Source organism: Chiroxiphia lanceolata, chromosome 1, assembly GCF_009829145.1.
Source record: "Chiroxiphia lanceolata isolate bChiLan1 chromosome 1, bChiLan1.pri, whole genome shotgun sequence".
Taxonomy (NCBI): Eukaryota; Metazoa; Chordata; class Aves; order Passeriformes; family Pipridae; genus Chiroxiphia; species Chiroxiphia lanceolata.
In genome coordinates, this window is record NC_045637.1 from 140310145 (window position 1) to 140374245 (window position 64101).

Sequence of the window (64101 nt, forward strand, 5' to 3'; positions counted from 1 at the left end):
TATCAACTAGTTATAAACTCTGTTTGATTTTCCAGTTCCTTTTCAGTCAAATGTTATTTAATAAGGACTGTAGTGTATGCAGAGCAGAGCAGCCAAAGGGCAGTTTTTAATTTGCAGGCTGAAGAAGGCTGTATTATAGCCAGGCAGGGAGGAACTTCCTGGCCATTTTTTTATAAACTAATAAAGTTTTTTGAGAGAAGGCAGCTAATCTTCTTCTTACTCTATGATTTCTCTTCACTTGGAACAGGAACCCTCTGCCAACAAAAGCAAAGCTGGTTGTAGAAAAAGGCTCTGCTCAGCCTTCGTGACCCTGTCTGCAGATAAAAGGGGGAAATAGCAGGATATGTTGCATATATGTAAGTCCTTGCATCGTTGTCAAGGAAATGCTATGAGCTTCTGGGAAATCCATAGTTCCTCTTTAATATGTCAACAGATTAACAGTGTTGTGCAGACTGTATCTGACTGTGCAAGCAAGATGACGTTCATATGGCTGGATAGTGGTAACAATAACTGGATGGGATAAGTTCTGATTCCTTCAGGAAATATCATCTTTCCATATGAGACGTAAGCACAGGTGTTGACTTAATTTATCCTTACTGGCACACTTTTGTTACACAACACCAATTCATTCAGCAAATTCCACCTAGAAGAGTGGAATGTCTTTGTATTTGCTCAAAACCCACCACACAGTCCTTTTCCTTCATAACACATTTTGAGTTTGAGAACGAGTGCTCTTTTTAAAATCCTCTCCTTACCAAATGCTGGGGAAGTCTTTGAAAACTCGGAAATTCCAAATGATGCAACGTTTTTTCTCTTGTTTTCTGCTTGTGAAGAGCCACTTGGTTGCAGCACAGTATTGGGGGGAGCCTCTAGGAAGAGTTCTTGGGTGCTGCCCACCCTTCCACCACCCACACGTGGAGAGGGTGGTCTGTGCTGCACATCAAGGCCCCACTGCAGGGCAGGTACAGGCTGGGGACTGTATGGGCCACTAGTGAGAGAGGTCAGAATGACTTTCTGTGCTATTTTTTGTCCTTTCCATCCCCTCCTAGGAGGGCATGTGCTCTGAAAAACAGTTACAGCATAGCACAAGAAAGTACTGCCACCCTGTGAGATGCCTGCATAACTCAGGCCTTCTGCAAGCAGAAGGAATAACTTGATTATTTTTCAGTGCTAGGAGAGGAAAAGCCAAGGGCAGCCCACAACAAGAACTGAATCAATACTCAAGAAGGATTCGGAAAATTATTTTTTCTGATCACAAATTTTTCAGAAGCAGCTAATTGATGAGGGATGGGTATTTTCTCATATCTTGAGGTTATTTGCCAAATGCTGAAGGAGGGATTCTGAATAATTTTTGGTCTGTAGGGTTTTTTCCTGTGTCTTTCACAATGAATACACCATGTCTAAGATTTTGATCTCTTTGGGCAAAACAACAACAGTCAACATTTATGTTTTGAGAAATTTCAGAGGTAAATGGGTTGTGGGTTTGGGGGTCACAGCTACCTGCTTATATTCCTTCTGCACTACTGGCTTGGAATGCACTGGAAATCCCCTCCACTTATTGGGTGTTATTTTGCCCATGAACACATTTCCTGAATACTACTTTGAAGTGGTCACACAAACTAAGAACAATCCCAAAGACCTTGTTTTAAAATTCTGACAAGGATTAAAGCATAAATAAATTAAACCAGTTCATAACTGTAAATAAGCTTTTTATTCCATTATCTATTTCTTTGTAGCTCTCCTTGTTTTCAAAGGTTTCTTCTTTCAGTTTATTTCTTTTTATGCCTGCTTTTGTGATTTTGTCCATTGCCTTCCATCATGAGTGACCTCACTAGAAAATCCAAGAAAGTCTCAACATAAAGTTTGTGAGTTCTCCCAAGGCAAGAAACACCCCAACCTCCCACCCCCCCTTATTTTCCATTTGGTTTCATCAGTGTTCTTTCCACTGTTGACCCCAGGCACCAGAAATGTCCTGTGGCCAGTCTGATCTCAGCCTACAAGACTAAATGCCTGTTTCCTCCTGTGCTGTGCAAAGAGGGAACCAACTGGGCCTGAGTCATGCCTGGTGAAACTCTGGGTGGTGTTATTCTAGGATAAAAGTCATTTGGATGAAAGTGAGACCAAGAACCAAGGGGAGAAGTAGAACTGCTGCATATCAGCAGAGGTGCAGAAAGTAGAAAGTGCCAGGATTTGCACAGCAGTGTGGTGAATCAGTGGCATGGATGTGCCCAGCATGCCCAGAAACCTCTCGGTGCCACCCAGCCACCAGCACCAGTGAGTGCCCAGAGCTGCACTTGGGTATCTCATGGGGAAGTAGATGAAGGAAAAAACTGGAACGGAAGAAAAGAGGATTTGAAAGAAAATGGATTTGGGCTCCAAAATAGAATGAAAAGCAAGCCACAATTGTCAGGGTGTCCTTTCACAGCATTCTGAGACTGCAAGATTGGGATCAGAGCAGAAAGCTCTCCAGTTCTCTATCCCTGCCTATTCACTCCCATATTTATTCAATTTTATTGTGACATCATTTTAAAATCAGTCCTAATCCCAGGCAGGAGTGAGAGAGAGACACATTCTGCATGGGAATGGGAACAAATGCCTGGGGCAGGGCCAAGAGATGTGCTCACGTAACTTCACCTGTGTGAACTGCACCAGGTGGTGGCAAGGAAGGACAGAGCAACAAGCTCGTCATACTTTTATTTGACTTTTTTTGTGTATCTATTTTTTTCATCTTGTGAACCTGGATCCTCCTGCTCCTACTGTACAAATATCTTGGGTCATCTCTTAAGAGTTTTCTGTTTAATAAAATTCAACTGTCTTGGATTAAATTTACTTCACTGGTGAATTAACAAGTGCTTGCCATTTTCTAATGAACAGCTTAATGAGTTTATTTTTGCATAGAAGACATTTACGTACTTTGTGGTTCATGTTTCTTCTCTGTGCCACATTAATTCTTGCATCTGAGGTTTGTCCTATATTTTGTAGCAGTAATGCTGGACTGCACATAAAATGCTTGTAACACCAAATTATCAGGATATTTATATTTCTAATCTAACCCGTGAAACACAAGGGAGGTCATGCTGCACTCGAGGATTTAAACTGAGCACTGATCCTATGCTGTCCCTCGGCAGGTGACCGCTGGTTCGTGTTTCCTGGCTGCCACAGCCACGTGTCTGCTGCCAGCAGAGCAGAGGTGACAAGGTGGCAGCCACTGGCAGCACGTAACCCCTGTGCCCTCCCTGCAGGCTCAGCCACAGTTTAGACCCGTAGCATTCCCAGAGGAAAGCAGGGAGCTGGTGCAGTCGCGAGCCAGCCCACCCGTCCCGCGGGGAAGCGGCTGCAGCTGGACTTTCCTCTCTCCCTTGGGAAATCCAGGGCTCCAGGGGACGGGACTCGCTGGTCCCAGCCGTGCAGCTCCCGAACGTGTGATTCTCGCAGGGACATCACTAGATGGCGACAGAAGTTTTCAAACCGAGTCTAGTCTCTCGAGGTTTGCTCAAGACTAAGGGATGAGGTTCAGGCTTTAGCCGACCATTAAGAGCCAGGATCTACAGCTTGGGCTGCTGACAGGCCTCTTTAGCTCCAGCCATCATCCCCTTTCCCTCACAGAGAGACAAATAAGCCACATTATGCTACACTTACCTTTGTTTCAAGGTGAGAATCCAGAATGCTGGGCTGGAGATACAGAGGGGGCTGGAGGGTCTTTTGTCTGGCAGCAAGGCAATGCAAATAATCACCTCAATTTGCACCTGCTGCAGCTCCTGAACGTGGCTGAGTAACCTGAGCTTGGTCAACGGGATGAAATAATAACACTGAGGTGTCCAGAGTGGCATTTGCCACATGATTCAGGAATAAAAGTCTTTGAAAGTCTTTGGGCTCACTCCCAGGCTGCAGCAGCAGTCATCCATCCCTCCAGCCCTGACCTGGCACATCTCCATCCTGTGCCCAAGCTCAGGCTTAATGTAATTCCATGCAAAAAGGGTGAGGGGAAAAAAAAAAGAAGAGAGACCAAGAAAAATTAAATTTAACTGCATATAAAATAAAAGTGTTCTGCGAGGAAGTCACTTGCCATTTTGGGTGTTAAGCTACTCCCTGGGGAAGATGTGGGAGGCATATCTCCTGATTATATGCTGTAAACATGATTAACTTGTTTTTCTGTATAAATGAACCCTGTGATTCATTGCTGTCAGACAACCTACAGGGTTTCAGTTCCAACTGTATTTAAAAACTGGGTTGAGCAAATTGTTGGTGTTTTCTGACCTGTGATGTAAAATTGCAAAGTCACAAAAGGGTTGATTATTGAAACTGCTTTGGAATATTACTGAAGTTATTATATTACTGCTGCTTGCTGTGCTCTGCTAGTGAAGCAGAAGTGGCATCCCAAAGTGATGACAGTTCACTGCCTCACAGCAGGGACAGCAGGACCTGTTGGGGTGCTGAAACTTGCCCACTGCTCTTCCAGTTCCCATCATCTTCAACGTCATATTTGTGGGCTTACAGGGACATACTTTGACAGCTTTACATATGCCCATTCTCCAGATTTCCCCAAGGAAACTCAGAAAACAACGTATCTCTCTATATGCAGGTTGTCTCCTCCCAGTAGTCAAGGTTGAATGTAGGCACAAGCAGAGTCTGGTGGTCTCTTTGGAGCATGAAAATGAGTCCTTTCAGTGCCAGGATGAAACCCAGGACAAAAGCAATTTGCCATGGGCTGGACATTCTCATACCACATTCTAATTGCCAAGTCTATTTTATGTACATTGAAACCCCACATCACACAATGAGGGTCTGGATGAAATTGGATAGAAAACATAGAAAGAAGAGGCCATGGTCTAGATGACAGCCTTTCGGTTTCTAACTGCTAAGTCTCAGCCAGACAGTCCATCTGCATAGACTTCCAAGTTTTTATCTTCTCAATGGCTTTATGAGCAGGAAAGTGCAGATGGACACAGAGGCATTGGGAACAGGAGTGACCCACCAGCATCCTGGGAACCTACTGCAGAGAAGGGAATTGCACCAGCCACTGAATCACCCTTTCAGTCCTGGTTGGGTCACTTTCAGGAAAAAGAGTCTCTTGGTGGTGCTGAGAACAGAGAAGATTCGTGGCCCCAGCAAAAGTGGTTCGGTCGCTGCAAGGTTCAGTAGGCAGGACACTGCCCTGCAGCACCCTGGGGAAATGCACTGGTCAACATCTCTCATGCTGGGGAGAGAACCTGGCATGTGCCATTATTACCAGCTTGGTATCAGTGTGGCTTTGGGTAAGGATGGTGCTCACAGGTGACAGTCCCAATAGTTGCTCTGTTTTTCCCCAAAAGTGGAAACCCAAACCACAAACCCCCCTACCTTCCATCGCTGTTCATAATCCAGGTGTTTCTTAGAAAACATGCTGTTGAACTGTTCAGTAGAATTTTAGGTGGTTTTCTGATACTGTTTCTCATCGTTTGTGGCAATCCAAGTGTGTTAGTACACACCAAGAATCTAACTGTGTTGTGGAAGTGTTGGAAATCCTGGAATATCACAAAAGCCATTTAAACCCATTTCTATGTTTCTAAGGTGATTTATAGAAAGAGGATGAAACTGTGTTGTGTCATTCCTGACACACTGCTTAAACTGGTAAAAGGAGCTGAAAGGCAGGAGCAACATGAGAAGTGGGCAAGAAGAGGCACAGTCCAGTGTTGTGAGGGCTGGGTGCAGGAGAGGAGCCATTGGTGGGGGAGCACTGAGGTGACAGACGGCAAAACCCTTAGGAAACATCTGGTGTGGCTGCAAGAGCAGAAGGTTACCTCACTTCTTAGGAAGAAATTTTTTACAGAGAGGGTAATCTGATATTGGAATGAGCTGCCCAGGGAGGTGGTGGATTTTCTGTCCCTGGAGGTTTATAAGATGAGATTGGATGTGGCACTTAGTGCCATGGTCTGGTGACCACAGGTGTTGCATCAAGGGTTGGAATTGATGATCTTGGAGGTCTTTTCCAACTTGATTGACTCTATGATTCTATAATTCTATGACTCAAAAGGCTGGGGAAAGCTCATCCACTTTCTGGGATGGGTTCCTGCCACAGCCAAGTGTGCTGCTGGGCACTTCCCATGGTTCTAGAGGGTTGTCTAAAGGAAGGTCAGAATTGCACCCCATGCTTTTAATGCAGGTAGAAACTGCTCACAACCCCCTACTGACCCTGACAGGACTCAGGCTGACCTAGCAAGCAGTGTTTGACCAAAACAAGGGGCTTGGGATCAAATGCCCGCTTCTCGGTGCCAAGGCAAGATCTTGGGAATTCCTTCCTGAAGGACATGTGTACCCGGAAAAGGGAAAAGTCCTTCAAGATCCAAAGCTGTGTTTTTGCCACTCACAGTCAGTGTCAGTGATTCAGATTTAATCCCTGCATCTGGGTGGGCAATTGCCAGCCAGGCTGCAGGCAAATAACCTGGCCCTGTACAGTGGCAGAAATAACTGCAGTCGCAACAGCCTCCTCCCTTCAGACTCCACTGAAAGTTCAGACTAATCTGGGAAGTTTTAGCTTTTTAAAAAGTAGTTAAAAGGAGTGAATGTAATTCTCTTCCTCCCATCACTACTGTTTTCGTATGCACTGGAGCTTCTGGTTTCCAGTTACCACCGAAAGCAGAAGTGAAAAGCAGCAAGAAAAGCTGTTCTCAGGGTATTTTAGGTTCACGCAACGTCAGGAGATTTTTGGAAACAAAAAAGGGGCACTATGAGATAATTTGGCTTGTGCTTAGCTAAAGGTAAGTCAAACTTTGACACCTGCCTATGCCTGTGAATCAGTCACATACTTTCTCCTCCCTCTCAAATACCTGTTTGATATCAGCATCCACAGCTCAGTCCCAGTTTTGCCTAGCAGAAAGTGTTTATGAATAATAATGTTTTGCTGTTGAGTCAAAACTCATGTCTGAAAGCTTCAAAATAACTGCAAAACTTAAATTTGCCAAAGTAAGAGCTGAGTAACAACAGATTTTCAGAAAACAAGGCCTTACCCTATTCACCCAAACTTATGCTCCATTCCTGGGATAGAGTCCTACTATCTTATTTCCTTAAGTAGGAAATATTTCTTCACATTTTTCTTCATAGAGTAGACACGTTTTAATACATGTAGTAACTATCTCTTTTTCACAGTTACTCTTTTGTACAGATTTGGTGTTCCCCAGGGAGGCAGTGACAGAGCTGAAAAAAGTATTGGAGGGTCTTAGCCAGGGGCACAGTTGTGCTTCAGCAGTTCACCCAGCTGTCCTCCCAGCTGTCCTCCTACTATGGACCAAGGATGAATGGGGAGGACCAAGTTTTGCTATGGCCACTAATTCCTTCAGTCACTCAGATATCATGAGAAGTGTTGGAATAGATCCAAGAGAAAGGCTCTGATTTTTGTCTTTTGTCTTAATCAGCACCGGGTACAATGCTGCCATGTAGTGAAGATGGCCAGGACCTGGAAACCAAAGATGAATAAAGAGGTCTCAGAAACAAACAAACAAAAAACTGGTCAGGATGGAGACATGAGATTCAGATTCATTTATCTGCCTGTGCACTTCCTATGAGGGAGGCTGAAAAGTTTCTCTGCAGAGCAAACATATTTGCCAAGAGCAATGACAACAAGTGAAGATTTGAAAGTGCAAAGGTCATCTGAGAGCAGTGAAAGCCTGTGGGTTTTCTTTGTTAGACCAAATGACTGTGAGCAATTCATACTGGAGTAAGCAATGGAAGATGCTCTCAGTGAAGAAGTTTAGGTGATGTCCCGTGGACTTTTCTGGCCACAGAAAGGACTGTGAAGCCCTGATTGCAGAGTTGTTTCAAGACTTCGTGCTGTAAGGACACTTTGGGAATGTGAGGACTTAGATGACATTAACAACATGAAATCTATGTAGCTGAAAGACTAGACTTTAGGGGCTGGATCTGACCCAGTGCATCCTAGTTGATACTTCAGGTTTAAAAAAAAAAAGAAAACTTTGAAGCTTAGATCTGGGCAGGGAATTGTTCTTGCAGCCTATGACATATTGTCAAAACACTTCCCATTTAGCTCCAAGTTTCAGCTGTGATAAAGCTTTGTTTGCTGTGCCTACTTCTACTAGACAGGAAAAGAAAAGTAAGAAAGAGTTGGATATACAAGAGGGCAGGGGAGTATGCATCAAGGAGAAAGGAAGTAGTTGTGCTGATAAGGACAGCTATTAAGGAAATGTTACAGTAAAAGAGAGAACTGTGTCTCTTTCCATTAAGAAATATGGAGAGGAAAGAAAGAAGGAAGGGGAGAAAGCAGGAAGGAGAGAAAGAAGGAAGGAAGGAAGGAGAGAAAGAATGAAGAAGAGAAAAAAAAAGAAAGAAGGAAGGAGAGAAAGGAAAAAGAAAAGAAAGGAAAAAGAAAAGAAAGGAAAAAGAAAGGAAAGGAAAAGGAAGGAAAAAGAAAGGAAAAAGAAAGGAAAAAGAAAAGAAAAGAAAGAAAAGAAAAGAAAAGAAAAGAAAAGAAAAGAAAAGAAAAGAAAAGAAAGAAAAGAAAAGAAAAGAAAATAAAAGAAAAGAAAAGAAAGAAAAGAAAGAAAAGAAAAGAAAAGAAAAGAAAATGCAGGCAACCAAGGTAATAAAATAGAAGAGTATCTTGATATTCCAAAAAAAGACATGAAATCAGCTATAACAGTAGCAGGAATCTCACTTAGGGTTGTAGAGTCAATACAGAGCAGGGAAGAGAATAGTACCAGAAGAGGGGATGGAAAGCTTTCCTCACTTTGGGAATGGGAAAGAAAGTAGTTTTGCTGTGGGTAAAAATTTATTTGTTGAACCAGTCATAAAGAAGTTCTAATAGGGTAATGTTAGAAGGTCAAATTTGCATTGTCATCCACTCTCCAGACAGGGGGCAACAGTGACAATTTTGGAGGCCAGCAGTTTTTCTTTCCCTTGTGGACTTCATGTGCCAAGGTGCAGGGCCCATGTGTGACATCCCTCCCTGCTGCAGAATCAGACATGTCCCTGCCACACTTGCCCACATCTTCCAGATGTGTGGATGGGCAGCTGTTGCATGCCCAAGAGGTCTCTGGTTGCATAAAAGATGCTCACAGGTCACGTAGGAGATCAAAACCACAAAGGCCTTGGTAGACAGAGCAGCAGACAATGGGCCGAGGGCTGGCAGGGCAAATCCAGGAGTAAGTGTTGACAACCTTCTGGGCTATATGCTGTTCAAATGTCAACCAAGCAAAAGATGCAGGAGATGTTTGAAGAAACACCTCTTCAGAAAAATAAGAAGGTGTGGAAAGGCTCCAACCCTAATGGAATGAGTCAGTAGTTGAGTGAGGGTTTCAGGTGTAGAGCAGGAGCCTGCAGAGACAAGGAAAAGGCATGGAGCAGACGAGTTCATGCCTTGGGCACCTCAGAGTGCAAGGGGAAAGTAGAGTTGTCATGAGACACATAAAATCAGTCAAAGGACATTAAAACAAACAGCAAAGTATGGGTTAAATTAAGCGGAAAAAGAACTCAACAGCTGGAACTCTTCCTCTTTTATGCAAGGGCTGCTGTATGATGCAGCAGTGCCAGGGGTGTTGCAAAAAACAGCACTGTTGTACAGACATTTTCCCTGACAGTATTTTTACTACATCCTCTTAGTTTTTATGTAGTTCTAGATTTCCTCCATTTTCTAGGGAAGTCTGGGCATAAAGAAAAAATAGGCAGCCTTTAGACAGGATCAAGGGTTGGCATCAGCTGATCAGGTGCTGGACATCATTTCCTATGTCCTTTTTAGGGTCTAGTTCCAGGCACCTTCCTCCTTAAAGCTCTCAGGAAATCCCCAAGCTAGAAGGGCTGAAAATAAAACTAGCCTACATTTACCAGAGTTCAGAAAGGCACCTGAAAATATAGTAGAAAAAGAAGTTTTCTCTGCATTCAGCTAAGTCTGAAAGCGGTTCTTAAAGCAAACTTTCCTCACTGTCAACTCATTTCTGCACTGACCTCATTCATAAGGGAACATCAGTCTGAGACAGACTTTTCCAAGAAAGTGGTCAAGGGGGTGCAAAATGGAAGCAACTCCTTGCTGAGGGGTCACCTCCCTTTCCCCTTTCATGTGGGTTCTCATTGACCAAGAAAGGTCGGTGGTCAGAGAGGATGAGTCACAGGGAAATTGGGCAGGGGAATACCAACATTTTGGTTCCAGTGACTGCTCATGCAGCTGCTGGGAGAGCACCAAAACCACTGTGGCACCAAGCAGCAGCCTGAGAGAGAAGGAGGCGAAGCCTAGGGCTCATCGGTCTGTACAGGAGAAGGATGAGAGCGGAGCAGGCCTGGGATTGCAAAAACGGGAAGACACTGGATGAGACAGTAAGCACAGGCAGGGATGTGACTCCTGGGGTGGCTAGCAGTAAGCTAGGGGCATGGAATGGACTAGAGACAGTAGCCAGTTCCTGTATCCTTCTGACATAACACTTCCACTGCCATCAGCCGAGACAGGAGAGGACCTTCTGTTGCAGGTGCCCCATCCCAAGGATTTTTGCAGTGCCCACACTGCCCAGCCCTGCTCAGACATCCTGCTGCACTCCTCTACTTGCAGCAGAAATGCACACAGCTCGTGCCCATCAGGCCAGTTTTCACAGCTGGTATCCCTCAGCCGTGGCATTTGGGTCTTCTTGTATTTCTTAAGTAGTTCATTCACTGTTCTCCATCCCTCCTGCTCCAGGGGAAGGGCAGAGCAGAGGAGTTTGAGTTTCTGCAACGAGTCTCCTTTAGCTTGTGATATGCAAAAGGCTGGACAAAATGATAATTATCCCTTTCACTTTTTAGGGTTCTGAACCATTTCTTGTCTTTATCTCACACATCTGCTCTGTTCATTTTGCCCCACACTAGAGCTTTCTCCTCTGTCCAAACTGGTTTGCAGCAAAGTCTGATCCCCGAGACATTTCCACCACCTGACAGGGACTCCACAAAACCTCTCTGTGGAAAGCACCTCAAAGGCTGGAGAACCACACCAGAGGGAGGGGAAGACAGGGAACATACCATTGCTGAAATGCCCAGCCCAAACTGGAGGAAGATGCAATCCCTCCCAGGTCCCGAGGGCCACAGCTTTCCTCTCAGGGAGTGAGGCTGCGAGTGCTGCCTTGCTTGGGGCACATGGACACGCTGCTCTACAGACATGAGAGCTGCCTTCCCACACCCTGTGAAAGGTGAGACAGGCCTCAGGCACAAATAAATAAACATTGTACCGTACTTGGCTCTCAGCAGCAAGGAAATAAGATGAGGGCTCCAGTGTACATGGCTGAGAAAATATTTACCATCCAGGACAAATGCAGAAAGGTATCCTGTCCCTGGCAGCGTGCCCGTACAGTCAGCGGCGTGACACGGGGAGTCAGCTGCGCGCCAGGAGTGAGTCCGTGGGAGTTGTGGAAGTTGTGAATAATCCTGCATGCACCACCCTGGGTTGGAAAGCTGTGTGAAGCTCATCACTAGCAGCAATATACCTCCTTAAGTATATATGGCTGCCTGTTGATCCAACAAATGCAAAACAGGTGGGCTCTGTATGGGGTATCTGAGGTGCATGCCCAGGACTGTGCCACTGGCTGCCAGAGAAGAGATATTTGTAAGGATGATGTTGCAAATGAGTGGCTCAGAGCTCAAGAGCCTGAGTGACAGGAGACAGCTCAGCTGCCATGGCTGGGCTGGGGCAGGAGCCAGGCTCACTGAATGCAGGCAGCTTGCCTGTTTTGCTGGCTAGAGAGCTCCATACAGGCTGCTTGGGATGTGGCCAGATGCAAGGCAAGGGGCATGGAAGCATCACCCTAGCAAAGATGTAAATGTCTTACTGTACCTGAGGGCAGGGTGGCACAAACTGCACTGTTACTTTTCTCAGAAGAGGGATTTAAAGTCAGAAACACCAGCCTGCTCAGTGCAATGCAGAAGGAGTGTTGCTAGTGTCCTGCAAAATGTGTGGTGCTAGATAAACACCTGAAAAAGTCTTATTTGAAACAAAAGAGAAACTTATGTGGATGTTATGGGTAAATGCACTAAGCAAATTAACAGTCAGACTATATAACTTGTCTCAGGACAGCTTCTGCATCCCTGTTCCTTTTTGTGTTTGACTCACAAGTTGGTAGTGGAACAGCTTTGGATGTACTGTCTCATGTCCTGAGAGGAGACAAGGTGGAGGCACTGACATTGCTTGGAAAGTGGAAATAATCTTTAATCATTCTGCTCTGTATTACAGCAATATCCTGATGCTCCTGCAGGAGAACCAGCTCCTGCTGGGAACCATACTCAGCATACCAGCTGGTGGGTAGCACAGGACCTGATCCCGCAGCAATTGGCTTCCCAAATTACCTGACATCTGAGCCAACCCAGCACTGACAGCGCACTGGCTTAGGGCAAGCACAGTGTACAGGCCACCTCTTCAGTGTGTTTTGGTGTAAATCCAAATATTGTACCTATACTAAAGGCTTGTGTCCTTCTAGGGAAGCATAACGGGACAAAGCCTCACAGCATGTCAAAAGTTGCCTGGATGGGGTAAACAAATTTCCTTCTGTAGCTTCATCCAGCCACAAGGAATAACCTGGGAGAGCTACAGGGAGAAGGAGTAAAAGACTGTGTCATGAGAAGGTGGAATTTATAAAAGCCATTCCTGAGATCTTGCAAGACTGAGAAGGAAGGTGAGGCAACAAAACACAGGAAGAGGAAGATCCCAGTGCTGTGGGACATCAGATGGAGATGAGATTCCAGGCAGACGCTCAAGGAAAACAAGGTTGGCCTTTCTGTGTCTGTCTTTTTGGCAGACTTCTACTTTGTATCCAAAACATAGATCAGTGTGACTCAGCTTTCTCCTGCTGCCTCTCAACATTGAGCTCCACATGGATCAGGAGGTGTCTCTAGTCCAACTCCACACAGGACAGATTGCAAAGTCACACTCAGTTATTTAGGCTATCCCATTCAAGCTTTGAAAACATATCCCCATGTCTGTAAAAATAACAATTTACAAACTTATATACTGACCTTATAAATTAGACTTTAAATTGTTCATGCAATCTTATATGCACCCAGGTGGTTACGTGTATTTTCAAAACTCTGGTCTGAAACTGTTATGTCACTGTCAGTGCATGACTTCAGCTGAATAGTCCTTCAAGGGACTTGGGAGAGAAGTGCCCAGCCAGCAGTGTTACAGAGACGAGTCATACTCAACAGGCCCATATTTAATAGCTGGACATGTTTCCCTGGTGTCTAACCTCTGCCTCATTTCTTAATCGTTCAGGGCCAGAGGTGATGGTGCCTGGGACTTTTGCAAATACAACACCATCAGTATCATTTCCAAGAAGATGATCTGTCTTGATGGCTTCTGGAACTAATTACTCCTATGAGAATCTTGACTCTGACATGATGTCTTTTCATATAGAAGCACTGTCCAGTTCACTAAAACAACTTCCTAGATATAAATAAGACCTTTTCTGATTAAAAAGGCTCAATGAGTTACTGTAACCACCACTATTGCATAACCTAGAATTGTATCTGCTGAAATATGAAGGCTGAGCATGCAAAACATTTAAGTCTAAGGGAAGGCAAAATTCCAGCATACAGCCGCTAGAGTTAGCTGAGGTTTGCAAGGAGCTGAAGTTTGGAAGGAAAACCATATTTCCTTGAGTAAATCCAGAATTTTCCTCCTTTCCCCAGGCAGCTAAATGATGAGAAGTCTCTGTTGCTGCTCATCTCCAGCATCCTTCTTACCATGCTGGTTTGATTTCCCATGTGTCCTAACAAATGGTCTGGGAGGGAAAAAAAAAACAAACAAAAAAAGTGGCTCTTGCCCAAGACCTGCCTATGGAGGGGTTTGCTGTGTGGTCCCTCTTGTGCTCTGGTGTGGCAGAACACAGCATGTGCAGGGACAGGCACAGACATTAATTCTGGCTTCAGGTGTCTGAATGTGCAACTTTGCTCAAGCAATCACCTGATAAATTAGATCTGGAAGTCATTCCCCCTCCACCATGGAAGAAGGAATGGTTCTGGCTCTGTTTATGAATTTCATGGGGTGCAGGAGGAAATACCACACCTCTCTTTAAGATATGTGTGCTCAGAGACACACCTTGAGGCCTCCTCCTTTCAGGTGATTTCTGACTTCTTATCAAATCTGCACCTGTCCACAAGCACTACAGAGAAGGCCAAGAGAAGATGATGCAGTTAATACTGGAGTCTTGCTGCAAGGCTGGAAAATACAACCTAACTGGAGTACTAGTTGCATAAAACAGTGCGGAAAGGGAGACAGACCTTCCTGAACATTTTTAATATATTTGGGTTATTTCCCTTCCCTGAAATGTTGCTGTTTTGGCAAAATGAGTTGTTGATATGTTGCTGCCAAGGATGCTTTCATATTTCTGACAAAAAGCCAGCTTAACTTCAGAGTGTACTTTTTGCTTAGGATCTTTCAAAGATCCTTTTTTTACACAGAAAACGGTTTTCCCTGAAGACAACCCAGTGCTATGTGGCAATGGTGTCTGGCTAACTCTGCCTAAGGCAGTGAAGCCTGGTCTTCTGTTCTTTCAAAACCACCTACACTCAAACCCACATGGATGCAGTATACGTGTCCCTCCTCAGCGAGTCTGCAGGGTGAGCAGGGAGCCAGTTAGACCAGTCATTTTTATATGGGGTTTTAGACCCTATTTCAAGCGCATCCCTTAGTGGAAGTCTTTGCTGGCTTCCCAGGTCTTACCATCTCTGTATGCCAGAAAGCACAGCCATGGTCCTCACATTGCCCAGCCCAGTAGCTCCCAGTGATCCAGACTGTCCTTGGGCCATCGTCATCTTGGGGATGGGAGCACAGTGCCACTGGGCTGTTGTCATCCCCAGGGCATGGCCATGCTTCTGGCCCTGTTCAGGACAGCAGGTGAAAAACACCCCCTCCAGGCACTGTGACAGGAGCTCAATGGACAAAGGAGCCAGGGTTCCCCAAACACCTCCACCTGTGCCACTACTGACAGAGGACATCCAGGAGGCTGGTGGCCCAGTGCTGGGGCACAGCCATAGTGTCAGCCTCATGTAAAGTCCCCCTGCATCTGTACCAGAGGGCCACCAGGCTGGCTGGTACTATGGGATGTGCTGGGCAGTCAGTGACTCGTGGGGACCAGACAGTGTTGCAGAGTGAGGGCAGATACTGTGAGGTAGGAGGGAAGTTGTTCATGGGAAGCTATATGGGGACACCAGGTTAGGAGGGGATTTTTATACCACAGGTGAATAAAGGCTCCTGAAGGATCATCTACAGTGACACTGTGATACAGGCACAGGCTGTGCTCAGAGTCAGCTCTGCCATGAGCTTACATGTACCCAGATCATACACAGCAGCTCCTGTTCACTTGCAATTTAAAAAGGCAAGAGAAGAGTTGACAAAAGGAAAAGACTAACACTGGAAATTCACACATTAATTTTGCAGATTTCCTCTTTGGGCAAACAGTGTTTTGTTTTTTCAGGGGGAAGGTATCCTGGTTTCAGCTGGGATAGAGATAGTTTTCTTCTTAGTAGCTGGTACAGTGCTGTGTTTTGGATTTAGAATGAGAATGATGTTGATAACACACTGATGTTTTGGTTGTTGCTAAGTAGTGCTTACACTCAGCCAAGGACTTCCCAGTGTCTCATGCTCTGCCAGTGAGGAGGTGCACAAAAAGCTGAGAGGGATCACAGCCAGGAGAGCTCGCTCGAAGTGGGCCAAGGGATGTTCTACACCATAGAAAATCAAGCTTAATATATGAACTGGGGGGTGTTGTTCAGAAGGGGTCAATTGCTTCTTGGTGGTGGGCTGGGCATCAGTCAGGATGTGTGCATCAGACTTACGGGTGAGCGTGAGGCTGCCATTGCACATAGCTTTGATGAGGGTCAGCTACACGCATCCATTTTCTCTGTACACCTCACTCTGGGAGTATCCCTGGCTCTCCTCCCTCTGACAGCTTCTCTCCAGACAAACCCCCCTTCTTCCGAACTGATGCTGCGGCCATTCCTCCCCACTTTTTAGGTGGCACATGCTGCTGCCTCGCCAGGAGGTTGCATAAAACCTGAGTGTAGGTGAGCAAAGGCGCGTGGTTGCCACAGCAGTTCACCTCCTTCCTGGTGAGTCACCGTGTCCCAGTATCTGTCAGCATCTGGTGACCAGCCTGAAGCAGCACGAGTGTGCCCATGGGACTATAATGAGCCACTCCCAAGGTCCAGCTGGAATTTTTTGGGCGTCGCTGAGTTTGGTCAGCACACACTGTTTATAAAGGACTTGTTTTCTCTTTGCCCAAATGATTAGCTATGGATGGTGACAGTTTTAGAAATGGACCTTGCTGGGCCTTTCCTGTAAGGAAAGAAAAGGTTGCTCAGGCTCCAGACAGTGCTTTGGTGCTCCCTTACTGGGAATTTGCAAAGTCCCTGTGTATGGGATGCAAAGCGAAGCATAGGAAGCAAAGTCTTTCTCCATGGTGTCTGAGCCTGCCTTGGAAGCAGCTAGTGTAGCCCTAAGGGAAGCTATTTCCAGCCTTCCCAGTTTTGGCCATACACAGCACCATGCAGCTCCCTACATCCCAGGCCTTCCCAATCAACCAGTTTGGCCTTCCCAGCTGCAGCAGGATCACGTCTCCAGTGACTCTTCCTCAACTGCTTCTTTGCTCCTGCCATTTAGCCAGAAGAGCAACACACTTCCCCAAGGTCCCAACAAAGGGACTAATTCTTGGCCAAGGGCCACACATTTGTATTTTTCTTTGCAGTTAGTGTGACTCTCAGTATTCCTCCAAGAGAAAATGAAACTACACACCAGAAATCAACACAAACAGAGGCAAATCATTTGCAAAATCGAGCTCAGTGCTGACCAGCCGTCCCCCTAGGGCTTATGCCGGCAGGGTTTTCTCACCACCCATTTTCATTCCCTCCTCCTCACCTCCAGACTCCATTGCTCCAAGTACACAGCTGCTCAGGCAATCAGATTAGAGAAATAATCTTTCCCCTCCTAGGATATTTCTAACCCAGTTCATTTCCCTGACCTCATTCCCCAGGTGTTGGCACAAACAAGTGAACCTACACAACAAAGGGATCAACCACTGTGGGATATGCTTGAGGGATGTGATATGCTTGGGATATGATGTACTGCTCCAGAGAGAAATCCCTGCTTAGCTGCAGCCTGAGGCTCACCTGAAAAACAGTCCTCAGCTATTAAAAAGATCACAGAGCCGAGAGCAATGCTTGGTGTTTGGTGTGCCTAAACAGCTACTTGTTGATTGTGTAGCAGTTCTGTGAAGCGATATTTATCATGAAGCCCTCATACTTTTTAGGCATGTGGATGTGTCTATAAAGAGCTATTGATTCACTCAGCCAAACCTTATCATTTATGTCTGGCAATACATAAACTGTAATTATTTTGGATAATCTGATTAGTTATTACTTTCTTACTGAGCAGATATATAACAGCAATATACTAATGCAAATATTAAATAGTGTCTATATTAAATAGTGTCCCCATAGACAGATTTCTATGGTAAATCATTTAACTTCGTGGGGGAAAGGAGAATGGCATAACAGAAAACAATAAGAGGAAAAATCAATGTAAGGTTTTTTAAGCAAAGGTAGAAGTCCCCTGTAGCAGCCTGTAATTTTGACATGGATCTCATTGTTAAGTATACAGGCACTCGATAAGCATTTGTGAAACACCCAGGCATTATTTGGTGAGAATAAACGCCTGAGTTTGATTGAAGGGAAACTGGGGAAGAGATCATAAACCCATCTCCAGTTACCTGAAAAACTACTTCCTACTAATTTTATGAATCTCCTTAAAGATCAAAAGCTATCAGTAAAAGATCCGAAAATTGAAACCAGGTCTCTCAAAGCACAGGTGAGCATGCAAACCACTAGATCATGTTTTCTTTAAGTCAGCTACACTGAAAATCTGATCCCTGAATATCCTGATCACTACAGTCAGTATAAATACTAAGCAGCTAGTCATCTAGAGAATTTGCACAAAGCACTGGAGCAAGTGGGTTATTCCCAGGAGAAATTTTTGCAGCAATTAACATCAGGACTGAATCACTGCATGTTGTACACAACCACTGTGCAACATCCAGGCAGTCCATAAGGATCACTGGGGTGTGAGAACAAGATTTTATCAGAAACACTTATCATTTGTTACCAGAGTCCAAACATCCATCAACAATCACCTTCACCCTACTTGTCAATACATGGAATGATGCCTGGACCATAGTAGGGGAGATTGGCCCAAATATAGTCACAGCCCCACACTGTTTTCAAAGATGAAGGAACAGAGTGACTGTGTCTCAAGGCACTGAGCTGGATTTATTCATATGACAATATCAGTATCAAACTAGAAATCATCTGTTTAAGATCATGTGTTAGACAGGAACAGCATTAAATTACAGACATATGAAAAAGAGACCGTGCTTCAGAACAGATTCAGTGTACAACATACACAGTATGCCATTAAACACAAATGCTTATAAAGAGTCATCCTAAGCATCAAAGAGAGTTTTATAAAAGTTTACGTTCTCATCCCATGGGATGTACAGAACTATGCAGTTTACATAGTTTTACTATCATCCAAAACATCATGTTTCAAATGTATGAGGCACAGCAAAAACAATATAATTCCATTTCCATAGGAACATAAACACCGCTTGTCACTAATGACACGCTTTCCAAACTGTAGCACTCACAGCAATTATACATGTGTACAATTTTAAAGTATTAAAAAGCAAGAGTCTGGAGCCTGCCCATTGTTACTGTGCAATAGGGAATAACGTTTGATCTACCCTTGAAAACTATCATAAATATCCTTGCAATAGCTGTAACAGAGGAAGCAGGTGGAATCACTGCCATGTTTTGCCAGGGCCAGCTTGCTGTGCTACTCCCAAAGCTAGCCAATACAGCCAGTGAAGGATTCCCTCCACCCACAGAGAAATGGACAGCAACCTGCTTAGCTCCACAGCCCAGGGAAGATGCAAAGTTCACACAAATCTGTAACCAAGTGATGCTTTGACTCCAGAGACAGTTGGTAGAAATTAGCTCAGCTTAAGGGATGCCCTGATTTCCAACAAGAATGACCAGAGATGGCCAAATCTTAAAGAGATAACAAGACTGAACCAGTCTTTGACCGGCTAAATGAAGGATTTTTTTTTTTTTTGGGGTGGGGGAGGGTTTGCTCTAAGGACAGCTCAGAGAGACTGAATCTTATAGCCCACATGCTCAATTACTATTATATTTTTTCATGATATTATTTGCAAGCATATATTATAAGTTTTATAAAAGTGCAAGGCCCAGCACAGGAAGATATCCTGGATTAAGACATTCCCAGCAGTGTTCTTTATGCCGTCTTCTTGTCGGTCAACCAGCAGCTGCACAAGTACCGTTGCTTGGGATCAGCTTATCAGAGCCCCTAAGGGTTTAGCTTAATCATCTGTGCAATTAAACACTATTCACATTTGACAGCCTACAATGGCAATAGTTTTATGTACAAATTTGAAAATCAAGTCTTAAAATCAAGTTTTAAGAGGTAGAGGTCCATTTCTGACCCGCCAACATAAAATGTTACCGAGTCAGTCATATTCTAAGGCTGGTGGTCCCCTAACAATATTGAAGTAACCAGCTAGAGCTCCAAGGTCTATGTAGAGTGATCTTTGCCTCTTTAGCAGGTCTGACTCTTCCATGCTCCCGTTACACAATGAGGAATCTAAAAAGGAAAAAGAGAAAGCACATCATTATTGCACAAATAGCTACAGCAGTTTATTTTCGTGACTGTAGGTATTACTGGAATAATTGGCCTATTATTTGATTTTACTAATCTGTGGTTTAGAAAATTTCATTTTTAAGGACAACATAAATCAAACCTCACAAAGTATAACAAATCAACTCTAGGGTAAAGAGAGGTAAGCAGTTAGCAAGTGAAAACAGCAAGTGAGTTCAACTATTTCAAAAAAAGCCTCCATCAGCTGGGACAGCTAAGCAGAGCTTCCTCATCCACGGAGCTATAGTGATAAAGGAGAGTTTGGTACAAGGAAAAAACCTGCTAACTTTCTGCAGCTGAAAATTCTGCTTCATCATAGGGCAATTTTCATCTGAACAGATGACATCATCTTTGTCTGGGTGTGACAATACAGAACAAATATGGGACTGTCAATCTGAGTTTTTTCAGGTCTTTTAAGTCAAGGTCTGAAGAAACCAGATCTGGTTTGCAGTAGCAGAATTCCCCTGAATACTTGTATAATGAGTATCTTGGAATCTCAAGCACCTACACTAAAGTTCTAGTTTAATGGTCAAATATTTTTTTCGTGTTCAAAACAATTGATTCAGATGGTCTGAGCCTGTCAAAGGATTATGCAACCTCAAGGCAAAATCTAGAAGGTACAACACCATTCTAAATTCAAAGACTATGATTGATTTAAATGTTAAGTAAATTTGTTGCAACAATCATGCATTACAGCACCCAAAACTTTGCATAGATATCTTTTCAAATACTTATCCCAATTAAATAAACCCCTTATCTGGGGTGACTCTTTCCATGTCTTTTGTCAGAACCCTCCTAATGTATTTTATAAGTAGAAGAAAATAATTGTGAAGCCTGTTCACAGGTTGCTGGCACTAAATCTCCCTTGGTCTTGATACAATCCAAGGGCACACTGAGTTTCCTACCTGGTTCGTGTATTATCCTCATAAAGCACTTACTAATGCACAAGGGCAACTGTGCTCTATCCTACAGTCATTTTTGTTTTTAAAACAAAGGGCTTGTACTGCTGACGCTCAGCAACCTTAGTATGGCTTTGCGTGCATCTTTTTCCTTAAGGAGGCAAAAAGTTTTGGTGGTGGTGGTGTCTGTTGGACTTTGCTGTTGTTGACAAATCACTAGTATCTATAAAACATCTCTAGTACTGTGGCAAATTAAGGCAATTTGGGACAACGATCCATACTTCATGAAGTGCCTTGAATGATTGCCAGGGCCTTTTCAAGAGCCAGTCCTTCCGGAGCTGCAGAATTCAGGCTGAGTTCCTACCCATTGAAGTCAATGGGCGTTTTACAGATCACTTAATGACCTCTGGGTCTGATCTCATCCGATTGGGATTTTCACTGGTCTCTTTCCAGACGCGTTTTGAGTTTCGTTGGCTTCTTAACACTCACTCAAATCAAGATTTGACGCGAAGTAAAATCTAAACGTGCAAGGTAAGCAAGCCTGATACCATTACCTGTAATGTTTTCTGGCAACTGCAGCTCCTTCCTTGCAAGTAGCCTTTTCCTTTCAAACAATGCTGAGTCCAGACTCTGGCACCGTGGCTGCTCCTCTGGGGGTGGGTGCAAGGCTTCGTGTTTCAGTAAGTCGGCTGCAGACAGCCTGTGATTAGGATTCCTTTCCAGAGCTGCTTCTAGCAACTCTCTCATGGAAGTGCTGCAGTCTTCAGCAATGTCCTCTAAGGGGGGAGCTTGCTTGTGTATCTGTTGGAATGCAAAAAATACCACTGAAACAGTTATTCCAAAAACAATGGAAGAGGAAGTCACAGATAACCACATGAGTGGTCTGGGAATTCCCCAATTACAACTCATCACCTCCCTAAGTTGAGCTGATCAATTAGAAAAGAACATGCAACTGCATAAAATCCACCTTCTTAAAATCAGATTTTATAATGAATTTAAAAACTCCAAGAAACTTCAAGCAGCCTAAAATCCAGTGCAATGCAAAATCACCAGGTTTCTGTGCCACACTGGAAGAACCAGAGATCAAATTTTGCCAGGCTCCAGTTTTTAACTGCAACTTCTAAGCAAAACAGACAAGACAGATGGGCTTGTTTCAATCAAGTCTCACACTGTTCTAACCCTGTCCTTGCAGTAAACCCACGGTCTGTAAATTGCAACACAAATCACAGAGATGACTCCAGCTCAGCCTCTATTTTCCCCTAAATGATCAAAACCCACCTCTTCCCTCCCTCCCCCGAAGCAAAAAAGATGATATCATCTCTCTGACAAATATTTTGGTAGTTTTTATATGACTGGAGTTTTCCCAACACGAGTACAGGAAACTCTTCAACTGAAACTGAGCTACGGTTTTGCTAAGGACACTTACAATGTAGAGGTAGGATGGATATGCAGAACGAGGATATCTGTTCACCCAGGGTGGGATTCCCGTTTGCATATGAATGATTGTAGCTCCCATGCTGTAGATGTCTGCTTTTGTTGTGTGGCCTCTGCAGAGGATAACTTCAGGGCTCATGTAAATCTGTGGAGAACAGTAAAAACAAAGATTAGTCATTAAGGGAAAACAACAAGCAAAGATTAATTGTGACATTTTGTGATCCGAGAAACCCCCCTCTAAATGGATGCATGCCAATAGTACCTGAAGCCTAAAGACCAAGCACCATCTGGGGAATGAGATTTTTGTGCTCTGCACATTACCACAGTCAAAGATATAGCACCTGGACAAACTCATATTCCAAGTCTGCCCTCCCCAGACAGACCACAGCTCAGCAGCTATGGGACTTGGCTGAGCTGTTCAAGCCATGGCTCTGCTTCTTTCAGCTGGGCAGCAGAAACCTCATCCCTCCACGGCAAAAGGAGTGCTGGTTTGGTTTGTGGGGCACTGCTGGCATTGCTCCATTCTACATGAACAACATGGGTGTGCACTTAGCTAAAGAGAGAGGGAGACCTGCACTGACAGCTACTGAGGTGTGGATAGGAGTCCACTCTTCAAATCCCTGTTACACTGGATACCATACAACTCTTCTAAACAGAACTGACAGATAAACAGCCTCCTGACTTCCTTACTCATCTTCTTATCCAATAACCTGCATATTGAAGCATTATCCTAAGAAATGGGATAATGAGGAACAAGCCAGGTCTAGGCAAAGTATAAATTTAAAGTCAGGTCCCTTAAGCCCTGTTGCATGCCCTTTCCACCAGATTACCCCCCAGAGCACCTAGCACAAGCATCCCTCTTCTATCCTTTTTTCAAACCAAAAATTTGAATCTTGTCTAAACCAAAATACAGTTTTCATTCAAACATTTCACTGAAACATTCGAATTTGTCAAGATTGAAGAAGGACCTGCTGGGAAGCTCCTGCCAGCTCCAAGCAGTTCGGAGTGCTGCTGGAGGAGAACCAGACAGACAGGATGCAGGAGGCACACCCCATGGCTGGCAGGAGCTGCCCGCACATATCTGCCACTGCCACTGGATCAGGGAGCAGGTTTCAACACAACGTGAGCCCACGGCACACTAGGTTAGCAAGCCACAGTATTTGCTTCTGGTTTCTACTTTTCCCTCAGCCAATTTCCCTCTAAAGGAGTCAAACAAACTTTAATTAGTTCAAGTCATCCTGTCACAAAGAATCACATTAAAAGTCATTAACTGACACAAGGGCAGGAAGTTAAGTCATCACCACATGGTTCGACTACTTATTAGCACAGATCGAGAACGGCTGCAGGGCTCACGCAAATTCCAAGGAATATTTCCCAGTAAATCACATACCAAATCTGCAAACAGAACTTGTGATTGGAAGTGTGTGCAAAGGTTCAACAAGTGTCTGCAGCTGCTACTAACTCCTATCCACTGCTTTCCTCAGGGCTAAGATAGAATCTCAGTGTGACTGCAACTCTAAGTCTCATAAGGGGCAAAGGGCAGAATTTCTCATCTCGTAAAAAAAAGTCTTTGGCAAATACAGCACAACTGGAGTGAAATCTATATAAACAAAAAGCAGCTGCCTTTATGAAGGAAAAAGGATGCTGGTACAAGATCCTGTCTGCAGTTAAAGTGTGAAAATGGTCAGGATGCACCTGGATTGCACAGGGACAAAATGCAAAAATGATATGTGCACCCAAGCTCTGATTCTAGACTGGTCTAAGACTCTGTTGTCACCAAAGCAGACAGCCCAAGCCATGGAAACCTCCCCATTTTCATTCCTTCTGCCTGCTGGGCTGGCACTTGCCTGCCAGTCAGACCAAAGACAGCTCAGCTAAAAACCAGTCCTTTCTTCATGCTGGGCTAGTTTTGGTTTAGCATTCCTACGAATGAATCACACCTTCCACACTCAAACTTTAGCAGACCTTTTCCTCCCCTCAAATGGTGATAAACTAAAGCTTACATCTTTTAACAAAGTGACAGAAGCATAACAGAAAGTGTAGCAACTGCCTAGCAAAAGTATTTCCTGCAGAGCAGTTTCATCCCAACCACAGTTTATTGTGCTGTATGACTTGTATGCAAAAGCAGAAACACCAGGTTTTTCACAGTACACAAACTAAACAAAATTTAACTACCTTTCAATCATTTTGGCCCAAACTGTAACTACTCATTTTCACAAACACAATGAAGATTCACTATATTCAGGCTTCCTTTGCTATAGAAATGAACAAAGATTCTAACTCCCAGAGGAGAACACACACAGAAGAAAGATAACTCCACCTGCCGCTTCCTTCAAGGACACAACTCCCTGCCAATACCAGATGTAAGAGAAACCAGCCAGCTCTCAGGCACGATGCTGCATGGCAGTGACAGTCCTAATCACAACTGTATGAAGAAACAGCACTCTTGAACAACTGCACCACTTCTTAAGGCTGCATAACAGAGGTATGCAAAATGTGGGAGGACTTTGGAGAGTCAAGACCTTACTTTGAAAAAAAAAATAAAATCAAGAAATCCAGACTACAGAAGGCATTTATGGGTGACTGGACCAGGCACTGTGGAGAGGAAGTTGCCTAGAAGGAAGACTGTGAGCAGAAAAGCCTATAGGAACATCATGAATCCTAGTCTATAAGTCTTTGAGTGGTATCTGAAAATCCCCTTTCCCAGTGCTCTCTCTCCAACCTCACTTCCGGCCTGCAGTGCTGTGGCAGGATTGCCACTTCCAAGGACTAGCTACTGCTCCCCTGAGACACTAAACACCAAACACAGCCATATTTCAGGGTTGTGGGGATTATCAGCTTACTGTGGACATGACTGCAGGTGTTCGACTTTGCAGAATCATTTTCCTCCTGCTAAATGAAAGACTAAGTGTTTGTCACTTGGTAAAGTGAAAACAGTGAAGTGTTTTTCACTTTTCATTTGTTCTTACCAACATGTGCCCTCCAAGACCCAGGAATTGATCATCACCAGTCTGCTCCACAAACCTGGAAATTTCCTGTTTATGCAAATCTCCATCCTTGGGAAATACCCTACCAGGGCTTCCAACTCATTGTTCTTATTTTCATTAACAGCACACAAAATCCCCTTAAACAAACAAAAAACCCCAAACCAAACCAAAGTAAAAAACCAACAAAGCATATACATTAAACATCAGAAAGTATGCTGCTTCCAGTTCAGTAAGCATTTTAAGCTCTTACCTCCCCTGACTAGAAGGCCAGTGAAAAAAAACATTCAAGTGTTTCCTCAATTGTCTTGAAAATAAACAAGCCTGACCTTCTGTGAAAACTTATCCTACCCTTCCAAGGAGCGAAATGCTCTTTGTCAGTTACACAAGTATCTCCTCTTTACACATGTGGTAGACTATCAAAGTGGTTAAGTGCCAGCATTTCAGCTGAGGTTTCCTGTAAACAATCTCCTCCAGCAACAGAGAGCACGCAAGCCACATCTGCAGCAGCTATCCAACCTAATTCTTGCTGCTTGGTTGTTTGTTAAAGCTCCAGCCCTGGAAACACTTTGGCACGAATGCAGCCCAAGTAGTGTGCAGGACCTCTGTGCACACTCAAAGTCACTAAGAACATTTAAAAGGCCCCCACCTCCATCACTGTTATGCCTAAAAGCAAATTTATGAGATAATAATCAACTGTGCCACACATAACGCTTGAAGAACCAAAAGGTTACATGTAGATGGTGAACAGAGCTTAGAAATGCTAAGAGATGAAACACAGATATCTGTAATTTCTGTGGTCTTGATGGAGGAGTCAAAGCACTGTGTTGAGTAGGTCACCCCAGTCCGTAGTGGGTAACTCAGAAGAAATCTTTGCTAGAGCAAAGAACAAATTCCTGTTTGAAGTGTCTCTGACCAGCAGTAAACAACCCTCCCCAGAGTACTGTTTGACTTCAGTGAATAACTGCTAACAAATGGGACTGCAGAGAAAGTGATATGGTTTTCAAAGCCTAACACTTGGTTTTCCATTCAGCAAGTTAAAAAGAAGAATATAATTGAGACCATATTAATGTTTGTAACTTTTTTGTAAGTTTTATAACTCTTTTATCCACACTTCTAACCCTCAAGCTTCGAATATGAGCCTAAGTATCACAACCACAAGAGTAATACAAGGTAAGAGCTTCTCTCCCTCCAGCTTCTTACCTCTGTTCCCCTAAGGTCTTTGGGATAGTAAATGTCTTCAGTCATTTGAACACTTAGGCCAAAATCCACCAAAACAGCCTTAGTTGACATAAAGACAATGTTGCTTGCTAAAAGAAAAACAAAATTGACAACATTTAATTTCTAGCACTGGCATTTATTTCACAACATGACTGTTTCATTCAGATGCTGGCCTGAAAAGGAAGAGAGATTAGCACAACCAGTCTCTACAGCCAATAGTCCTTCTAGCCAAAACAGATCTGGTAGTCATTTGGTCAAATTTTAAATCATATCTTCAAATCAAACTGGACTGGTTTATGTAAAAGAAGAATCAATGTTTGGTCATTTTCCTAGTTTAAAATAAAAAAAAAAAAAAAAAAAAGAGAGGGAGAAAAAGCTGAGGGTAAAGGAGGAAAGTGGAAGACTGGTAGGCATCTCAGCACAGTACTCTGAAAATACTTAATGGTCTCCAAGGTGGAGAGCATGCTGTGCAGGTCTGGCTATGAACAGCACAGCTGTTGGTCACTAAGAGGTGTCTCTACACTACCAATTTAAGTGAAGACAGAAACAGAATAACTCAGGCCCCTCCACAGCAGCCACACCAGTCTCCTGCACTGGTCAGCGAGAGCAGCTCAGTGTGACAGTGGAGAACAGACTGTGGCTGCAAAAATAATGAAAGATCAAATGTTCCAAACTCCCACTGAACTGCAGCAGTTTCTGCTTAATTCACTTTCCTTCACAGAACTCTGCCTAAGGCACAAATTTGTACTCCGAGGTTTTGTTTGCAGCTTTATTTCTGATCAAATATTTACGAATGTAGTACTCTGTGAGAGCCTGGAGAAATTCCTGTTTGCTGTTTCAGAAGATGTGGTAAAAAAAAAAGTCTCCAAATTACGCAACAGAAACACATTTTCTTCCAGAGGAAACTGTGGGCCATTTTCCATCTTGACAGTGCCCACCATGACCATCCAGTGGGAAGACACAAGTTTAATTTCTGCAGTACCAACTCCTGAAGCAATGCTTCACATGGCTGCCTCCTTACCAGTGCTACAAAACTACCTAAGTCTGTAGTTTTAGGGATATCTTTGAAGACATGGATTTTAAACGTCCCATAACGGACAGTGCAGAGGACCACACAGCGCAGCAGGCTCTGCTGCCTGCCTGGGATTCAACCCAGCCCTAGTTTGTTTTGGGCTGAAGTTCCCTCCACCAAACAGCCTCACAGTTTAACTGCTCTCCAACCAAGGGTTAAAATGAGTGGCAGCACTGAACACCTCCCAAGAGCCAGAATGTCCTTCTCCCTTTCTTGGCTCAGGGCAGTTTTTCCTCTCAATAAAATCCCCACCTCCTTCTGTATCACTGGGACAGACTCAATAGCAGCTCAATAGCAGCAGATGGAGTGAGGAAGAAATGAGAGGTGTTTGGGAAACAGCCTTTTCTATTGATTCCACCTGGCAAGGGAAAACACCTCTGCTCCCTGGAGTGGAGGCTGCCTTGCCAGGCAGTGGGCATGGCTGCCATTTCAGGCCCAGGCTTCCCAGCTCACCCCCAGGCACCTGGCAACCATCAGCCCTGGAGGACCTCTTCCTCATCACCTGCCCTGAATTCAGCAACATAGGAAAAGGCTGGGAAAATAGAAACACGCTCATGTCCATTGCATTCGAAATGGACTGGTTCCCCTATCTACTATCTAGGTGCAGTAGGCTTTGGGCTGGTTTGTTTTTTAGACCTTTTAATTAATGTCATTGTTACTGCCAATTACAATAACCCACGGGAAAGATTCTTACTATCAGTGAGAAAGAATAATTAAGGGAAAAATTAAGCAGTTTTATAGTTGTAAGCCTCTGAGGTTCTGACATCTAAAGTACTGACCCATATTAAATTTAAAAAAAAGTGCAAAACCGAGATAAAAATCTAGCAATTCCTGATAATCATCTTCTGTCAACTATTTATTATAATGCTTCAGTTTGAATATTTCTATTTCAAACCCTCAAGTTTAAGTAAATAAACTCACAGAGATGCATCTTTATTAGAGGCACTGTTACTAGAAATACCTGTCTGTAGGGTGAGGCTGTGCTGGGAGAAACAGCATTTAATATTAAATTAAATGTAATGCATTAAAATGTAATTTTTAAGAAATTTAATGTTAGTGTATTTAATTTAGATTTAAATATATTTAAATATTCATTTTATTAAATATATATATTTTAAAAGCAAATATATACTAAAATTCGCTGTAATTGTTGAAAGAAAAAAAAACCAGCACAAATTATGTATTTAGTTCCAAAGTGTCACAAACTGAGGAACAGCCTTATAGAAATGTAAAACTTAAAAGAAGATGCAAGCCGAAGGTGGGCATGGAAACACTCAAGATGAATTTACATGGAAAGCTGGAAACGTCTGTCTTAACGCAGACTGATAATTTCACTCTTTAGGTTTTTATTTAAATTGAGTTTCTCACAAACGGCAAAGTATCTATGACATTCTAATTATCCTCCCCACTGAAGTGAATTAATAAATAATGTAAATAACTATTACCTCCAGAACCTGACCTTGCCACTTGTTCAGCATTATCCATCCCTCCCTCCCAGAGACATGAAGCTATGTGCCCCAGCTTAGTCCCAGGCTCTCCATCAGGGTCCCAGCCCAGCCTGGACCCAAAAGTACCCCAAGGAATCACACAGACGTACGTTTGATATCATGGTGGATAATCCTCTTGGAGTGGAGAAAGTCAAGTCCTTTCAGAATATGCTTTGTCACCCAAATGATTTCAAACTCTCTCATAGGACCACAACTTTCCAGCTTTTCCATGACAGATCCTCCCTCTCCGGCTTCCATAAAGAGATGGATTGTCTCATCCCACAAAATAGCGCCGTATAATTCAGCAATGTTTTCGTGACGGAAACATGCCTGTATTTCAACATCTGATGGTTTGAACTGTTCCACTGGGACCTAGGACAGTGAAACAAAACCACAGAAGAGCAGTTAAAAAAATAAGTTATCCATACTAACACTAGTTATGCTACTGATAAATATGAAAGAAAGTAGCAAAGCACTCCTATCCACTTGTTAAAATGCAGAGCTTTACTTTGATCCTGCGACTTGTTCTTCCTTTGCAATTGACAGACATCCTGTTAAAAGCTGAGAGAGATTTTGGAATCATGCCCAAATAAAAAGTGCAATCTTCCAGGAAAAGCAATGTAGCAAGAGTTATTCCCGTCAAAATCCAGTGGTTATGCAAAAGCTTTATGCAAACTTCCTGGTGAAGGAGATAAAATTCCCACTGCTTTCTCCATTAGTTTTGTGCAGTCTCATCTGCTCTACCAGAACTATACGCTCACCTGACAGGTGGATCAGTGCTTGCTGTGCTCAGCACAGTCTGTGGACTAACCCTGCTCAGGACCATTACTGACCTCAATTCAGTCCTTAAAAGCACTGTTTTAGGGCTTGTGAGAAATCAAACCTGCTTTAAAGTGAGCACCCAGCAGCACTTTATTTCTTCAAAAAGTACTGATGGCAGATTGTTAAGACAATGAAAGCAGTATTTGCTTACACGCAGAAAATCTACTACCACCCTTTTTATTCTCCTTCCCTCAGACTCATGTCTGTGAACCAAGTAAGAGTTTTTTATTTCAAAGCAAAATATTGTTTGTGTTTTCAGAAACATTATGATGCTTTAATTCTGCAGTGGGTTATGCAGGAGCAGCAAACTCAATCTGTCCCCAAATGGACACACTGGCTGCAAGGGAAGGACACACAGCTGCCTCCCCAACTCTTCCACACAAAAGTCATACAAGTACTTATTCGTGAGTTGGGGGATATAGAGCAATGAGCTAGCTGAGCTTTTACTGCCCTGAATATTTACTGCTCCATTCAGAATAGTATGCTAAAAGGCAAAGCTGAAAGAAAATGTTGGCTTGCATAAAAGTAGGGCAGTGCTCAGCAGTTTTCTTGAGACGTGTCTCAACTTTAACTCAGTGCCCAAAACACAGTAAGAGTTGCGTGTAGTGAGCTCTCAGGGACTTTAATGGCACTGGAGTAAAGAAAAGCTTAGTTAAAGGACAAGAGCGTAAAACCATCTGCAGCAACGGGGTTTTGCTGTCACCTTCAGCAGGGACGTGCTCTCACACTGATATTTTACCATGTGAGTACAGCAGAACAAGCAGAAAATCTACTCCCACACCACAGTCCATGTGTCAGTTACATATACTTACAGATACTTTCAAAATTCAGAAACTTTCACAGTCTCAGAGCCAAAAAATTAAAACAAGTTAACAGTTAAAAATGCGCATTTTTCCTACCTTGTGTAGGCCAACAAAACCAAGATGATCATCAGCCAACAGTGGAATTTGATGCAGATATATTTGAAAATATACTCTATGCGTTACATCGTACAATATTTGCTCAGAGATAAAATTACTGAACTAACATACCAGTTTGCATGCCATTCGTTTCTTGGTTTCTCTGTCTTGGGCTAAGTACACCTTCCCAAAAGCTCCCCGAGGAATAAAATCAGAGCCAATGCTCCTGTAAGTCAGCTTCCATGGAAACAGGAGCACATCTGAGTCAATCTGATAGCGCCCATTCTTGGGTGTGATCTGTGGAGTTAAATAAATAATTAAAAAATCACGATGAAGTTAAAACTACTTCAAACCTAATTAATTTTATACATGTAGTGAGTAAAAAATTAATATATCACTTATATATTTGCATGACTGCTCAGCAGTCTTTATTTAGAAACATCAAATGGGAACAGCATGTGAGGTGTGGCACTCATTCACAGACCAGGCATCCACGTTTCTCTCCAGTGACTAACTTTCAAAGTGTAAGTTGCAATTAATTGTCTTGAAACAACAACAACAGCAGCTGGGTTAATGAAATTACCCACCTCTTGTTATTAGATTTACCTGCACATGTTTGTCCTTCCTGTAATCTGTTAACTTGTTGTGCCACATACCTGTTACTCACAAGTTATCTTATACAATGTGAGCAAGAGTTTCAGCATTTCCTAATATCACATGTACTGCTAGGGGAGCACATTTTAATTTTCCATCTTGTATCAGAGTTTCTGCTGGTTAGTAAAAGGTTGAAGAAGCCTGCTATGATTTTACCAGCCACCTTCCTCTAGTTTTATATCATAGTTTAAAGAAAAAGAAAAAGAGCAGGACTGACACTGCTTTATGTGGGTAACGCTGGGAGCTTTTGCTCTTTTGTATCATCAACTAGGCAAGGAGGGCTTCTCCAGGAAGCAATTCAGGGCACCTAAGTCAGTATCTTGCTCTAAATCTTTCTTCGAGTCAGCTCCCTCCCTCTGCATGTGACAGAGAGAGGGACCAAACACCTAACTACAGCCATGTGAGTACTGCCTGAGGTCTGATGTTATTTCTTTAGTCTCTTAATCTCTCAGCTAAAGAATTAATAATGTTTTCCATGAATATTCTTCTAATTAATTCAGAGATACATGGTATTGTCAGTATTTGGAATGTCATTAACCTGTTTACTGCTACTTTATCAAGATTCTTGAAGAGATATAAAATCAGATCAAGGATATTTATCACTTCATGTCTGTCACATGGCCTCATATTCAGCTCTTCAGTTACCCTTTTTAAGATAACAGCATATTAAGACTATTAAGATTATTTAGTTTAGATTTCTTTTTCAGATGTAACACACACAGTCTTTCGTGCTTAACCTACCTTCATGTTTTTCAATTAGGAAAGTATTTTCTTGACTCCTAAAATTGTCATTTGTGATTAGTATCTACATGAAATAAATTAATTCTTTGAAGTTCCTAAATTTGGGGAAGGATAAGTTCTTAACCTTTGGCGGCAGGGGGGGATGTCTTTTAATAAACAGTATTTTGCTTAGGATATAGAGAATGAGCTCTCCCTCTGCTTATTGTAAAGCAATCCGTACACCTCTAGCAATCTGTACATCTTGCTTGCCTTCTGCATTTCAAGGGGTTGAGACTTTCTAATCCACCATGGGTTACACCTTATCCTGGAAAGGACAGTAGTCTGAGTAGGGTCGATTTGCAGAGCTAGAGAGCAACAACCACGACACTTTTCACATTTTCAGGAGGCTTTCAGGACTAGTTCCCAGCCGGGCCCTGAGAATGCTAGTTTGTGGCTGCAATGCATCCTTCAGTTTAGTTTCAACTCAAAGAAATCCAGCTTGTGCACTTTAAGACCCTTTGTGATGTGAGCCACGGATGCAGTCAGTGAGGGTCACCAGGCAATCAGAAACATTCCTGATCCTAACTAAAATGCTGTAGGTATTTACAATGTAGATGCCCCTGCTGAAATGCATGCAGCCTGCCTCCAGCCCTCAGTTGCTTAATGGGATCACGTGGACCTAATAGTACTTGGTTCATACCAATTGTATGCATCTGTAGAAACAATGTGCAAGCAAAACAACCACGAGTATGTAGAACAGTGTCTACCCTAAGTATAGGAAACATTTAATATTACTAAGTGTCATTTCAATGTTACAGAGTTCAAAAGTGATTGTTTTGCAATACTGCAATACTCCCTCCAAATCGGAATAAAGCAATACCCTGTGCTATTTTACACCTGAGCAACCAGTAAGCCTCAGCAACCAGTGTTCACATATAAAACATAATACATACAAGATATTTAAGATGAAAGAAGTGGAACATCTTAAGAAAATGTAGCAGCAGCACAACCATATATGAACAAACTTCCATTTTATAATTGATTGTTTCTAGAGCAACTGATCTTAAACAGAAGTCAAATGACACTAATATCCAAAGATGCTTGTAGAGCACAAATAATTTTAGGGGAAAAGTGAACACATCTCAAAATAACACATCTATACTTGAATTTACTAGTGTGAGATATTACATAATATTGTAATTCTTAAAATCACACTTGATACTATGTGCTTTTTCTCATTATGTTACTATTATTAACATTTTATGCAGATAGAGTGAATTTAGTAACTATATCAATAGATCCTGGATCTTTATTTTTGGGAGTTTGCATAATGAACTTTTTTTACTGCATGAACACAAGGCACTGGAAGACCCTTACTGTCTCCCAAACCTGTAAAACATCATAGTTCACAGAATCATAAAAAAGGCTTGGGTTGGAAAAGACTTTTAAGATCATCTAGTTCCAACTCCCCTGCCATGGGCAGGGGATGCCACCCACTAGATCAAGTTGCTCAGAGCCCCATCCTACCTGGCCTTGAGCACTTCCAGGGATGGGGCATCCACAGCTTCTCTGGGTAGTCTGTTCCAGTGCCTTACCACCCTTGGAGTAAAGAATTTCTCCCTAACATCTAATCTAAATCTCTCCTCCTTTAGTTCAAAACCATTCCTCCTCCTCCAATCACTGCATGCCCTTGTAAAAAGTCACTCTCCCTCTTTTTTATAGGAGTTGTGAATTTTATAAGCCCCCTTTAAGTACTGAAAACACAGTGAGTTGTGTATTTTGCTTTTTTACTGCTGGTCTCAAGTTTGTATTCAATACTGGGAAATGTCTTCTAATCTCCAGGAATACCAAGAGGTAACATAAAGTGGATCCTCCTGAAGAACAGATCTTTCTGCATAGCTCCCTGAGACTGCAGGGGCTAGGCTTGGTGGTCTCAGAGCTTCCCTCCAGCCCCAAGGTTGCACAAGAAACCACAGCCTGACTTTTATCCCTGGGACTGGAGTGATCTTTACTTATATTCATTAAAACCTTCTAATTCCTTAGTTCTACTAAATGTCAAATAAAAAGAAAATGGACATACCATATTCAAAAGGATTCCAGATTCTTGTTGTCTGCATCCTTTATATTGTTTTGCAGTGTTAGACACCTGATTTGCAAAAGCCAGCAGGTCTTCCACAGTCCCGTATTTGACAGAGGACATAAAAGAAACCTCCCTTTCACAAAACAGTAAAGATTCTGAACGTTCATCATTTTGATTTGCCTCTTCACACATTGTTAATAAGCTGTCTTCATAGACTGCGATGTCTTCAAGGTTTTCCATGATGTCTATCACCTTAGACATATTTAGATCAGTTAGCAAAAAGTCAATTTCCTCTTTGCTATCACTACCTGTGCTCATATACTCCATTACTGTCCACTTTGTAAAACCACTCCTGAAAAAAAAAAAAAAAGAAACAAACCTGAAAACACTTTTCACCTAAATTTGTTTTACGAAACTAAGAATGAAAAGAAGTGATGAGGGTGATCAACAGCTCATCATTATACAGTTAGATTTAAAATTAATGAAGAAAATTAAATTATTAAATTAAAATTATGAAGAAAATCATAACTAGTGGCCTGGGTGAAGAAAAAATGGAAAAGTCTTTGCTAGTGAAATGTATTTAGAAGTTATTAGTGAACCTCCCCTATCATTCATTCTTGTAATTTATTATGATAAAGCTTTTCATTAGAGAACTGGTACAGTAAGGGTACACCACTGTGATGGACATGCAAAAATGAAGGAGCCCCCTCAATACAAATGAAGGAATTCACTGTTTGGAAAGGAATGATGGAGATATTAACATTCTCAATTAGTTTATGTCCAACTTTTTACTGGCAATTTATGTGATGTATCCAGAAAGAAGGGGAGGTCATGGAGCATCTGTTAATATCATTGTACAAAGCACAAGTAAGCCCCCACCTAAGATACACAACCTATATTGTTTTTGTAAATAACTGATCAGAACTAGACTCAAACTAAAATTTTCACCAGTTTCAGAAGAAAGTCAGAAATTGAATAATCATAAAAGCAATGAGCTTTTGAAGCAGTTTCCAGTAGTTTGTTCTGCTCCCACTAGTCATAAAAATAACTTTTTAGGTTACTATTACAACTATTTTGCTGAAGTGGATATATAGGAAACTGGGTTCATTATCCCAAAAAGTCCCCTCCTATCCCAGATTTCTACTTTATGTCGGAGAGAGTTACTTCTTCAAATCAAAAATGTATGCATAGTCAGTCATTAAAATACTGACACAAACAGTTTTCAACACATAAATGTCTAGAGCACTTACCCCGTATTTAACCTGGTTACATCACTCAAAACCATTAAAAGCGTCTCAATATAATCCCTGAAGTCGTCATGTTTTTTGAACTCGTATTTACCTCCGATGATAATTCCGCAGCTTTCTGTGTCAGTCTATTAAAAAGCCAAAACAAATAAAGACATTGCATACCAGCTCAAGCAGAAAGACTGGTTTGTACTTACATAGATCATTTGCTTCACGGAAAGAAAAACTAGTAATCACAAGGCTGAGATAACAGGGGATTTTTCTGCAGAAAAAGATGACAACTCAAAAAAGAATCAAGGTACTGTATGATCATCCAGATTTCCAAGTAGTAGTGAAAAATAGTTTTTCCATGGTTAGGTCTCGAGTTTTATTCTCTCTGCCTCATGCTTGTTTATAGCAAAGAGAGAAGAATCTCCTTTTCCTTTAGCAGAACTAAGCAGAGCATGGCCTCTTTAGAGAGCTCTCATTTCCCTTTTTCATAATCCACTGCAACCATCTATTTTGGGCAAGAGATAACAACCAGACTAAAAGACACTTAAAAAGTAAGAAGAAAAAAAGGAAAAAAGAAAAGCAGCAAACACAACCTTATCCCAAGGACAAGCAGCAGACTCGGTCCCCTGAGGCCATGAAGCAATGCCATTTACCCAGGTACAGTTTCTGGTTATGATCACTATCTTTCTTACCCGCACCACAAGCAGGTGGAAGCTTTGTGGCGCATATTTCTCATGGGTTAGAGTATTTACGTCAGCTCTAATGTGAGGGAAACCAAGTAAAATGACGTGTCTGACTTGGCAGAGAATTCAGACCACGTGCCGAGAATTCAAAAGGCAGGACAGGACAGCAGATGCAGCATCAGAAAAGGCAAGGAGAGTGCCTGTTCCTTTTCCAACTCAGACCCAAACCCTGAGAGTGATGGTGGCAGAGCAGTACTGTGCCCCCCATTGCCCCAGGATGGACAGAGTGACTTTCACCAGCACTCTACACCAGTTCACCCAGACTCCAGTCAACCTGCACCCCTAGCATTAGGGCAGCCAGGTTGGAAACCTTGTGGTCACTAGCACTAGTCAATCGGAAAGGACACAGGTTTTGTATCTGGGATGCTCAGAGAGATCAGGTTTTCCAACCTACACAAAAAGTAAAAGATGATATGGGTGTTTCCTAACCCCTATCACCCCATCTTCCTGCTCCATGACCAAGCTATAGGCTGTTAACAAAGCCTGAAAGTGATTACTCTTTATTATAAAGGAGATTTCTACTTTTCCCCACTGTATGACTTCTATTCATTGTGCTTTTTCGGTGCTGAATTAGCAGGGGTGGAAAGAAAAGAAACAGTGCAGTCATAAAAGGAACTGAGAGACAACATGTGTAAAGTCAGGTAAAGCTACAAACTAGTCCTGAGGGACTTCCTGAAGAAAAACATGAGCCTCTAGATGCTCTGGTCTTTTGTGGATAAAGACAAGTACATACCACAATTAAACTAATTTACTGATAGCATTTTCACGTACATGACATCTGTACAGATTAGACCAAATGTAACTTTCTGTAAGTGCCAGCTCTGCTCTGTTCCTCAAAATATCCCCAAACTACAGCAAAATACTACTAATATTCTTGGCAGTTTCACTACTACCCAAAAAGTTCTGAATAACTAGAAAAAGTGACTACAACCTGCATATTTTTTTCTTGCTTTTAGTGCTTGAGAAAAGCTGCAAACTCTTCGCCTTCACAACTACCTGAAAGGAAGTGGTAGAGGTGGACATCAGTCTCTTCTCCCAAATAACAAATGATGGGACATGGGGAAATTGTCACAAGTTGTGCCAGGAGCAATTTACACTGGATATTAGGAAAAATTTCTTTACTGAAAGGGTTGTCAAACACTGAAACAGGCTGCCCAGGGAAGTGGTGGAGTCACCATCCCTGGGGGGATTTAAAAGACAGGTAGACAGAATTGCACTTTGGGACATGGTTTAGTGGTGGGCTCAGTGGTGCCAGGTTAAGGGTTGGACTCAACAATCTCACAGGTCTTTTCCAACCTAAACGATTTTATGATTCTATTTTTCTCTACATCTAGCAAATTCTAAACACTAAATGTTTATATAATGAAAGCACTATCTAGACTATAAAAGCTGATTTTTTAAATTATGCAGCAATTTAGTATTATATTTCCACCACTGGCAAAAAAGGTGTCAATTTACCAACACGGAATTCACTCCTCCTTTCACCCCTAAAATTCTGTACTAGTATCAGTGGTGAGTACTTACATAATATTTTAACCATTCTATATAACCCAGGCTCATGAAGAAATTACATCACTAAGTAGGTTTTACTTAGATTCTCAGCTAAAAAACTGGTCTTACCAGTTTAGAAAAATAAAACTATATGCAAGCACCACTTAAGTCAGTTGCTAAAGCACAAGGCTCTTTCTCCAGTTCTGCCAATATTTCAACATCATCACATGAGTAATTTGCAAGCCAAAGGTTTATTTCTCTATTTATCATGCACAGCTTTTCAACTCCTTTTGCCTGAGAAGTGTGCTGCCTGAGAGCATACTTATATCCATCATATTAAATAAGAGTAATTGGATACCAGAATTCTGAGTCCCTGTGGGACTTTTTGAGTGTCAAGGATCAACAAAGCAAAAAATTTTAAAAAACCTACGATAAAAATAAAATAAAAAAAACCCCACAAACAAACGGACAAAAAAACCCAAAACCCCAAATGAAAAAAAACTAGCCAAAAACTGCACAGACTGCCTCAACACAATCATACACCCATAATAAAGATCTCTCCGGCTGCTTTTAGGGAATAATGTTTTGATCTAAGTGACAAGTCATTTCCCATCAGCGATGAAAAAAGTCCTTATGTGCCTTTAAGAAACTTATCGACAGACTTCGAAAAACACAATCCCTCTGGAGGAAAAGTTCTACTGTTAAGGAGCAAGAAATGTCAACAACTTTAATTTCGACAGCATTGCACACGTTCACTTGGAAGCAGAAAATCCCCAACTCCCCCAGCGCTGGCAGCGGCAGAGCCCAGCTCCAGCTCCAGCCCCTTCCTACCCTGCAGCCCCCGGGGACAGCGCAGGTGCCGCAGACCCAGCGACCCCCGCGGACACACGGCGGGGCTCGGGAGGCCGAGGGCGGACAGAGACCTACCCCAGGACAGCACTGCAGCCCCAGCCCTCTGTCCGCCGGCCGAGCTGGGGGCGAGCGGAGCGAGACCCGGCCACCTCCGCCCCAGCACCGCAGCCTCGTCCCGCTCCATCCCGCCAGGGATCCCGGCGCCTCTCCCAGCGCTGCCCCCACCCCCCCCCGTCTCGACCCCCCCAGCCCCGTCCCCGCTCACCCTCGGGCCGCCAGGAGAGCGCTCACCACCGCTCCGCCCGCTCCCAACGCCGCTTGGCCGCGTCCCGCGGGAAACTCCCGGGGGCGGGGAAGGGCGCAGGTAGCACCGCCCGCCCCTCGCCGAGGGCGGGGGACCGGGGCGGCCCCGGTCGCGGTTTCTATTTCGGTTTCCCGGCAGAGGACGGCCAGCGCCGCCCTGTCCCGGCCTGGCCGTAACCCCGGCCAGCGCTCGTCTCCTGCCCCGGCGGGGGCATCGCTGAACCCCTCTCCTACAGCCCCTCGCCTTCCCGTGTGCACGTAGAAGGGATCCCTCAGCTGCACGCATTCATCAAGTTTAAGCATTATCTGAATCAAACCAGCTGACACTCGGGTGGAATTTAGGACAACAATTTTAAGAATTTGTTACTGGCAGCAGGATTAAAACACTGCAGGACACGGTAGTGTGAATTTGGCAATTGCTAAAATTGGGCAGGACTACTTTTTATTTCTCATCCAAAAGGCAGTAAGTGTTGCAGAACTGTGCTGCCCAGTAGCTCCTCTTCAGTCAGTTCGTTTTTAAAGAGACAAGTAGCACCTTTACGAAAACCAGCTGCCACAGCATTAGGAGCTGATGAGTTGAACTTGTCTCAAGGTGTCAAAGAGACAAGATGCATTTTCTGTTTATTATCTGCAGTGTAATGACTATCTGCTTACTGAAGTCAGTGGCAAAACTTTCATTATAAAGTTTCAGGACAAACATTCACCTTAGGCTTCAGTGTTTACTAGTTCATACAAATATTTTTCTGTTGATATGATCCAGACACACTGACTCCCTTGTTTAAAGGTTTTATGTTTGCTACCTCTCCTATGTTGTTCAAAATGGTCCAAAGTATGTCACAAATGACATTCTGAAATGTGCAGGGACTTGGACTCACTACAGGACTTCCTTTTCCTTAGCATCATAATTATGTATGTGGAACACTGCTAGTAGGGTTAACCTTTGCTCACACACAGTGTCTTCTCCAGACTATACAGATGATAAATACATTGGCAAGCCTCCACAAAAAAAATGTGCGTTGTTTGTTGAGTTTGACCTTGTTCAACCCAGTGCATCTGCTAAAAAATGTCTGTTAGAAAAAGGTAAGAAAGCTGAAGATTATTAAAGAAAGACAAAAGAGAGGAAGAAAATTAAGGGAACTGAGGAAGAAGTTAAGCTATAGGAGAGGCCAGGCCAAAGAAAGGGTGGAATTGGCAGCACCTTGAAAGTGGGAGGTTAAGGAGGCTGAGTAACACATCCTTAACGTGCAGCACCTCTCACGCTACAGTACTTGAGGTATCCTCTTTCAGGAACTTGCTTGTGCTATTAGTTTCCCCAAACCTACAATTAATTTTAATGAAACCATTTTCTTTTTTTAGATCAACTTCAAAGGGAGAAAGAGGAGGAGTTTCTCTTTCCACATCAATGAATTTAGGCAGGACAAGTCATAGGATTCCAGAGGAAACTCGCCAGAGAGAGAGGGAGGAAACACAAGTTTCTGCTCCATGGTATGCATATGTAGGATATAAATTGAATGGCTGTATTTTAGGTCAATCTACTCTGTCTTAATGATCATCCTGGGATACAAATCCAAGATCATTAGAGCACAGCAATTATTTACAGACCCTGACTTACTAGGAGGCTACCAAGAGTATATAGAGCTCTACAGTGAAGACCTACTAACACACAAAGTAGCCACATGGTCCCTAACATACAATACAGATGTGCCTACATATTTTATACAAATGCCTGTTTTTAAATACTAAAGAAAATGACTTTTTCTTCAGTCTATACCAGGGGAACCATGCTGCAGGCCAATAACTACTTGCTGGGCACCCTGCAGCTCTCTGCCCCAACCACTGCATTTTTGATCCCACAGAACATGTCCTGGCATGGGACTAGACAAACAGAATCACAGAATCAATTAAGTTGGAAAAGACCTCTGAGATCATCAAGACCAACCTATGACTGAATGTCCTAGTTAGAACAGCTAGGACCGATTCATCACTGGATGGGTGTAGCCCAAAACTGTGTATTCTATAGCCTTCCATGCCATTTCCCAGAAACTGTTATCAGTAGAGGCCTGCAAAATAGGAAGATGTTCCTGTCCTCATACCCTTTTATGGAATTCCCAGCTCTGAGGGAAGGACTGAGCATCCTCATACCCTTTTATGGAATTCCCCACTCTGAGAGAAGGACTGAGCTTTCCTGTCTGAACTGGAGAATATATAAACTTGGAGTTTCGGAACCTTTTCACCACTCGTGGGATCCAGAGGAGGACTGCAGGCCACCACTCTTAACCAGACTGCAGGCCACTGCTCTCGACCAGACTGCAGATCACCACTCTCAACTGGACTGCAACTACCACTCTTGACCAGACTGCAACAGCACTCTCACCAACAGGTCTTTCCCTCTCCTTTTACTTTGGACTCAGGGGGGCCCAAAGAACACCACTCTGTTCATGCCCCAGGGTGCTGGGTTATATATTTGGGTTTTGTGGGTTAAAACCAATCGTTTGTCTGTATAATTGTACTTATTGTGTTATTTTATTAAATTGTTATTCTGACTTATAATCTCTCTTTTGAGTTGAGTTCATTTCCCCTGCTGGTTTACCTTTAAACCAGCACACTGAACACTGAGTGCCACGTCCAGTCTTTCCTTAAACACCTCCAGGGACAGTGACTCCATTCCCTCTATGGGTAGCCTGTTCCAATGTCTAATCACCCTTTCTGTGAATAAATTCCTCCTAATGTCCAATCTAAACCTCCTCTGGCTCTTAAGACTATATCCTGTCATCCTGTTGCTAGTTGCCTGGGAGAAAAGGCTGACCTCCACCTGGCTCCAACCTCCTTTCAGGTGGTTATAGAGTGTAATAAGGTCACCCCTGAACCTCCTCTTTAGGCTAAGTACCCCCAGCTCCCTCAGCCACTCCTCAATGGATTTGGGCTCTATACCCTTCCCCTGCTTTGTTGCCCTTCTCTAGACTCACTCCAACATCTCAATGTCCTTCCTGAATTGAGGGGCCCAGAACTGGACACAGTACTTGAGGTGTGGCCTCACCAGTGCCAAGTACTGATGGAGAATCACTTCCCTAGTCCTGCTGGCCACACTATTCCTGGTACAGACCAAATGGTTTACATCCCCTTTTCAAGTAGCCAGTCTGCCAAAAACTACATTAGGTCTCCATCACCTTGGCCATGTGACCCTTTGGGTTCACCTCCACACCCACTCTCACCCTCTTGCCCTTGGCTGGTGGGGCTCATGCAAGAGGTCAAAGCTGGCCCTGGCCTGGGCTGTGGCTGCTTCCTCACACAGGTCAGGCAGCTGCCCACAGCCCACACCTCAGGCCTGGCTTGGGAAGCTCACAGAGTATCTTGAATTGGAAGGAACCCATAAGGATCATGGAAGTCCATCTCCTGGCCCTGCACAGGACAGCCCCAAGAATCACACCGTGAGCCTGAGAGCATTGTCCAAACACTTCTTCAACTCTGTCAGGCTTGGTGCTGTGACCACTTCCCTGGGGAGCCTGTTCCAGTGCCCAACCACCCTCTGGGTGGAGAACATTTTCCTACTATCCAGCCTTAGTTCTCTCCTGACACAGGTTCATGCCACTCCCTCAGGTTCTGTCAGCGGTCACCACAGAGAAGAGATCAGTGTCTGCCCCTCTTCACCCCTCACGAGGAAGTTGTAACTGCAGTGAGGTCTCCCCTCAGTCTCTTCAGCTGAACAGACCAAGTGCCCTCAGCCGCTCCTCATACGGCTTCATCGCCAGGCCCTTCACCGTCCTTGTTACCCTCCTTAGGACGTTCTCTAATAGCTTAATGTCTTTTTTATACTGTGGTGCCCAAAACTGCACACAATGTTCAAGGTGAGGCCGCACCAGTGCAAAGCAAAGCGGGACAATCCCCCACCTGGACCGGCTGTCGATGCCCCCCAGGACACGGCTGGCCCTCCTGGCTGCCAGGTCACACTGCCGACAGCTCAGTTTGTTCCCTCTGCGTGCAGCAGGCAGCTGTCCGCACCCTGGGGCTGGCTGCGTAGGTCTGCTCCCTGCCGCCAGAGCTCTGCACGCCTCGAGCAGCAGCAGCACCAGCCGCAGCAAGATCCCTCCCCGCCCGCCGGCGCCGCAGGGCCGGCTCAGCCAGCGGGGCCGCTCCGCGCCCGACGCAACTGGGCTGAGCCTCGGCGGCCGCCGTGGAAGGCGGCGCCTGCGCAGAGCGGCGCGGCCGTGCGGGCCATGGCGCTGTGGCTGCTGCGGCGACGCCTGCGCCTTCCCGGGCCCGGCGGCCGCGGGCACGCCCGGCTCGGCCCCTCCGGCGCCGCCGCCGCCCAGCCCGCTGCCGAGGAGCCGGCCGAAGGTACGGAGGGGCTGCCGCGGGCCTCTGGGCCGTGCGGGGCCGGGCAGCATGGCGGGCGCTGCCGGGGCGCGTGGGGACGGGAGCGGCCGCCTGTCCCGCTCGGCCCCGAGAGAGACGCCGGGGCAGTGCCGGTGTCCCGGGCGGGAGGAGCTCTCAGGGCCCGGGCAGACCGGCCGGGCTGTGCCTTCCCGGGTGCAGCCCGAGGGGCAGAGTCCGCTGTCAGTGCCCGGGGCTCGGTTTATTTATCTCAGCTAGGGGTAAATCAGGTGACAGAGGTTGTCCTGGGAGACCCCCTCTGAAAGGCATAGGAAAGGCGTGACTGACGCCGTGTCTTTGGTGCAAGCCAAGAACTGGTGAGGAGTGTCCCTCGCTGCTGTGCTGTAGCAGTTCATGTGGGTGTGAGCCTGAGGCCTGTGCTCGTTTTCATGTTTCACAGCTTGAAAACGTGCAGTAGCAAGCGTTTCTTGAAGAGAGGAGACGATGAGGCAGTATTATCACAGCTTCTCAAAGCCAACAAGTCTTTTACTCTTTATGTCCTTGTACTTGCAGATGTGCAGCAAAGTGGATTAAGAAACAACTCCAGATTACAGTTAATCATTCTTGTTTTGCTGCATGACTTTGATCATTAGTCTCATTTGGTTTGCTGCATGACTGTGTAAATGCTTGCATTAGCATCAGCATGCAGAGAGCAGCATATGAAGGATGGGATTGTTTCTTTTAGGAGCAATGCTGGTGTATGCATCTTTAAAACGACTGTGAAACTCTGGTACTAACTGGAAATGTTTTGTGGAACAGGGGAAGAAAGCAAAGTGGACTGCCTGTCATGCATTTGAAATGCTTACAACCACCATTTGGATGTGAACATGTGAATTTGTGCCATGCTCAGACTGTGCAAAAGACAGAGCCAGAAGATGTCAGAGCACATCTGCTGTAGTAACTAAGTGTGTACAGGCAGTAAATCAGGCAAGAATCACAACCATTCTGGCCTAATGCAGAGGGCTGTGAGAGTGAGAAGATCTGGCTTTACCTTCTGATCATGCAACTCATCCAATGCACTTGTGCTTTCTGCATCTTGGTTACTTCACCCTTCTTTGCTCCTGTGGAAACGAGGCTATGTGTCATCTTCATAAAGTGTTTCATTGGTTTTCTGATGAAAAATGGTATAAAAACCTAAGCCATTGAAACAACTACTTTGGTGACTATTTACTAGCTTCCATGAGAGCTCAAAACAAAAGATTTAAAAAAAATAAATAAAAGTAATACTAACAAGTATCATTTCATGATAGTTAAGATTTTCATGAAGGAGCTATATCACGTGGGTTCCTCAATATCAAAAACATGGAATAAGGAACTCTCTGTTGAATCTTCCTGTGGCAGATAGTGCTGGGAAATGCTCCCCAGCTTCCCAATCCGAATGTCAGTATTAATAGGTGACAGCTTCACAGACTCTGCTGATGTGATGTGGTCAATGGACTAGTTTGAGAGTTATGCAGGGAAGTGTTATAATTTTGGATTTGGAACATGGCCCCCTTGCTTGTATGCAATGAGGAAAAAAGTTTCCATGTTTCCGGACGTTCAGTATGTCTTGATTCCATGTGGATTCTGTAGGCTGTCAGCAACAGTACGGGTTGCCAGTAGTGTGGTAAGATACAACTGATCTGTGGGTTTATTGTAGTGGAGCAGATGAAAGTGTATTATTAAATGAAAATTTTGAGTAGGAGTTTACTGTAAAGGAAGGTGCTGAGTTGTAAAAATAGCAAGTGTTGAAATGTTCCGAAGGTAAAAGTGCTGGTTTTGTGGTAGCAGAGAGAGGTTATGTTTTTAGTGCAGCTTGCCAAAGGTCTGCCTCATAGCCTAGCTGACAGTTCCAGGCTCTTATGTGTGTGCTAAGTTTTTTGGTGGTGAACAGCAAATTAAAGAACAAAGACTCCTTGTATCATCAAGCTTCCCGTGGCATCAAGGGAAGTCAGTATTGCTTTCTTCCTACATTTCCTACTCCTTATTATTACAAATCTATGCATTTGTGACACAAACACACTCACATTTCAGTCTTTTATTATTTCTTCATGGTTTTCTCTTTTGTACCATCTTAGAGAACAAGGACAAACATTTATTCAGTTGTTCGATCCAGAGGAAGAGATTAAGTGTACTAAAAATCAGTTTTACATCTTTCTGTTTATGTAGAAGAACCTTGATGCTCATTTCTTCTTACAGATGCTGAAGTCAGTACCAGAAAGAAGACATTCACTGAGGTCCAAACAGAACGACTGGATCAAGCTGAACGGACTGTTTTAATTAAGTGTCCATCAAAACTTAATGAAAAAAAGTTGTTGCAGTATTTATCCAGTCATGGAAACATTAGAAGTCACTTCTTCTTTGAAAATCGTGTAAGTAATTAACAATGTGAACTAAAATCTAGACTCAGATAAAAAGAAATACCGGCATTTGGTTATGTCCTCATACATGCAAGTTAAGCAAATTATATATAATTAGTATATTAAATCAGTTTTTATCTGTGCTGATGTTTACAAGTTGCTCAGCAGCAGATTTTTATTCAGAAGTCATCTAAGCAACACCTCTGAGGGATAGCCAGCAACCTGTTTTGCAGTAAATCTTTGAAACTTTGGTGTTGCACTGTTCTTTGTTCAAACAATAGCGATAACTATTTTTTGTGTGTTTTGAGCATTTCAGTTGTGAAGATAAGTAGATTTCAGAACTTTATGTTTAGTGTTTACTGCCATCATAAATATTTTTAACCTCTTGTAGAATTGTCTAAAACATATTGAGATACAGAACCTTGTATTCAGTTTCAGGGCTGGCATATTAAACTGTCTCAGTACTCCCAGGAACATCTGAATAATATCAGTACAATGAGTTCAAGGCTTGTATGCATTTATCTAACCCTGTATTTGCATTCTTAATGTTTTAGGGCATCAATGCTTTAGTAGAGTTTTCAGAAAAGAGCAGTATAGCCTCATTGCAGGATGCTGTTGGAATCCCAAATGCTGCAGAGCATCATGTTGTCCCATTTAAATCAAGACTTTTTACTTTCACACTGAAAAACCCAGTGAGTCAACCTGCTGAAGAGACACCACTTCACCTCTCTCCTCAGTGTCACATTCCAGTGACAGGCCTTATTCAAAAGCTTTGTCTTGCAGACGATGTAAGTAGAGGTTTCTAGATCTCTCTCAATTAAAAATGAACCATCTTCATTTCAGATTTTCAAGTGGTCATGTGAAACTTAAAAAGCAATTTATTTCTAGTAAAAAAAAAGTAACACGTATTAGAATTTTATCTGACCGTTTCTCCTACATTGAAACAAATCAATTAAATTAGTCTTTTTAATTGTGAACATAATTTTTCCGTATGAAAGAAACCTGCTCAAAATTTTAAAAAATAATCTTCTAATTGCAGTGATATTAAGAGGATGAAAATATATGTTAATAGATAGAAGACCGGTTATTGTATGTTTACAGTTTTTATTTTCTGAACTAGATAAGCAGTCAGATGTACATTCTACTGAATGAGTATCAGCTTACAGAAGAAAATATCAGGCTCCGATTTCTGGCCTGTTCTTTGGTTCGGGATTTTGCTCGGGCATATTTTCCAGACAGCACAGTAAAGCCATTTGGCTCTTCAGTCAACACCTTTGGCAAACTGGGATGCGATGTGGACATGTTTCTGGACTTCCATGATACACAAAAGAGTCCTACGAAAATGGTAAGATTATGCTGTGCATCTTCAGTTTATTGGATTTCTTCAACAGAGCAGCTCATTCACACACAGGAATCAGTTTATTTATATTCAGGTTTTACATGAGTTCATACTATAGATTGTGAACAAGTTAATCTGAATGTTTGGACTTCAAGACTTTCAAAAGCTGGATGTGACATGAAAGAGATCTTTCTTGCAATAGGAAGAAAATGTTTTGGTGTTTATATAAACTTTGTACTGTTAGGGTGAATTTCACTATGAAAAAAACCCCCTCATCCTCCAAAACTGATTCAGCAGAGTCAGACCTTCTCATTCTACTATTGCATTTTCTTCTCTGGAGCTGCTGGGTCTCATATCCATGCTCTGTTAAAGCTTGGCTTTGATTTTTAAGGTCCTCCATGTTCTAAAGCATAGTAAGTTTGTGCATGTGTGAGCATGTGCATTTTGAGGGGGTTGTCAGGTTCTTTTCCTTAGCTGAAAGAGTTGACTTTATGCTCCAGGAAAGTTACTGGATTATGTACTGAGGTGCGTGTGTATATATATATATATATATATATATATATACACACACAATAAGAATGTGTGGAGGTGTGAAGGCTTAGAACCTGGGATAGTGCTGGTGAGTAGTTAGAGGTGACACAAATGTTCATATTTTTGTTTTCTGTCCTGAGAAAATTACCATATTAACCGCATCTGATTTTCACTGTGGAGGAGCTTGAGGATAAACTGGAATATGCGAACTGTAGATGTTTTGGGGCCCAGGACCAAACAGGAACTGAGTCAGATCAATAATCAGATACTTTCAGTTGTCAGACTTTCTGTAAGATACTTACTAATTACTTGAATGCCTCAATTCAAGGCAGGGATTACTAAGCAAGTACAGAGGCTTGAAGTTGAAATACAGTCACTTGAATTTGTTGACCAAAGTACAGAATTTGCACCACTACCTCGAGAAGCTGAGGGTAACAAGACCAGCGGTAAGCAAAGTGATCGGCCAAGTTACTATCTTTTTCTTTCTGTTACCTACCTCAATGCTGAATAGTTACAGGCTCCTTTCACTTTGAGCCAGTCCTACTGGAGCATGCAGCTACACAGCCAGAGGGGATTAGGGACCTCTGTCCTCACATGTTCCAGCACACGTGCTTACTGGAGAGCTATTGGCAGGAGGAGAGCAGGAACTGAACGGTAACCTTGGTGATTGCCAGAGCCACTCACAAATTCAGCACCTAAAGTGAGTTTGTTGGAAAGGCTGCAAGGTCCATAACTTCTGAATTGTTTCACCCAACTGTGAGTGCACGTTTTCTCTGCACCAATCTGGTGACAAGAAAAATAACCTCTGTGTCTCAGCTGATGAGTTAGGTCACTGTAATGCTGTTTGCATAGTATACGTTCACCCATGACATGTCCCAAGGGGGAGGATAAGTCAGTGTCAAGTATTGGATTAGCAAACAAAATTATCTGAGGCTTAAAAACACAGAGAGACTATGAAGAGAACAGATATTTCATAAGTATGAAGTCATTTTATTGAGGTAAAAACTACAAATATGGCAAATCAGACTACAAAGACCTACAGGACAATTAATTTCTGATGTTGTTAGAATATACCTTCACAATATTTTTGTCAGAAAAACTATATGTTGTGATTATTTCAAGTCTTACAGAGGCTTATCTTAATTTTGAAGGATTAAGTAATTTGCATGCTAAATTTTTTTACATTTTTAATGAAAAAGACATTTTCGTTTGTATTGCTGGTTGATTCACTAACAACTTGGTGTTCTCTGAGGATTTGAAATGGAATTACTGGTGGCTTGAAATTAATAGTAGTTTGGTTATGTTCTACCGCTCTTTAATTGTATGCTCCTCTTTTGCAGTTGGAGCATATATGCTCTCTTGGGAATTCCAGAATTACTTGGTTTAGCCAATAGTGATACGTAGTAGTATTATACCTTCATTTGAATAAGTAACTTTACAGTAAGTTCATCACTATTAGCCTGGAAGAATTTAATCACTGAAAAAGAATATAAAAGAGAGAGCAATATGTTTTTACCTATTTTAAGTTCTGTGGATTTTGCTTTGAATAATTCTTGTCTTTCAGTCTCTAGTTGTACAAGCTCCTTTGTAAATTGTTGTAGTCTTTCAGAAGTATTTTTAAATGTCTCTTTTGTTCTAGAGTTAACAGATTGCTTTTAAAATTCTGTGTTAGAAAAAAGGTCCCTTTGAAATGGAGTTTCAGATGAAAAGATTACCATCTGAAAGATTAGCGACTCAGAGGATTCTTTCTGTGATTGGTGATTGCCTTGATAATTTTGGTCCTGGATGTGTGAGTGTACAGAAGATACTCAACGCTCGCTGTCCTCTGGTGAAATTTTCCCATCAGCCGACAGGATTCCAGTGTGATCTGTCTGTGAGCAACAGGTGAGACCTGGTTTCAGAAAATTTAGAAAGAATTCCGAAGTACCTAAAATGTTCTGAAAACCTCTAACGACAACTGTTTGAGTGCACTCCTTTCTGTGTTCTTAACAAATGTGAATGTTGGCTCTGAAAGTAAAAAGGGTATTTTTTAACTCCTAGAGCTCAGGTTTTACTGTGGTTAAGTTATCTTTCTCTAGCATAGGAAATAGGGCCTTTCTTTCTTCCTAAGGGCCTGCATTCGCCTGTTTTCTGGGAAGATCCCTGGAAAGGGAGTCTGTGGTCTTCCTGCGGTGCCGCCAGGGGGCGCGGGCTGCCTGGAAATGCCCCTCACGGCTCCGCTCCCTCCGCGCCCGTTCGGTGACAGCAAAGCGCGGAAACTGTCCTGAATTACCCAAAGTTCTGCTTCAGAATGTGCAGAGGTTATTAAGGCAAGATTGAACAAATGTCTTGCAATAAAATTACTTTTCTATATGCAGCCACAGTGAAAGTTGGGATGCAGTTCTGTGCAAGCATCCTTGTAATTCACTGCTGGATGGTTTGGCTGGTTGGGACTGTTCGTCTTCTCGTCGCTTGGAGTAGTAACAAACCTCTGTGGACACCATAAGGCACCTCACGGTTGAAATTTCAGAAGTCCGGGTGTTACAAAATTTTGACCTAGCAAACATCTCCAAAAGGCCATGCTGAATTTTTAGAAGAATTCAGCACAAGTACAATCTGCAACTATAGTTTAATGAGCACTTCAGGCTAAAACTGAACCAAAATAAGTTTTACTCTAACACTGTGCTTCCGTTTTTTTCCTACTTTTTCTTGCCCTCCCATTTGTACACTACAAGAATGTTTGTATAACAATGTGATGAAGCAGATCAAAACCTGACCCATCTGAAAACCTTTATCCTTCCAGATTACTGTTTGGTCCTGCTGAAAAAAACAAGTAATCATTTGAAAATTACAAAATTGACTTGGTTTGCAGATACTCTAAGTGCAGAGACACAATGAATTTTTCAGTGCAGCATTTTATTACTCTTTAGATGAAAGTTGTGAAAGAAGTATTTTATTATATAGTAGGATAGAGATATTATCTAATATATCTTTAAGGCAGTTGTGGCTGAATTATGTTTTTTCACCTCGATTCTTCATAGCTTGACTCTTGAGTACTTGATGGTGGTTTTTTGGTTTCGTTTTTTTTCTTCTACTGTGATGTGGAACAAGGAAACAGGAAACAGTACAAATGCAGTATTATTATTTACCCAAAACCATTTTTTTCTTACTGTGGAAAAGTACATGTATTTCATCCTGGACAATTTCAAGCATTCCAGCCCAAACCATTCTACAATTCTATGATTCTTTTTCTATTTTCTAAAATGCATAAATGTTGCCTTTTTTTTTTTTTTAATGGATGCCTTCTTATAATTAACAATGAACATTGCATCTGATACGTCACAATTCTCTGGTCATTTACATGTCTTTTCATTTCTTCTTCAGCATTGCTATCAGAAGTTCAGAACTCTTGTATATCTATGGCTGTCTGGATCCCCGTGTACGAGCGCTGGTGTTCACTATACGGTGTTGGGCCCGTGTTCATGGACTTACAAACAGTGCTCCTGGCACCTGGATTACCAACTTCTCTCTGACCATGATGGTCATGTTTTTTCTGCAAAAGAGATCACCACCTATCATTCCAACCCTAGACCAACTTAAAGAACTGGCAGGTAAGGACAACTGTTTCTCTGTTTATTGCACTTTATTGTTTATTTCATCTTTGTTTTCTCTAAAGTGATAAATAAACCTAAGCCATCTCTTTACGCTCTCAAATACTAATGGATATTATGTGTGCCTTAAGTTTGAGGGAATACACAAGTTTTACTTGTATTTTTTGTGAAAATAACGCATTGTTAAATGCAAAATAAATCCATTTTCAGTACAATAGTAAATTCTGTATAGAAGGGTTAGACTTACTCTGTGCTTCAGATAATTAAAAGTAATTTATTTGTTCAGTGCTCCTGTGCTGAATTTTTTGTTTATTTTATATTTTATTTTTTAGAAGACTTGTAGGGTCTCAAATGTCTCTGAAGTTAAGGATTTTGTGCAGGTTGATATGATGTGTATTGTTTTATAGATAACAAATGTTTAAAAGAAAGGCTGTATCTTCCCTCACAATTTGTAATATCCTTGAGATTGTTCAGGCCATCTGCAAATAATTCTTGTATCTTCGCAAACCAGCTGTTCTGGCTGTTTCATACACAGCTTTCAGGGTTGATTATCTTCAGAGAATCTTATGAAAGCACAGAGAATGACACCTCGAGTTCTTAATTCTTCATTCATGCCTTCTACTTACTGACATACTTCCTTGGAAGCTTTGAGTGCTTTCAGTGGAGAAAGAGGTCTGTGTTCAGTTGCTTTAAAATAATTTTAGACATTTACATCAGAATTCTATAGAATTTTTTATACATAAAATACCTCTTCTGAGATTTTACAACAATATTCCTAATTCTCTGAAGTTTTTCAGAATAAGTCAGTGGATGCTCTGGGTCTGATTTTTTTGCAACTCTCATGTAGGTATTAACCTCAGAGAGTTGTGCTGTTTAGTGTATAATACAGCCCTGTATGCAGCCTCTATACAGCTTTGTAACTTAAAAGAAGTAATTTCAGAGATACAAAGATGTCATATACCTTATTCCTGTAGGCTTTTGAAAATATGCCATTTGCTCATGATTCTTTTCCTTTACCTGTCTGTCGACTTTTTTCTTTTAAATCTTTTACCACTTTAAGTTGAATCTTTAACCTAGAAGTTCACTTGTGAACTCCTAATTTTTGTAATATGGTAGCATTCATTGATTTCAGTCATGTCTGTTATCTGAATTTCATTAAATACAATGGCATTTTGTTGTTTATTGTGTCAAAATGTGCCCATTTTTTTTTCAGGTGCAAAAGACAAGCATATAATTGGAGGATATGATTGCTCATTTGTTAGTGATTTAAGGAAGATTAAACCTACAAAAAATACAGAAACACTTGGTAGGTAAATCTCCATCAATTTTTTTTTTTAATGAGCATATTGAAAATAAACTTTTCCTTAATGTTACTCATGGCCCTTGTTTTTCTTTCCCTTAGATGTATTGTTGGGTGAGTTTTTTGAATATTTTGGAAACTTTGATTTCAGAAGGAATTCCATAAATCTTCGAAAGGTAAACGAATTTTAATTGCTCATCATTTTCAATTGAATCTCACCACCTGCCACTTGATAAACTACATATATTAAGCAACAATTTCTGTCATTTTTCATTGTATATAAAAAGTACATTTATCCAGAAACTGAGTTCTTTCTGTGAAGGAAGAGTGTTTTCCTCTCAGAGCCTAATAACTTACATACCATTAAGAACATCTACAGTGTCATTACCTGGATATGTTGGAAAGCACAAAATCATGTTAAGCCTGTATGATTTTACTTGAAAGCCCTGTAATGAAAGTGGCAATTTGAAAAAGTCAAAGCTATTTTGCTTCTGTGAGAGGAAAACTTTTAAAATGTCATGATGTATGTCATAGCAAAAGTCTGTGACAAACCCTGTATGCCAACAGGCTTTGCACTTAAAACTGGGAGTCCAGACCCAGTGAGAGTCTGCATTAAAACTTGCAGCTGAGTTCTGAGTTTGCTTTTGGCACTTGCATTTTCCACTGCAGTTTGTATCAGCCTATGGTAACTGTATGTACAACTCAGTAAGCAGAGCATAACATGATTATTCTGTGCTATTCACTTCACTTTGCTTTATATGTTTAAGTCATTCTATTTATTGATCCATGTGTGTGTGCATGCAAGTATAATAGAAATATATGAAAATATAGCTACCCTAACTCGCATCTGGTCCTGCTGGGCTGCTGACAGGGTAGGGGTTCCAGTGCCATGTTACTGTGTGGACACCCGTTTGTGTCCTGTTTCCTGTTTGGGTGCTGTGGGTCACTGGCACAAGAGCTCTTTTTGCAGTTGCAGGTTGATCCTAGAAATTGATTCATTAAGGTGGAGAACTTCTGTTTGCCACTAAGCCTTAAAAAGACAAGCAAAACCATGAGTTTGGAGCCTGAGCTAGTTAAGGGAAGTGTCTTTGCTGCTGATTTTTTTCTGTTTAACTAGTCTGTCCTCTTGGTTCCTGGGACGAGAGTATGTAACACGTACATAGACACTTCCTGGACCAGGAGTAGCTGGTGGGTTCCTTCTAGAGCTTGTGATAGAAGGCTTGAAGAGGTTCTGGAATACCAAACAGGTCAGCTAAGTAGCACTGATAAGCACTGAGATGGAAGTGCATTTAAATAGCAAACCTACACAGTTGTCAACTACATGTGTTGTACAATACCAACTGACCAAAAGTAAACCATGACCTCAATAGCTCTGTACTTAAAAGACAGACCAAACTGGGAGGGATTTCAGCCAAGGCAGTAATCTTGTTTGGTTACAGTAGCTCTGTGAGCTCTCTGAGTGCTGTGGGATGAATGGTTTGAACAGTTCAAGTGCCTGCAATAGTTTATCAAACTGGGCTACACAGGTTCATATGACACACTCATGCTGCCCATACACAAACAGAGATAGGAGAAGGGGGTTGCAATGGGTGAGGTCTGAGGTTTGTTGAAAAGCAAATGGGAGAATGGCCAAAACGACAGGTTAAGCTGTAGTTGCGTGTTCTTTGCCTTGAAGGAAATCTAAGCTGAATGTGGCAAGGAAAACCACCACTAAGAGGATTCAGAGAACAGGAATCATTCAACAGTCAGGTTGACAGGAAAATTAACTTGATTAATAACGACTGGGTATTTTGCAAAAAGTTCTCTAGTAAGTCAAAACACTTTTAATGCTCATGTAATAAGTCAAGTGATTTGTTATTTGCTCAACCTATAGTACATATATGCAACTTCTGCTTTTTCTTTACATTGTCTGCAGGGAAAGGAAGTAAATAAACCGGAGTCATCTCCTCTTTATATCTGGAATCCCTTTGAACAAGACCTTAATATCAGCAAGAATGTTAATCAACCACAGCTGGAGAAATTCATAGCTATGGCCAGGGAAAGTGCCTGGATTTTACAGAAGGAAGATAAAGCTCAGAGAATAATCAGTAAAGAACCTTGGGGACTGGCAGCACTGCTGATACCATTTGGAAAAAGTAATTCCGGCAAGATGAAGAATAGGATGAAAGGAATAGGAAGTGAAACAATCAGAAGCCTCTTGGACTCTTTAAAGTTAAATAATGCAAACAGCCAACAAAAAGCAGTGGGAAAATGACTTTCAGCACAGAAACACAATAGCTAATATTCTGTTTTAGGAACTGTATGTGACATGCAGTCCGAAGAACATAACTTTTAATATTTCTGTTATGGGGAATGGAGAGTCAAATTATCTCTGTTTTTCATTGTGATTCTTTTTGTACAGGTCTCCTTTCTGTACATTTTTCTCCTTGCTCTTCACTTTTCCATCTGTTTTATGAATGAAGAATATTCAAATGCAAGTTTTATTGGTACATTTTGGAAATAGCCTTCAGACTGACAGGAGCAGCATGGGAAAGAGCCTTTGGGAATTCTGTTGACTAACATTCAAATTATATGCTAAGTAAAAGCTCAAGAAACAGCCACCTTTCAGTGAAACCACAATTTGAAAGAAGATGAATGTGTTGGAACTATTGCTTCCAATCCAGTCATGTACTGAAAGCCAGTAAAACCGAAGTGCATGCATCTGTTTTTGCTATTGTTTTCCATTCATGTAGATAGTACCAAGACAAAATAAAGAGAATGGAATTAGATAGTAGGGTTTGCAGTTTCCTAAAGCGTTGCTCTCCAAGGGTAGTGCAACTGTTTTGTGTTGGAAAAGTGGGTTTGCTCTTGTATTTACCACCTGATTTCAAATTTATTTAGTCAGCTCGCTTTTGTTTTCTGTACCCATAGGACTGGTCCCCGCCCACATTTGTATAATGTTTCTCATTTTGCCTTCAGCTTCATTTTAAACCTGTATTTCAGGTTCAGGCAGGGGCTCTTGTATGCTCTTCTTGCTTCATCACTCTATTCAGTGTTGCTGCCTACTAAGTGACACCAAAGCCTTCCTGCAGAGGGATCTGTCCCATGCAGAGATCCATAGAAAATCATGTATCATGCTGGAGTCCTGTTCCCAGTCTTGCCTTGGTTTTCATGTACTCAGCAGAGTGGTGACTGTCTCCCTTCCAGATCAGTTGGGCCAGCAGAGTCAATGCTTTTCATTGACTTAAAACATTGAGTGCTCTGCCTCTGTCCATCTGCCACAAAAAGGAGTGTTTTCAGAAGAAGAGGGAAAGGGGAGGGAAGGAAGGAAGGAAAGAAAACAAAAAGGGAGATGGAAAGCAGGCAAACATCAGACTTTACAAGTACATTTGTGAGTATTTCACCTGTCCAGTTTGAGAGCCACTCATGGATTATAACTAAATGGCAACGGAGATAACTCCACAGATTGTTGTCTTTATTCTTAACAGAAATTCTGTAAATGAAATTAGTTCGTTCAAATTATCATACAACTGCAACATGATTGCTGTTTCAATTTCAATATTTTTAGATTCTTTCATGTTGCAGTGGTATATGATTTTTTTGTAGACTTCCCTTCTAATTATGTAGTGTGAAGTCTTTTCCCTCATGTATTATTCATTGAAAATACTGTAATAGGCAGTAATGCATACTTCCAGAGTACTGGTAAAAAACGGACAAGGAAAAGCATTTTCCAGCAATTGACAGACTAAAGGGTTAGACCTTCAGATCAATTCCATATTAGTTTATTCAGAGTTTAAAATAATACTCAGATGTATCTTGTTTCTGATTAATAAATGTTTTCTCAAATAATGACTCATGTAGTCATTATCTCAATTGCTGAAATTGATTCTCATATTAACTTCTTCAAGATTAAGCCTTGAATTTGAAAGTTGGTTTTCTTTCTAAATTTTGATATCAGAACTTCTTTTTGAAGGCTGATATGCAGTTTATTGTAACTTTTTGTCGGTGCTAACCCAAAGCCTTTGAAAACAAGCTTGGCACAATGCTGTAAGGAGCCTGACTTAATCTTTACAGGACCTAGAGGTACATTTTCTGCTGTTTACCCAGCAACAGACTTCGAAGCTTTTTGAAGATTAGGGCAGTACTCGAGTAGTTGTGAGTTTTCTTTTTTCTAGATAAACCAAATGGGTAAGGGTGCAATAATAAGAAAATGGATTACCAGGGAGAGAAGCATGCAGCAGAACTGTGGCAGTGACTACCCACGTGCGTTATATTCACAGTGGTCCACTGACATAGGTAGGAAAGATTTTATATGAATTTTGACACGTAGATACAGGACACTTGTAGAAAAATAACAGTACATTTTATGTTCTGGTTATATGGTTGAGGCATGCTGAAGCACAAGCTTCATTTGTAAATGGTTATAGATGTTCAAGCTGCTTAGTATTCCTTAAAAGGCAGGGTAAAACACCATTACTGTACATGCAGTGCCTATCAGAATCACTTTTCTGTTTAGACTGCCTGTCCCTTTTGGGAATGGTTCTGAACCCTTGTCATGGCTGCAGGCCAGTTTCTGAAAAGAGGTGAAAGAAACCAAAAGCAGTGTTGTAGCAATGGAATGCACAGGTGATTTTTTCAGATGTCTGCAAGTCCCGGGGGCTGGAGACCGGGGAGCTGCTGACTGAAACCTTGAGGCTTTGAGGATCAGCTCTCACTGATGATGCCAATAAGCCCAGTGGGCAGCTTTCATAGAGGAGGATGGAGATGGAGATGGAGATGGAGATGGAGATGGAGATGGAGATGGAGATAGATGGAGAGATGGAGATGGAGGGCCAACCATGAGCTTCCCTAGAGCATGAGCTGTGTCTGGGAGAAGAGCTGAGTGATGCTAGAGGAACTGAAGCCACCTGTGGGAAGAGAACCAGACAAGAGAACTGAGATTTGAGGGAGTGTATTTGTCAAATCAAGAGAGATTATGTGAATATAATTTCCTAGGGACTGCAGTTTTGAAGATAGTTAGAAAAAACGAATATGGTTCTGTCAGTGAAAACAAGGGTTGAATATTTGTCAAGAAAGGACTATGATTATGGTCTGCATTTGAGAGCTCATTCATATGGTCCAAGAGCATGTAAACAATGTCTTTGTGAGAGTGAGGCAGAAAGTTTTAGTTACTTCTCAAACTTGGTGGTGATATGCTATATTGTATGGTGAGGCTGTTAGGGAGGTCACGTGTAAGGAACATGAGTGAATTAAACACATTTTTGCCCCTCTGCCCCTTTCCCTTGCTGGGAATACTTTTTAGTGCAGTCTCACATTTCCTGGGTCTTGAGTGGTTAGGGAAACTGAAAACATTCAGAAGTTCCATGCCCTGAGAAAATACGCTTCAAGACATTAACTTCAAGTTAACATTTATTGCCAGAGATTTTTATTTTTGTTTTCCTAGACATTGATGCTCACAAGTGTTGTAGTCATAGGTTCTGCTGCAACTGCCACTGCTCCATCATTCCTCTGTAACTTCCTGGGAATCTGAAGCCTTGGCCTACAGCTGACTGCTGTGCGAGCATCTCTGTGTCATGCTTGTGGTGAAGACACAGTCACCAAAACAGACTTCTTGGCTGGTAACAGATGCTCTGTTCCTCAATTTCAAAGTACAGTTCCTGTCTGGGTTTCTGTTCTTTAGACTTTGAATCACAGTATAATTCAGGCTGGGAGAGAACTCTGGACCTAGTCCAGCTGCCTTTTTAAGTGGTATCAGCTCTGAGATTAGACCAGGACTTTTATCTAGTCAGGCCTTGAAATCTCCAAGGATGGAGACTGCACAGCCTCTCCAGACAACCTGTTCCAGTGCTCAACTCTCCCTGTCACCCTGATGGGCTGGGCTTAACAGACTACCATATCCTTGTCACTCTTCCTGGCTTCTTTTCTGATCCTGACAAATGCTCTCAATCAGATTGCCATCCATTACAAATATTCAAGCTGCTCCTTTGTGTAGGAAGCCCCCTGAGTCTTCCCTTCTTTCCCTGTCTTTCCAGAGGAACTTGTATCCATCCATCACAGTGCTCCCATCACAAGTGAGCCTTCCCATTGTAGCTGTTACTCCAACAGTGCTGTAGTAACAGCACAAGGAGCTCTATTTCCTCTTGCTTGTTCCCCAGGCTGCCACACATTTGTATCTGTACATTTGAGGTGGGTACTTGTTAATAATTTTTTATTCTTGAGGTCCCTTTTGTTCCTGTCACCCTGTATCCTTTTTTCTCAATCCATGTCCCCAAGCTGGCGTAAGTGGAGGTTATCATTGTCCTCCCTTATTGTTCTGGCTGAACGCCTTGATATTCACACTGCACAAATCCAGGTTACAAAGTCCTCATGACATTCAAATCCTGACTAAAAATTAATTTCTAAAAGACTCTGCAGGAAAATAAGAGTCTATGAGTACCAGACTGGTATATTGTACTGGCAGAAAAGCCCCAGAAAATACATTTGTGCTGCTGTAGTGGAGCATGATGGAAACATCCAAGGTAGCCTCAGCTGTGCTGGTGCAGCTGCAGAAAAGCACATAACACCACGTAGAGATACTGGTGCAGGTATAGAACCATCTTAGGGCACAGTGCTGCATCAACAGGACCTCACTGCTTCCACAACTGCACTAGTGTGGTACAGGATGCTGCTGCCTGGCAGAGCTTGTCCACTTGGATTTGGCACATTTCTGGTGCTGTGTCACCTCTGGGTCTAGAGCAGTCGGGCTCTCAGCTGCAGCCTCGCTGTGCTCTGTGCTCACGCTGGGTCGTTGAGGAATTGTGTTCTTAGAACAGCATGGTCTTGCAGATTTGTTTCTAAGTTTAATTTCTTTTAGGCTCTCTAGCAGGACAGGCTATGTTTTTTCTTAAAATTTTGTCCCTTTGGGAAAAGGAAAGGTAGACAAACAGCCTTTATTGGAATGATTTTGCCAACAAACTAGTTAAAGGTCCATGCCAAGTTCAGCTACAGCAAGTTTAGGATTTCCAGCCTAGGCTTCTTTGAAAATATGATGAATCAACAATTAGGAAGTTTTTTAAAAGTGAAATCATCCTGTTCATTGGAAAGCTCTCTCTTCCAAATGCCTTGCCTTGCTTATCACAAAATTACCACCAAGGTTTTCTTCTAGTACAAAATTCTTCTGAACGTCACGGGTAATTTGGGGTCAGTTTGTTTAAAACAGGGGTTAGGATTTATACGAGGCTAACCTGTGCCTGGAGATAAAATCTCCTTCTCCATAAATCCTCTTAGTTGAAAGTCTTGATCCACTGCTTTTGCAGACCTGTTTCTCCTACTTTCTTTAATCAGAGGATTGGTTTGCTTTCTTCTGCAGGACCTCCCTGCTTCTTTTCCCTCTCCTCATTCTCTTTTCATCATATCTCATCTGATCTGATCTGTAAAGAATAGTATTTCACTTGGCCCCTAGTATTTGTGACGCAATAGTGAATACAACTGCATTCAAGAAACAGGTAGTTTTTAAAATGTGGCTCTCACATTGCAATGTAATTTTTTTTTTTTTTACTGCTTCACTTCTTGTGTAGATTGAGTCTCCATACTGCATTTCCCATGGCTCATAGAGGGATCAATTAGCTGGACTTGGTGGACCTCACCTATATTGACCATATATTTTTGGGAAGTCTTTTCATTTAAGAAACTTGTTTAACACAGTCTGTAGTATTAGAAAGCAGAAGTTCCCTGCAAATTTTTTGAGAGGTGCTTCATCCTTCAAGATTATTTCTGTTTTCCCTTGTTGTTATGGGGAAAACTGTGTTCAATGTGTTTCACAGAATGACTTCAGAGATAGGTTTTTGTTCCCATGCTGAGCTCTCTTGTGCACACAGATTTGTAGTCAATGTAAACAGTGCAGCCCTGTACAGGAATTTTTGCATGGAACAACTCCCAGAATATGTCTTCTAGGTATTATCCTCCCAGCCCAACAGGGGAGGTAAAAGCCTCACAAATTACTAAGGCATAGCCTCTCATTTGTGGTGCTGACTGCATGGGATGGGACAATTCCCGTAATTCTGTACTGCTTTTCTCATGTTGGACACAGGAAAAACTGTTTTCCTGCAGAGAAAAGGTACATATGTTAGAAATTGGATTGCTGGAGTGAAAAGCAGTATTATTTAAATTCTTTCCGAATATTTCCATCTTAAGTTTGGTTTTTTAAGTCCTTCTCTAGGAGCAATTACTAGAGATTTTCAGGATGAGAGCAAGAACTGGGAGCATATACAAAGGCTTCGTATTTCAGGTAATCAGATAAATAGTACTTAGATTATAAAAAATAGTTATACAGAGGAAAATAATGCATATAACAATCTGGCAATAAACAAGGAACACTGCCTTGTCTCTTTGAACCAGTTTTCCTGCCTTGATTTTCTGTAGTCCTCCCAGTGGTGCACTACTTTTGACAAGGGTTGGATTTGAGAGAGCATACTGAATGGAAACTACAGTACCCAGTACATGGGAGGGTGAGTATTTAGCCACTGCAGTAAAAAAAAAAGAAGTGCTACTGACTCCATCATGAAATGAAATTCAGAGATTTTGTGACTTCAAAAATACAATATATAGAATTGTTCTGTGGATCTTTAGGTGATTCATAATTCTTCTTTTTGAAAATTATCTTTGGACACCAATTGAAAGAGGGTTTGCTGTAATTACTTGTTTTCTGAACTTTCAAGTAAGGTCTCATTTGAAATGACCATGATCTATTTTGTTGAGACACTAAAGATCTTAGTGATTACAGTTCTGCTCTAAAACCCATGTTTAAGAGGGTTTGCATTGGAGGTTTGCATTGACTTAGGAATCTGGAATATTATAATTTTCAGTTATCCTAAAAATGCAAACGCTTACATTTAGCAACAGTCTTTCACACTTCTACCACTTAGGCTGCTATGATTTTAGTTCCCCTTTTTACTCTAGACAATATTTTCCATCCTTGAAATGTTTTGCAGTAATTAATTTTATATGTCTTCTATGAGATAAATAATAAATAAAATATGTCCTCTGTATTTGTTCAGTAAGTTGCTGTTCCATTGTGCTGTTGAAGTCCTTGAGGAGGTGAAGAATATCATATCTCTTCATGCTCTCCTTCCTCAGATGCAGGCAGAGATCTGTTCCACTGAAATGAGGATGCATTTCATAGAGAAGTGGTTTTGAACAGTTGATCTCTGAATGCCCCAGTGTCCAGTGAACTATGTCTACAGAGCTCACCAAAGAAGCAAGGACACAAAACCCTGAGAAAACTCATTGTCAGCCAGCTTCAACTCTCCCAATAGGCATTTTTAACTTTGGAGATTTTCCAAGCAGAACAAAGGTCAAACCAAATGCTGTCGAGTCATGGTTGGAGATGGAGCAGTTCTTGCCTTCCATCATTGCTTTATGATTAATAATTTGTTTAAGTAAATGGTGGTCTGTGAAGAGTACATCTCTGTCACTTGCAAAACATGGTTTCTAATGAAGAGAGCAGAAATAACATTTTGGATGTCTGACAAACTCTGAGAGATATCTCTTAGTGGGGAGAGAAGAAATTTTTTCTAGCTAGATATCTAAAGTTCCTGAACCCTGCCCTGGCAAAAAAATGTGCCTTTTATCCTTATAAATTATAAAGGGGGAATACGGGTGTCTCCATTTGTCTTGATTTAATTTTATCCCACATGCATAGGGTTACAAGTATGTGGCAGTTAGGCATAAGTGATAGGATTTTATGCTCCAAATGCTGGTAAGAGAGAAGCTTCAGATCACATAGGTTAATGCAGCCTTGATTCAAAGACACCTAGTCCAAATGTACACTTTTTCAGACCCCACCTACCATTGCAGCAGAAAACTATAAATATTAACCACTGCCAGCTGCTCACTCCTCGTAGGGGTGACTTCCCCAAAGTCAGTGGGGGCCTTTAATTGCCAAGCCAACCCAGGGATTTCTGAACCTGAGAAGGCAAAAAGCAGTTTGTCATCTCCATGCCCCCTTCTTAGCAAGTTTTTTTTCCTTCTGACTCCATAACTGCTGGACCCTTAAAATTCTTCTCAAATGCAGAAAGAGAGAACAATGATGCTATGGCTATTTCTATTCCTCAGGTTTGTGCAATTTACGTATGTGTGGGGGAGTGTGTGTGCACATTTTTATCTAGCATCTTTATTCTGTTTTTCAAAAAAGATTGATGAAATTTTTCTGTTGTTGTTTTCCCTGGAGTTTAATAAGCTAGAGCTCTCAGAACTGTGCTTCGCTGGTTCCCATGTTTGTCCTGGCAAAGAGCAAAATTCAGAGCTGAGCCTTTTTCTGCTGGGTGTTTTTCTTTTCTCCGATAAACACAAAATATGCAGTTGGTGTCATGAGAGCAGTAGGTGCAGGATTCAGCTGACACTTCCCAGCAGAAAAGTCTCCGTCTTGCCAGGCCTTTGAGAAGACATGATAATGATTCATTTTGGTGATAACACAGCAGGAATACAAGTCCAATTGTTTGCTATGTAGGTCAGAATGGGGTATGTTGGCATCTCTGTTTGCAGACTTTACAAAGATGTCTGGGAATGGGAAGCACGACAGGAAAAAACCTATTCTGATATAACTTAAATTGTTCCCCTGATGGAAGTAGACTATGAACAGTTTTCTGTCAAATACTTGTTGTCTAACTGGCAGAGCTGAACACTGTCTATATATGAGGAGGTTTACTTTTTCACATTAAACAGCTCATTTACTCTTTATTCAAGCTCTGCAATTGAAGTCTGTGTCTGTGCCAAGGAGAAGGCCCATAGAAATACTCAGTCATGCTGTTTCAGCATGAGTTCCTGACAGTAGCTGATGTACATGTATATATTTAATGTACTTAAAAATCAGGGGAAATTGGCAGATAACTTGGTTAGCTCAGGACTTTTTTTGCAGCCTTGTGCCTTTTAATTCTTTGCTTCAGAAATTTTTTCACCCATCAGTGTGGGTTTTGCCTGTTCAGTCAAAACGGGCTTTGGGGACATAATTTTTTGTAACACATTACAACATTTTGCTGTAAACCTCCCTGCACATCATGCATGAAGATGACATGTCTTCTTGTGGAACTCAATCAACTCTCCCCTGATGGCTCTTCCTTCCAGGAAAGCCTCTGGTTATTGAAGATGAAGAACCAAACTTTTACCTCTTTCCCTATATGAGCGCTCCAAGGGGGAGGGCCCTGGAACTGCTTTTGCATGGTACATTTGGATGGTATCATTCACTCTTTGGACCAGATGTGTCCTCCTGCAGGTGCCAACACCTCAGGTTCTTGCTTCAAGGTTTGTCCCTCTGATTCTCTGTTGCCATCATCTACATAAACAGCAGCATTACTGCTAATACTGCTCTGTGGCTAGGAGAAGCTGAAGCACCTTCCTATTTTGGGGAGAATAACTCTTTTCTAAATGATGAATCTCCTTTAAAGTGACTGCCAGCTTCTTCTCATACCAGTGGGAGAAATGTGCAATACCTTACAGCATTGCTCAAATATATGTTATGACAAACATCACAGCCAAACCCATACTTTTTTAGGTTCTACACCACGCAAATTCAAGGAAATGTATTCTCTCTGTCACATATCTTGAGAGCTGAATAGATTTTTGAAGAAGCTGGAAGCAGTGTTCTAAGATCAGATCATGTACCTACTTTCTTCTTCTGGAAAGAAGGAAATAAATCCTGAAGGCTGGACATGATGTTGTCTAATGACCATACATTTTTCGTGGCGTGTTTATCAGCACAGTGTGGCCTTTTATGAGTCTGTTCTCCTCCCTCTATCAGCCCTAACCATTTATAGCAATTACTTTCTCTGGAATTCTGTAGATTATCTTATGAAAATCTCTCTCACACAGAAAAGATACCGAGTCAGGTGATAATAAGTTTGAAATAACTGTATGTGCAAAGATTTTAAATTGCAACACAATTCAGAAGGGAAGTGGGTGGTAACTGATACTTTTATTTCGGTCTCATCATGAGAATCTTATTGAATATATTTTTTATTGCTGGTGAGGCTTAATTAAACAAACAAACGAAACAAACAAAACAAACAAGCAAACAAA

The 64101-nt window shown here is 42.2% G+C and overlaps 2 protein-coding genes across 5 annotated transcripts; one reads left to right on the forward strand and one right to left on the reverse strand.

Annotated features, from left to right (window-relative positions):
• Positions 1-18239: 18239 nt before the first annotated feature.
• Positions 18240-42679, reverse strand: MAP3K8 (mitogen-activated protein kinase kinase kinase 8). 4 transcript variants are annotated; one of them, XM_032675282.1, is made up of 9 exons: positions 42490-42679; positions 35225-35349; positions 33975-34326; positions 30653-30817; positions 28910-29171; positions 26223-26329; positions 22028-22180; positions 21156-21402; positions 18240-19648 (listed from the first exon to the last, which is right to left on the reverse strand). In XM_032675282.1, the coding sequence occupies exons 2-9, from the start codon at positions 35257-35259 to the stop codon at positions 19515-19517; spliced, it is 1455 nt and encodes a 484-aa protein (XP_032531173.1). In that variant the 5' UTR covers positions 35260-35349; positions 42490-42679; the 3' UTR covers positions 18240-19514. The 4 variants fall into 4 exon arrangements, with proteins under 4 accessions (XP_032531173.1, XP_032531165.1, XP_032531146.1 ...); XM_032675274.1 differs by lacking the exon at positions 42490-42679 and adding an exon at positions 39306-39517; XM_032675255.1 differs by lacking the exon at positions 42490-42679 and adding an exon at positions 39256-39517.
• Positions 42438-60568, forward strand: MTPAP (mitochondrial poly(A) polymerase). Its single transcript, XM_032690089.1, is given in 10 exon segments — positions 42438-42936; positions 45151-45323; positions 45866-46099; positions 46432-46656; positions 48854-49065; positions 50545-50771; positions 51985-52077; positions 52174-52247; positions 53987-54299; positions 54302-60568. Coding segments are annotated over 10 exon segments (2097 nt in total). The 3' UTR covers positions 54349-60568.
• Positions 60569-64101: the final 3533 nt, after the last annotated feature.

Coding starts and splice junctions, on each gene's coding strand:
- MAP3K8 (XM_032675255.1), bottom strand. CDS start 39,279: ATGAAAGTTTTGCCACTGACTTCA. Junction 21,403..22,027: donor ATCCATCCTACCTCTACATT/GTAAGTGTCCTT, acceptor GCATTCCAACAG/ATACACAAGCAAGCTCCCCC. Junction 19,649..21,155: donor GTTGCCAGAAAACATTACAG/GTAATGGTATCA, acceptor TTTCCTTTTTAG/ATTCCTCATTGTGTAACGGG.